General features: G+C 38.4%; 1 protein-coding gene across 1 annotated transcript; it reads right to left on the reverse strand.

Annotated features, from left to right (window-relative positions):
* Nucleotides 1-23,518: 23,518 nt before the first annotated feature.
* Nucleotides 23,519-59,858, reverse strand: TRPA1 (transient receptor potential cation channel subfamily A member 1). Its single transcript, XM_075024349.1, has 27 exons — nucleotides 59,724-59,858; nucleotides 57,153-57,315; nucleotides 55,989-56,164; nucleotides 54,090-54,197; nucleotides 53,554-53,662; nucleotides 53,053-53,198; nucleotides 51,456-51,592; nucleotides 49,142-49,190; nucleotides 46,092-46,191; nucleotides 45,074-45,174; nucleotides 43,613-43,782; nucleotides 43,359-43,523; nucleotides 41,906-42,020; nucleotides 40,467-40,633; nucleotides 39,489-39,582; nucleotides 38,838-38,897; nucleotides 37,340-37,438; nucleotides 36,415-36,485; nucleotides 35,797-35,944; nucleotides 32,305-32,394; nucleotides 31,929-32,098; nucleotides 29,754-29,883; nucleotides 29,442-29,624; nucleotides 28,374-28,442; nucleotides 26,292-26,402; nucleotides 25,669-25,766; nucleotides 23,519-23,750 (listed from the first exon to the last, which is right to left on the reverse strand). The coding sequence occupies exons 1-27, from the start codon at nucleotides 59,841-59,843 to the stop codon at nucleotides 23,519-23,521; spliced, it is 3,381 nt and encodes a 1,126-aa protein (XP_074880450.1). The 5' UTR covers nucleotides 59,844-59,858.
* Between the last annotated feature and the right edge of the window lie 12,231 nt (nucleotides 59,859-72,089).

Raw genomic sequence — 72,089 nt, forward strand, 5'->3', positions numbered from 1 at the left:
AAATGCATGGTGCACAGACGATTTACCTTCTGTTTGCTCTCTGCCCAGCAGCAGAGAGACTTGAGCAGCAAGAGATGACAGGCAGTGTGTGCTCAGTCTGATCTTCCTCCATAGCAGACCGAGGAGCAGCTCTTCCCAAACAGGCGAGCCACAGCTATGCGTTATGATTACTGATAATTGTCTGCCATCCTACTCAGCCTGACCCAGGACAAAACACAGGGATAGGAGACGAAGGCAGCCCAGGCTGCAGTGGGAGTTCAGCTTTCTCTGCCACGTGGTGAGAATCATGAGGGTTACGGTCAGCAAGGTGCTGGTGCGTCGCAAAGGTGCAGTAAGAGTATCTGGCGGAGGTACTGTCGATCAAGCAGCATGTATGAGATGCTGGAAAAGAAATGGTGGAAACTGGCTACTGATCAAACTTACAGACTTTGAGAAAAGAAGCAGAATTAATAGGGTCCTTCATTTAAAACATGATGCAGTTAAATATAAATGAAGGAGGAACGCGAGGGATGCTGAACAACGAGAAGTGGCCTCCAGGATATGACTTTATTAACTAGTCTGAAGAGAAACGCTGTAAGGAGATAGCTGGGACTCTATTACCACATCCTGTAAGGAAGTCGCTGTGCACATTAAAATCTAGAGAGCCCATAAATGACATTGTAACAGTGGAAATCGCTGCAGATCAGATATAGCCTGCTTTTTAACTTAGAGCAAGGAGGAATAGCATAAACCATCACCACTGACTAAAGAAAGGCCTGGAAAAAATGCAGGATATGTGCTCTGAAGAACATGGAAACTGCTCTAGGCCCATTTTTGCCAGAGCTCATAGCATCTCAAGGGCTGGAAAGAGCAAAGCATTGTGCTCCCGCTAGAGACACCACTGCAGGACCTCAGGAAAGGTGTGAGGTGGTGGTTTGCTGCAGCTGGCACTTCCCTCCTGCGGCCCATGCGATACCTAGCAAAATTCAGAACTGCATGATTTGAATACCAGATATCTATTGAGATTACGTTCTTTGAAGAATGCCTCCATCCCTGAAGAATCTTGCTAGGGCTGTCACTTGTTTTTTGGCCTGTTTTTGCCTTTTTATCCTCCTCTTTATTAGCTAATTCTGTGTTTTCCAAGCCTCTCCTGTGAGACAATGTATCTCAGTACCATTAGTAATAGATAATATATGCAATACACGGGCAGCTGGAGTCCTACATTTTGTTTCAACCATAACATCCCAAACATCTCATTTACCATATCTTTAGTTCACCAGTGAAAAACACTGTGCGTTCTCATACTCCTGCTTGCCAGTTAGGAGACAAGGGGCAAGTCTTCAATGTGTATCACTTCATGTACACAAAAAAAAATCTGCAAAGGCCTTTCAAGTATTTATTTACAGTCAATACATCCACTTTCAAACATTGACCTTTAAAATTGTATCTTTCAGCCTCAAGTCTGCACAGGAGCTCATGACAAGTAAGTGTGTCTAGATTGCCCTTAAAATATCTTTGGAAGTGTCTGGAAAGAGCTATAGGCTCCAGCCGTGCCTCTGGAAACCTCATTATGGTCCCTGACTCACTCAGGGCAAGCAGGCAGGACCTCCATCATCACGTAGAAGGTGAAGAAAGCTGGATGGGACATGGGCGATGACATTCCACACATTGCACAACCTGTGCCTTGTGAGAATAAATGGTTTCCCCTTCCAGGACAAATCCCTTTTTCATTTTAAACCAGAATCGCTGCCATTGAACACATAGCAAAAAAAAAAACCCCAAACCCTGGGTACAGGGCTTTCTTACTCCTTGACAGTGTTGGCATTTTGTGGAAAAGCAATCACACAGGTCATAAAATATTTTGTGCTGTAGCAGGCCATTTGTAACTGTGAAAGAGGGAAGGCTGTGACAGCACACGTGCATCCCCAGACACCCTTTGCAAAGACTAAGCCTTGCTTCTTGTGCTTCTCTACATTTTCTGCTGGGAAAGTGGCTGATATGTGAAAAGACAACAAAGACGCAATATGATTCACTCTTCAAGTCTTTACCTCCATAGCTGCTTCATGCTCCTAAGGCCCCAAGTAATACTGGATATGGTTAGGGGTACGGTTACTTTCTCTTCGTGGTCTTTGCTATGTTTGGCTGGTAAAGGCCATTAAAAGGAAAGAATAACATGGCTGCCCAGTATTGCTTAGCTTGTCTGTGTGTTAACTGTTCACATTTAACGATACCTTTATTGTATAACTTTGCCCTGTAACGCTCAATCAGCTGGCCTGATAGCTGGTTTCTTGGGCTTGAAAATATACCTGTCCAAAGTCACTTTCTTCCATGGATCATGTCCTTGAATGTTTTGAGTGATTTTGCTGTGCAGTTTGCTTTCCCTTTAATTGTCCCAAAGGAATTTAGTCCAAGTTCCCGCACCTTTGAGCCTGCCACATCTAGCAGTTCACATCTAGCAGTTGAGAAGATGGCACCATTTCCAGTATTATTTTTTTTTAGCACCATTTGCTTCCAGGAACATTTGAAAGTATTAAAGTCACCTGCTCCAGTTTTCTGCCAGTTCCCTTCCAAACTCAGACTGCTTCAGTTATTCCATTTTTCCCACTTATGTACTTTATTTCTAACACTGTGTAAAAAAGACATGACACAGGAGTTTTGGCAAGAATCCTCAGGGCTTTTCCTCCTTAGGTCATTTCCAGGACATAGTCACATGCAACTAGCAACGATTTTAAAAGATTCACCCCTGCTGTGGGCATGCATTGGCTGCAGCAAGCACTGTGCTTCATGATGCTTTTGCCCCTCTCTCCTGCTTAACTCAACAGGATTTCAGGCCACGGGGCGAAGCGGATGGTCCTTAGCTGTCGTAACTGCTCCTACGTGACTTCCTCTTCTTCTACTGCCTAGGATTGAGCAGGAAAAGCAAATGGTGAACACATTTTTTTGCAACAGTTGTTCTAGTCCGCAGCTGTGTTTAATTAATTGCTGGGGTAACTGAGATGGATAGAAGAGCTTTTGAAAGCTGTTGAGAAGAGAGCTGTCTGCAAGCTAATTATACTGTTATAATAATCCCTTGGCATTCCTCAGACTTTTCATCCTCTGACTGAATAACAGTACAGCAAAATATCCAAGGTTCCCTTATAGTTTTGAAAAAACAGCAGGGAAGAGTGGTAAAGAAAAACAGGATCCAGTTAGGAACAGCTAGAAGTCTTTCAGCTTGCTCACAGACAAATCATAAAAGATCAGATCCCAGGAAAATACACAGAGGATTTTCAGAATGTTTCCCCTCCTTCATCCAAAATATTTATTTAAGTTTGCTTTTCTGTGCTTTAGGTAGCTGACATGATTCATTTTAATGAAAATGCTTAATACTTATCAGAACCACTTGGGAAAGTTCCTTGTAACAAGCAGCGCTGCCAAGAGGGAAGAACAACCAGAATGTCACGTAGCATTTTTGCTCATTTTGGGAAGAAAAATATATGTGTGAATACTGAAATTCGAATACCACAGAGCCAAATGAAAGATTTTTCAAGTACTTAATAGCATGGGTGTTTTTTTGCCAGAACAAACTTTTATTGTCAAACACCCCAGGTTACACCTGAGAAATTAGACTGGGGGCAGAAGGGAAACGCTAAGTACCTGGTGATTTGGGAAACCTGTAATAACAACAGGACAAGTTGGGTGGTTCTTCCATAAAATGCTGTAAGACAGGTTTCATTTTCTTTGCTTGCAGAACTCCACATTGCAAATTGCTCATGCAGGAGACACAACACATGAATCATACTGGGAAAAGTAAAGAATAAAAAAGAAAAAGATCTTCCAATCTGTGGTCCCGAAAGTGTTTTTATTTTAAAGTTTATCTCTGCATACGCCTCAGTGAGCTTTCAGCAAATACACCAGTCCTCGATGCAGCTACTGATTATAAACACACAATACCCTGAGAGGCATGCATCTCCTGCAAACACATCTGAAAATAAAGAGCATGTCTTCAAAGTGAGTAAAATCAGTGCCAGCCAATGCCTAATGATACCTGTCAGAGCCACATCTACTAAAGGTCTTCTGTTTGCTGGGCTTCCATTCAGCCAAAAAAATGTGATAGGGATTACACTTAGTTAACATCAAGCTATGTGTCAGTTTAAACACCATGATTTTTAATCTTGCTACATATAAAAACATGTTAGCTCAGCATGTTCTCTAGAGCACTGCAGGTCTAAATATTAATGGAAGTATTAATTCAGATGTTAAGACACAACAGTAAAATTATTAGAAATAACATCGCAGCTGCTGTGTCTCCAAGCATGGAAGTTATTCTACAGTAACAAAAGCAAAAATGGCAACTCTATTGTCAATGCTGGTTTGAATGGACATGTCCAAAGCTCTTGTATTGTCAGCTTTCACTTGGATAGTCCTGCTAATATTGCAGATGCAATAGACTTTTTCACTAGCGACACATATTTTCAGAGCTGGCTATGCAGCAGCTACTACTATTTGATAATGCGCCAGTTGCAGACACTGTAGGTAGACAGTGGAAAAATATCTCACTTTTGTGCAATAAGGCTATGTATGAGCAGGCAGAAAGGAACCATTAGTGTCATGCACTGGCAGCCACTGCAGAGACAACCTGGAGATTTTACTTGGCTGCCGACTGCAGAGACTTTTCTGCAGTACTTCAGGTTCTGCATATCTAGCAAAGACAACATTTTTCCAAGCTAAAGTTATGCCTGACCCTTTCATTTAGGGCATGTCATTAATAATCTGGCCAAAGGGAAGTATCCCAACACCCAGCATTAACAAAAAGGTCCTTAAAGCAGCTGTTGCAATGCAACAACTTCAGAATTCAGTTGGTGATTTTCTCATGTCTTGATAAACTCTGTTGAGTGGGAGGGTGAGCTTGACCATATTTCTTTTCCCTCTCTGCCCCTCAGCTTTCTCGCAAAGGCACAGGCCAGTGGTTTTTGGTGGTTTCTCAGTGAGCACTGTCAACACCTGAAGCCCTAGAGATGTAGCTCCATCCCACCAGAATCATGTGTGCTCCCAGTCCAGCCCCATGGTGTCCTCTGAAGGTGACTTACAATTGTCTTCTGAAGTGGCCGAATGGAGATGTCCCCTGCCTGGACAGACGTGGACTTTCTGAGCTGCTTTCCATCTCTTGATCCCTTGTGGATGGTGTAAAATGGGGTGGAGTATGGAGGGAAATGCTAAATGCGCACCAGGTGATGGCTTGTTTCTTTCTCTGATATTCCTTCTGGAATTATATTTTCTTGGTTTATAGCCTGACAACTTGTCGTGGTTTAATCCCAGCCAGCAACTAAGCACCACGCAGCCGCTCACTCGCTCCCCCCCCATCCAGTGGGATGGGGGAGAAAATCAGGAAAAGAAGTAAAACTCCTGGGTTGAGATAAGAACAGTTTAATAGAACAGAAAAGAAGAAACTAATAATGATAATGATAACACTAATAAAATGACAACAGTAAGTAATAAAAGGATTGAAATGTACAAATGATGCGCAGGGCAATTGCTCACCACCCGCCGACCGACACCCAGCCAGTCCCCGAGCGGCCAAATCCCTGCCCCCCCCCTTCCCAGTTCCTAAACTGGATGCGACGTCACATGGTATGGAATACACCGTTGGCCAGTTTGGGTCAGGTGCCCTGGCTGGGCATGAGAAGCTGAAAAATCCCCGACCATAGTCTAAACACTACTGAGCAACAACTGAAAACATCAGTGTTATCAACATTCTTCACGTACTGAACTCAAAACATAGCACTGTACCAGCTACTAGGAAGACAGTTAACTCCATCCCGGCTGAAACCAGGACACAACTCAAGCATCTCAAATGAGAAGACACCTGCAAAGTCAGCACCTGGAATTACATACTTGTCATCAAAACAGAAGCTTGGATCCCAGCTGGGGCTGGGTCTCAGTCCTCTATGCAGAGGTGACCAGCTCTCTTTAGCTTGTGTATCAGGAAGGAAACTTTTGTCCAGCCAAGCTAAATGGTGCTGATAATTCGACTGTAACAATACAGCTTTAGGCTTTGTGTCATCTCCTTTAGACTAGTCCTTCCAGAGTTTTCAGTAGCCTCTATCTTTGCAGTTCCTAGTTAGGATAGGTATGTTTAGCAAACACTGACAAGCATATAACAAAAACTTTCCTCATGGTTTCTTGCTAGCATTATTTGCCTTTTTTTTTCCCCCCCCCCCCAGTTAGGGGTTCAATTAGTCCTGCTGAACACTTGAAAGATCAGTTTACCCTTTAAAGGGGAATATATGCTGGTGTCTTGATTTCTACTGTCTTCCATAGTCTACTGGAGATGAAACAGAAAATGTCACCACAGTCAACTGCAGAGAGTATGATCATAGCACTAATGTGAGCAAGCATGACACCCAGCCCCATTTGAGGTAAAACAGTGTGTAATTTCCATTTGAGATTTCCACTGCTAATTACAGCTGAAGTCAACCAACCACTGTTTCAGAGATTTTTTACAGCTCGTGTCATGATGTGTGGACTCCTTAGTGCCAGTGGGAATAAAGTAAATGAATTCAAAGGATTCCAAGATGATATCTGATAGGCTATCTCACATGGGATTTGCACACCAAGAACATTTCTCAGCGCTCTGGACAACAATAGACTGTTGCAGTAGTGCTGCAATAGATCAGCTACAAAGAATAACCCCTCCCTCCCCACATCCAAAAACTCCAAATATGAGGGAACAATAAGCAGTGATGAAAATCAGACAAAATGGAGAATGGAAAGAAGAAGGAAAGGATGGCAGGCAAGCGTGCTTCTATAGCCACAGATGTACAGTGTCTGGTGATCCCATGAAGATGAGGAATACATGGAGTTCATTGGATTTTCTGTTGCTTCTCTAGGGCAATTTCCCATTTCAGTGAAATATCTCAACGCTGGAGACATTTCTGCCTGGAAAACTCTCTGCCAGTCCTTCCATGCCTCTAGCTCACAGTGGTGAATGAGGGGAAATCAGGAGGTAATACATGGTCTCTCTCCCACCTGGTGTTGAGATAACTCCTCCAAAAGATAAAACTGCAAAGTGACTGCTGAAATGGACAATGCAGCAAATATAAAGCCCCAAAATGTATTTCCCCTAACAGCTCCACCGATGCTAATCACACATGACATTTATTAATGAACTGTATATAAAACAGTAAGGCTTTGTCGATCTGATATGTAACAGGGGCATTTCAATTTTTCTATCTCACCAGCATAGTTCATGGATCACTTAGCTTTCCATTACTGATTGCACAGCACTCCTGGTGCAGCAAGTGAGTGCTTACATGGTAAGTTGATATTCAGGCAACGTTTGTAGTATAATTTAGCTTTCTTTTAGCAAAAATATCAGATGGAAACCGGGATAGGATTCAGCACCATGTGACCAGTTAGTCCTCCACGGCTCAAGGGGCTGCCATCTGATGGTCCCTATCTTGGATTATACATCCACCACGTGAAGGATCTGCTGCATGGTGGTGGTAATCGCCTCTGCAATTAGATGATGTTATTTTGATATGGCTGGTGTTATTTAAATTGCTCTGCACTTGTTGCAGAGATCGATTGTAGAAAAACTGAAACTTGTTGCAACTACAGTGTAACATTTATATTAATCTCAGGTTATTTAAATGATTCTTAAAGGCAGTCACCCTATGCTTCATATCTTATGTATAGCAATGATTTAATGTCAAGAAAGTGCAATTTATTCTAATCAAATTTTCTTTGGAAACGAAACTTAGATTCTAATGGGACTTCATAGATCATACACATTTCAGGACTTGAATCATAGATTTCTGAGCTGGAACTGAACAATGAAAAATCCTACAGTACTATTAGCTCACTTTCTCTTTAATTTTTGCCAAAATAAAACTGCTTTTTGAAATGCATTCCCAAGAGCTTTGTCTAATATATTTTTAAGTGACTCATATGATGGGAGTTCTGGCATTCTCCTTCAGAGAATATTCCAAAATCTAATCAACCCATTAATATATTCTTCCTGCTATTTGAATGAAGTTTGCTGCCCTTAAATATTTTCTTTGAAATTCCACTTCAGTTCAAGATTTATATACATTATAGTAACAAAACAAAACAAAAAAATCATCATAATAATTGTTATGTACATATGTTATGGCAGTAGCTGTGTCCTCTGTTCAAAAAAATCTGATCCAAATTTCAGAGGTACCCTGATGGTCAGTGGCACCCTTGCGCAATGGAGACTGGCAAGGAGGCTGGCATCCTATCAAAGCCAGAGCACTTGAGGGTGAAATAAGGAACAAGTGAGAGGTCCACTAACCCACCCAGCGAAATGCATCTGATCGGCTGTGCAAGATCTCTTTATCTTCTAACTCCTTCTAGATTCCCCTCGCCTGCAAGGTCAGGCACTCGGAGGAGCAATTTATAAACTCACAGCTCATATTCTGGTTGCAGTTCCAGAACTGACACAAAATTAAATCAGTCTTGAGTGCAGTAGGATACAAAAATTACCTTCCCAGTCTACTGAGCCCTTCAAGACTTCCAATAAATCTCCCAGCAGCAGCATTCCAGTGCCGGTTGCCTATCTTCCTTGCCTTACAAAAAGACCTTGAAATGAAAACAGAAGGGTTTTCTTTGAAGTCATATTTCATAGCAGAAAAAGACATGCACAGAAGCAGCTGACTTAAGTGGTTTGCCCCTCTTGTACAAGGTATTTTCTGAAAAATTTTGAACGTGACTTTTTACTTAATCCCCAGAACTCCTAATTGCTGGGGCCACACCACATGTGAAAGCAGGAGTTGATGTCAACAAAGGTTCCTTTTAAAAAAAGATAAAGGCAAAACTCTTTAAAAATATGTTGGCTAGCAGAAACATTGTTAGGCATCATCTAATTGCATTCCTCCCCTGAAAATTATAGCACTCCTCCCTAAAAAATATTAAACAAGCAAATACGTTCACTTCAGCTTAGAATTGGCACTGAGTGCAGATGAAATATATCCCTGTGTAATTATTAAATTGAGCAAGTCCATCATTATCTCTAGTAAGATTCCCTGGCCTTCAGTAGAGATATGCTGAAGCTGAAGTCTCCTCTGTCAGAGCAGCCCTTTCGCTCACACTTTGTGGAGCAGCAGGAGCAGGTCCCAAGGCTGGCTCGGGTCAGTCCAGCGCCCGTTTTGCTGGCGCACGGCCCGGCGCGGGCTCCCTGCGCTGGTACTGAGCTGCGCTCGCCTGGGGAAGAAAAGGCTCTTCATGTTGGCTTATCCCTCTTTCCCAAGAGCTTGCAGAGCTGGCCTCAGCCTTCATGGTCCTCGAGTCGAGGAGATGCCCCCACGCCGACCCTTGCCTGGGGACGGTGCTGTCAGGGTGAGGGAGGGAGCAGCTCCCAGCAGGAGCAGCGCTGTCCTCCTCTGCCCTCCCTAGCAGAGAGGAGGCAGCTGCCCTGGCCCGGGTCACTGCGGGGACACAGAAGCTTCTCAGAGTCTCCGCCAAGGCCACCCTACTGTTTCATCAACGCCTGCTGTGGTTTCTTTGGTGCCAGTCTCTCCGCCGCTCAAACCAGCTTAAATACTGCACAGTGGACATGGGCACCAGCCCTGGCGCCTCCCAAACTTTGGTCCCGATGCTGATCCAGGCTCTGGCCTGGGCTCCGCCTCTGTTTTAGGTACTGAGCCCTCTGAACCTGTCTGTGTGCAAGCGGGCTCCGAGAGGAACTCCCACGTGAGCGACCCGTGAAGATTTCATTTTGTTTTAGGCTGCTTAAAGTGTTATTGGAAAATTTTGTGAGGCAGCTCAAGTGAGTGAAAATGATTTGCTTAGGATGAATGTAACCACCAGTGCATTACTTCACATAATCTAAACAGAGTTTCAGGCACACTTCATCTATCATTCCCTGAAAGAGGGAGGCTGAGTTAATGCTCTCTGACAAATATTATGTTTCTCAGGCAGCCCTGGTGCTGTCTTCCACGTTTCCTGACTCACTTTGATTAGGTATATAAACAGCACGAGTAAAATGCAGGTCGGGTTTTGCTGTTGGAAATGCAAAACAAGGATACCACAAAGGCTCATCAACACCCCAGCGCTCTCTGTGCGAGACACCAAGCACTCGGGAGATCGGAGATTCCTTCTCAGTGCTGTAAGATGAGTCACTTGGCTAATAACGATGATTTATCACAGCGTTTTAATAGCTCCCCAGGCTCTCTGCTGAAGGCCGGGGAGGGCAGGGTGTCACACCTCGGGACAGTTGCCTGCAGGGCGGGGGGAGCAGGAGAGCGGGGCCGACGTCCAGCGGCGAGCGAGCATCGCGCGGAGGGCGGCCGGAGAAGCCCTGGAGGGAGGCAAGGAAGGCAGAGCCACCGACCGGCTCCTGACAGCAGATTTGCTAATGCTGGCGCTCTCCTCTGAATCTAACGTTCGTGTCAGGGACAGGGCTTGGAGCTGGTAACGAAGAGGGAAAGCTCCATCTCCTCCGTGCTCCTCCTTGCCTTTGCTACAAAAAGGTGTGCGACTAGCAAGCCTCTTGGTGCTACAGCCTCTGTAGCGGATGATCAAGGGGGTTAAATTTGCCTTAAGAGCACCCAAAGCCTCAAATGTATTTCTTAATTAGCTCTAAGTGGGCCCATAGCCACATCTCTGGGCATGTGTACAAAAAAGTAATCAGAAGAAAACTGGAACACTTCTTTCCAAACACGAAAACCTCCCACATCCATCAAACTGCGATTCCCCTAAAGTCAGTCCTCACTGCTTGCTTTCCCAGAAAGGAGCATTACAGAGCAACTTGGAAGTCAGCAAACAACGTACAAGACACACATCTTCGCTATATTTCTAATCCAAAGGGCTCAGAGGTTAACTGAGAGCTGGCAGGAAAAACAAAACAGAATTTTCTCTATCTGGTTTCCCTGATACAATCATACTAAAGCATTGGCTGGAGGAGCAAAGGCTTTTAAGGCAGCGCTCTGGAGAGCGGGGCTTGTGCCCTATCTTCGGATCCTGGCTCATTTGTTTGAGCAGGAGAGTACAAACTGAGCCACCCCACCTTCCCCAGGCTGTCCAGAGAGGCGAGCGCAGCTCTGCCCTCTGGACCTAAACAGTGACTTTCGGGTTTTCAGCTCCAGGGCTCCGAGATGCAGTCACCCACACCGACGGACAGCTTGGGAACACCCAGGAAGTCCGCAGCTAGAGCTGGGTGGGCACGACATACCTCCCTATGACACGTTGCAGGTTTTAAAAACATATTTCACAGGGCAGATTAAGACAACAAATTAAAAATCTCAATCCAAAATTAAACCCATGAAGCTGATGGTTAAAAACTTTATGAGCAAAACTGTGTTATATTTAATTCTGATACCTAATTCAATCATTATGATATATTTTCAGTATTTATCTTCTCTTCTTTTTTTACAAAACCCTCAAATTTCAAAATGAAAATCAATTAAACCTGTTACCCCCTTCTGACTTCAAACAAATAAAAAAATAGGATGTTTTCACAATTTACCAATGTTTTTGAAATGCTGATTTTCTTGTGAGTGATTTATATTTTGATGAATCAGTGTTTTCTGATGAAAAAACTCTTTCTGTAAAAAAATATTTTAAAATCCAATAAGCATGTGCTGATGTTTCTTTGCTTTTATCAAGCAGTTAAAAGCAGTGGCCTCATGAAGATACCATGTAGTAGTGCCTACAAAGCTCTCTCGGCTTCCTGGGTGGTAAAGAAATGGAAAGCTATGTCATTAAGCATGATTTTACTTTTTTTTTATAGAAAAAAACCCATAAGAATGGTGACTGCTATCCAGAAACATCTTTCAGGCTGCTAACTTGTCACTTGTTATAATTAAGCACACAATATATGTATCCTGGTTAATTGAAACTCAGACTTTTATTTTTTGCACTAGGAAGTAAGAGCCTATTCCTACTGTCTTCTCTAGCAGATATCCAATTTACGTTTCTACTGAATATTGAGATGGGGAGAAGAGCATCCCAGGGTCAGTGGTATTGTCTTACATTGGTTGTAGTAGGGGGGGTCTTCTATTGTATTTGGTGAAATCCTTATATAAAGAGAGAAAACTTATTTTTTAATGGGAAAAGGAGAAAAATAGTAAACAAAAAGACTGTCACTGCTAGGAAATCATAAATAGCCATGGTTGTGAGCCATGGCGACAGAGAAATATTCGAGTTGGTTTTAACCGCCCCTGGAGATTGCCACACCAAAATGGTGTGGGTGGGGGACCTGGGTAGGGACAGCTTAGGTTTTGCCCGGTCAGGCACCACCTCAGCAGCCAAATCTGTGGTTAGGATAAATTTACAAAAGAGAACGCAATTTCTTAAGGGTTGGTTTCTACACTTAGCGGAGACCCTCTGGCATGTTACGGGCTGATGCAGGAGGGGTGGGAGGAGGGCTGACACTCCAGTCACTAACTCGGCATCCACGATCAGCTGGCTGCTTACCCTGCCCTGCTACGCCCGCGGGAAGGGTAAATTGGCTTCCCTGGAGCCTGCTTCAACCTTCTGCGGGTGAACGTTAACATCTGAAGCTCCCTGTGAGCACAGCGAGGCTCTGTGTTGGGTGTCACTGCTCCGTGCAGAGACAGGAGACCTTCTGGCAGCCTGGAGCCTTGGCCAGGGTCAGAATAACTGTGAAAGAAATGAAGGCGAATCTTAGTCTGCACTGACAATTGAATTAACTTAGGAGCTATGAAGAACAGGCTACTGTTTTCTGTGCTTCCGTCCTTCTCGATCGGGGCTTGCTTTCCTTTAGTCTACCCATTGTATTGACGATGCCTGAATTGTCTTCAACTTGCTGTCTACATCGAACCACACCTGGAAGCTGACTTCAGGCTCTCTGAAGTAAAAATGGATCTTTCCTTTGCTTTCGATGATCTGTGGGACTTGCTGCCATGGTCGTTACAACACCGTTGCTTCTATGCAGTTAAGAATTAGCCAAACAGCAAAATATGAGAGGGGGGATGAAGAATCACTGGCAGGTTTCAGGGCGGCTACACCGTCCCTCCACTCCTGTGGCTGCGAGCTGTGCTACCAATGCTGCCGGGTACCAACATGTGACATTACAGAAAGGGCATGCACAAGGCTCTGCAACTCCGAAAGCCTCTCAGGAAACATCATATGGCTTCAATTTGGGAAAGACCACACACGTTACAGTACTTGTGCCACCTGCTACTTGTTTCTTGCCAGTCACTGCTTTGCTTTGCTTTGCTGGTTCTGGTGTAGAAGGTGATCTTGAAAAATCTTCTTATTGTGATAACAATACCGCAGTAATGCGTATTCTTCTCCTTATAGACATCCCGAGGGTGTATTGCAGGAAGAGCATAGGCCACTGAACCAGCGAAAGCCAAACAGTTGGTAAAAGTTCAGCTTCTGCAGCAGGTTAGAAGTTTCCCAGCGGATTAGGTCCAACATCGCTTTTGGAGGTTATTTTTGTCCTGGAATATATAACTCATGCTGCAGCACCTGTTGTTTGGTTTTCCTTGCTGCTGCTCTGCCCAGCGCACCCCACAACCGGAGCCAGGGAAGTCGGGGGGGTCCACTCTGCAGCACCAGTTGTGCTTCACAGCCCCACGTCTTCTGTCCCGGCTGGACCACCTGCTCACTGCTGCTGCGCACCAGGGGAGCGCTCAGGGAGAACAGCAGTGCCCACGTGCCACCACCGGTGCCCTGGGAATAGCTTGTGCCATGTTACCGCTGACAAAAACTGAGCAAATCGCCCAGCTGCCCCCAGAAGGAGCCCAACCAACTTAAATTATGGATAGCAGGGTGCTGACATAAGATGGACGCCACTAATGACAACACTAATGCTGCCACGACTAGGATGCCTTCTATCTTGCTTCCCTGGGAAAATGAGCTTGCTGATAGAAGCCAAGAAACAAGTGCTGTGCTAGCATGGAGATCCTGGCAGTAAACAGAAACTTGCTGTATTTTGAACAGCAAGGGACCATATAGTCTACTCACACTTTGAAAGAAGTACAGGTTTGCTGCTCCTTCATCTAAGAATGTGCTTGTTGGGGGATTGTGTAACACAGGGCAAAATGTTGCTGGCAGTTCTCCTCTGGATGTGTTCAGACATCCCACACATGCTTTGAAATCCGGCACAATTTGCTGGAAGGTTTGCATGAACCTCTCAGGCATTTCCAAAGTTTTATCGGGCTGGGAATACCATACCTGAACTAAGGTGCAACCATCCGTGTGTGTCCCCAGGCAGGGACCAGGATTGTCACCTGCAGTCAGTAGGATCTTCAAGCATTTTCTAAACTCCTAGGCAATGTGAAAGGTAACTGTGGCAGAAAAGTAGGGAAGACTCACTGTAAAAATCACCTCTAATAGCTAAAAAAAGGAGTACCTGAAATAAACTACCCTAAGGCTCTCTCTCGCCGTGTGAGTAAAACAGCAGAGCAGCAGTGTGTCCCACTGCGGGGGTGCAGAACACCGGACCTGGAGAGCACGGGACAGGGCTGGGAGCAGGTTGCCTGGGCTGGCGGAGGGCTCCAGTCCCATCGCAGCCCAGGTGTGGCATTCAGTGCGCCTGAACAAGGATTACCACCCGCAGGTGAGATTCCCGAAGGAACGATCACCTGAGAGAAACTGAGATCTCATGGAAATTAATAGTGGATTTATCACTGGGGCCAGGAAGACCATTCCACTTTTTAATTTGCTGTTGTCTAATGCAGCACCATTTAAATGCATACATTAGGGCAGACCAAGAGTTGGGATGACACCAAAGGATTGTGGGTGCCGAATCTAAGAATGACCAACCCCGCTTTAATTTTGCTTTAGTCTTACTGAAGCATTTCACCTTTCATGACCCCAACTATTTAGATACACTATAAAACAAACAAAATATCCAAGCTTAAGTGATGTTTATTTTTATTTTCTTCAGCCTCTCTTATTTCTGTCTAGGTAGACATTTCAACTATTTCTAAAGCCTAAGAGGAAAGAAATCCACAGGCCTAGAAACATATTATTACTTGATTTCATAATTCAAGAGTAAGCTATTTACCAATCATTTGGTCTTTATTTAACGGCTATTTTGTAAAGTAGGATTGTAGGCATTAAAAAGGAGACTTTTACATCAGAAATTACGCATGCTGGAGCTAAGATTCTATTGTTTATCTCTAGAGTCATTAATATATGTTTTATAAGTTCCGCAGGAATAATTTGTGCATTGTTGTGTTTATTCAGATAAGTGGATGATGCTTTTATGACTCTGCTGGAAAACAAACAAAGCTCCCTGGTGACTCACAGTCCTTGTTGTGGACTATTGGCTCCATCCATAATTGCCCCAGCACCCCCTGCCTTTTCTTTCACCAGTCAAACTTAAGAAGCTTTATAGCATTGATAACTTTGCTGTCCCAAACCCGGAGATCACAAGTGCCCTCTAAGCTAGCTTCTCTACAGCACCTTTCACGTTGTCTCCTCTCCTTTTAAATTAGGCCATAATTGCATACAGCCCCCAGGTTGGGTCAGATACGCTTTATATTTGCACGTCCTCCTCCTCATCTTGCACTCACTACTCCACACTGATCTTTCTTAGCCTCTTTGTCCATGTCTATAGTTTAAACAGTTAAGAAAATAGTTATTTTAACAGTGCATGTTCAGTTGCTCATGCTTCCCGTAGAAACCCAGCTTGTGCACCTCAGGGGAAGCCTCAGGTGTGCCCTGGCCAGGAAGGGGTACTGAGGGGTGGCACCCCTTGTGCCACCCTGTGTCTGGCCTCTCCCTGCGGTGACAACCATCATACAACTGATCTCAGGCAGAGAAGACATCACAGATCCACCTCAGCTGCTGCAAAGGCAGATGGGGAAGCGATAACTGGGTTTGGTCTAAGGGAGGAACAGACACCGGGAACCACCAGGTCACGGGAGGCTTCCCAACTTCAGGCCATGGCTGATGCTGTGGCTTGAAGGCAGCAGAGGTGTGCTCCGGCAGTCAGCTTCACTTTCTAAGATCCTTTAATAGTGTTTAGCAATGCATATTTCTGCCTTGCCTTTCTGTAACAAGTTTTAGTAGGAAACACATGCTTTCACTTCCCCAGCTGTTTTTCCTTGCTTGTAGCAGCCTGACTTTTGGATCGCCCTCAGTCCTTCCACAACACCCCGCCTGTCTGGTGGGCAGGAGGCTGAAGGTGCAGGCTTCTGATTGTGGTCATCTGTCTCTGTTTTGTCTGACGCAATTGTAGAATGTATTTTACATCCCCCAGTACTTATCTGCTTATGTTGCAGAATAACAGAGACCTTTTCAAAGCAAAATATCATTTATTTGAGTCAGATGAAGGAATGAAGAGAGTAGTGAAATCTTTTGGCTAGTTTTATGTATTAATGAAGAAACATGAAATCACAGGGTTTGTTACATGCTTAGAAAGAGAGTCTTACTGTAACTAGCAAGGGAACAAGTTGTAATGAAATGAAATCAATCCAACTCTATTAATTATTAAATTTTGTTGGGTTGAAGTTCAAGGCTGCAGTAATGCAGAATTCCCTAGCTTTTCTTTTGTGTGTGAAACTTGTTCACAAAGCAGTATGCATTTTACAGGACTATCAGCTAGCTTTCTTAAGGGAGAAATAGTTGATGCCCAAATTTAGACCAGATATGGATTTGAAATGCTAATCCTCGGTCTTCTCAAAACCAAATGAGGTAAGCATGCACAGAGCATCCTGCAAACTCACTAGAGCCACCCAAGATTCAAGCGGTGTCGCGTTTTCTTTTGCTGCATATTGACAACAGCCTGGCTAAAATCCAACAAGAGGAGGCTTCTCTCCCAGGTGGGCCCTTTGAGTGCCAGACTCCAGCCAGTCCCACACAGCGCCGGGGAGAGGTGCCCCTCTGCCCACTGACTACACTACACACCTGGGTATGGGGGGCACACCATCACTTCGTGTACTGATTGCCACTCTCACAAGTATGGAACACTTGCCATCGATTTTTTTATATATAATATTTGTGGCCATATATTGTATATATGATGCATATATTAAATAAAATATATATTATATGTAATATGTATATATGTAGGTAAAAATAAAGACTATTTTATTATACGTGTGTGGTGTATTATTACAGTCAGATGGTCAGATATGAATGCATGCATACAGTAGCCTACATTTTTGTTTAGCTCAAAGAAGTTGCCTCTGCTTCCTCCAGGCAGCGAACTAGTCCGCTTTCTGTCTGCATGAAACAGAGAGGTAACTTCTTAAAAGCTGTATGCTTGCGCAGTGTCAGAGCAAGGATCCAACCCTTCTGCAACTCCATCAAGCCAAGTTGCCTCTGCTGAACAGAGCAGTATTGCTCTGAGGACAAATTTGCTTTTAGGTATCCATTTGGTCCAAGAGCATTTTAGAGATGCTGATGCCCTTGTGGGCAAGGCCAGACAAAGCCACCTCCTGGCCAGACACCAGACAAAAACCACTAGCACAGTCCTTAACTTGACAATAAACAAAGTGAGGCCTCACAGTACATAAAATGCCCTTGCAGACTGTCGAGACTACAGGCAAACCTCAGTACTTTTCTCTTTCTACACTAAAAGTTAAATTTCATAGCAAAATTAGCAACTGTATCACAAATTCCTGTGCTGGAGAGCAATGGATGCAGTTTAGTACTGCTCTGCTTTTGGTAGAGGCTGACCACGGTGGTAACCAAAACAGCTTTGGGCCAATAGCAGGATGAAGGAACAGCATTCTCACATTTTACCTTTTTCTTCTCTAAGTGAACCACATCCCATGTGTCTTAGTAAATGTGAGAAATGAGCCTGTGCTGAACCGTAACAATGCTGGGTTTTGACTAGAGCAAATAGTTCTTTGGTTCCTCTTCATCCCAGCAAGACGCTCCCTGTTGTACTCAGACTGGGCCAGTGGTGTCTTGGGGCTTTCAGTCCTTTTTAGTGTGATCAAACTAATGTCACTGTTACTCCCAGTTTCTCTCCCTTCTTTTTTCTCCAAGTTACTGGCTTGTTTGAACTTTCTGTTTTTCGCAATCCCCAGTTTCCTGCTGCTGATTGATTTTAGACTGCAGTCACCTCTCTGGATAAATATTAACAATGCTATTGCTCACTTCTGAAATGAATAGCTTTAAACTTTGCTCTGCTTTCTAAGCTGTGATTCCCCGTCATGAAACAACATAAAATGCATTGCTTCTCACCACTTGCATTACTTCCCATCTTGACTTCTAAACCAAGTCTTACCATTGCTGAGATTTCTCCCTGCCTGAGCTACTTGTTCAAGCGTCTGAAGCACCTTCCCTCGTGATTACTGTGGCATTGCCTTGTTGCATTTCTGTAAGGATGCCAACACCTTTACCTAGCAGGTTCAGATATGCTTGAGTGGCCTGTGCACAGACCAACCCATGCACAGGTTCACAAGGAGCTCTCTTGCACTTGAAGTGCCAGTACTGATTTACACCTTGGCACCACCCAGTCTATTTTTACTGCTCAGAAAATGCTGCCTTTAAGCAGTACTCTTACTTTTGGTATCAGAGATTTTCTCAAATCCTGTGCTATCCTTTATAGCTTCTCAGCCATTTCAAAAGGAAAGCTCAAAAAACTCTGCTGCAGTCCTTAACTCCAGGGAGAGGTTTGCTACACTCCTATGTTTTCTCCATTCATCACTGGTAATATGGGCCCAATTCCTGCCCACAGTGGGACCCCTTCTATCGGACAGTCAGTGAAAAGATACCTTACAACTGATGCATGCTATGTTGCAGCCTAAGTGATTCCTTACACTGACAGGGTGGGGTGAAAGGATATTTAACCTAAAGGAAAATCTGGCTCTGCTTTCTCCTCTTGGGTCCTCCAATATGGATTAAGGATGTTCTCTCACCTCCTTTTCTTTCTCTCGCTACACGCTCTGGTTATGGGCATTTCATCTTACAAAACAAAAACCTAAGCAGTTAGGAGGACCACCACTTTGTTCATTCAGATTTCTCTTCTTCCTCAATACATGTAGCTCCCAAGGTTTTAAAATCCTTCCTGGCTGATTTCAGTGGGGTGATTCTCCTCTACCTATCCTCTAGAATCCAATTTTTCACATAGCAGGTACTGTCTGGAGATCTGAAAGGATGACATTTTGGTGTGAAATGTTTTACAAAGCCACATCTTCAGTATGTTACAGATAAGAAAATGGTATTATACAACAGAGTAAAAGGAATGCAAGGCTGTTTCTCTGGAGACAAAATGTGAGTCAAAAAATGACGGAGGCTTACTTACAGAGTGGCTCTGTCTTTGTTCCAGCAGCATAAGATCATATAAAGAACACAAACATGCACACTAGACAGCTTGAAGCAAGTTATTTCCTACCTGCTGGGGTTTCCAGCCCTAAAATAGTCTCACTCTAGTCCACGTCAAGTTTGGGCACTTCAGGTTTTCTCGTAAGGATGCATGTTATTGCTCCAGCTGATTTTAATTCACTTGGGCAAAGTATTTTGCTAGTCAGTCCTCCTCAGCAAGAGTCTGATGCATTCACTAGAAGCCCAGGCATCTGGACATCTAGTTTCAGCCAACGATTGCCAGCTTGTTTCAGACTGACAAATCATACAGTAATTGCAAGCATTTCTTGTCCCAAACTGTGACATTCCAGTGTGTCACACAGGTGAGGCACAAATCAAATCTCCCAGCAAGAACTCTTGGGGATGCCCTGGTTTTGGTGGATGGAGATGGTGCCATTGCCTGACTCACGCTGGCATTCGCTTTGAGGAGAAAACATTGCCAGTGCTGCCTGAGCAGCAGGCAATAGCTGGAATATTTACCCTCACTATCAGAAATATTCGATATACACTCCTGAGAGAGAGAAAGGATGACCACGTATGCTACAGAACTGTCCACACCCTGAATGAAGAGCAGGTGGTATTTCCATGCAGATTAAAGGGAAGTGGGGGAAGAAGACTGGGTAGAGATTACACCCATCAGAGTTTGCAGATACTATATTCACAGCAAAAGAATCCATTTCAGATGAATTTATCCATGTTAATTCCCATGTGTGAATTTTAGAAATTCCCATGATGACACTTTGAGTTAACATACATGGACACAACTAATAGGACTGCTTCTAGAGGTTGCTGAAATGGGCCAGTAACTTCACCTTGGCCTACACAATTCTCTTCAAACACTACTGTGATTTGTATTCCAATTGATACTACTTGTATTACGTTTCTTAAGCTCTGTACTTTTGTACTTAGACTCTACTAGATATTTCTATCACATGGCAATTAAATAATTTTAGCCTAATGATTTCCACAGAAAGTTAAGTAACTAATTCAATGTCGTAATATTAGCTAATTATAAAATACCTTCTATCTGTCTTTCCATATAAAAGCTGTTGATCAAAATTGTGTTTTCTTTCCATATTAATTAACATGTGGGTGGTTTAACTGTTTTCTATCCACTGTTATTTCTGTATCTGCTGAGAACTGCTCTCTCACGAAGCTGGAAGGCCAGCTCCTAACTTTGCATCTTTACCTTAAACTGCAGGAAACACCTTTTTTATACTTCTGTGTTTTCTTCCAGGAACTGGCCAATTTTGGTTCTGCGTAGCACCATGAAAGGTCCTGCTCTGCAGGCACCCAAGGATGGCTGAATTAACAGGTGCTCTCTCTATGCCAACCACCATAAACTTTTCTTCTACCATTGATTTGTATAGTCCTACTGTTGCCACAATGGAAATGACCAGTTCTCCGACAGCGTCCTGATAGCCATGGTAGCCCGAGAATGCATATCAAACTCAGGAGCAACTACCTAAAACAATGTATTGATAAATCCTAATATCTATTCAACTACATATTTGTGTACAGACTACTGAGTAAACAATCTCTATGTGGCATTTTTTTCCTTAAATCCTTAGATGTATTTACCTTTATAAATGGTTTTATGACACAGTGTGGAGTTTGTCAGAAGCATCTGCATTGTCAAAATCACTTCTGTATACGATGATGTGGATTGGCTTCTTAATCATAAGCCAATACTGGATTTAGACCCACACTGGATGTCCAAGCTGTCCAGTCACACTAATTTGTGGAAGAGCAGTTTCTAAGAATTTTAACAGGCTGTGAATCTGCTAAGGCTATGTCACAGAAAAGAAAATAAAACAAAACCATGCAGGCAAACTATGCAATGGTGTTAGGGTCAGCTTTGGATGTCTATGGGGTAAGGGTGGATATGGTCATCCATATTTTCCACCATAATGACAGCTGCTAAATGAATGAAAGAAGCGAAGCCTGACGGGGAAAAAAAAAAAAAAAAATTCTCAATGGTAAGTTACATGCTCAGAAAAGCTGAGAGGCTGCTGTGTCTAAGTGTCTCAGAGTTCTGTTTAAAGAGATTTGAAAGGCTCAAAACTAGGAATGCTGACTACTTTGCTTCTGCTGTAACTGTACTGCTGTTCCTCTTCACTTAAAACTATGCATTTAGGCCCAATTTACTTATTCAAAAATGTTATCACTCACTGCCATCTAGTGTTAATGGTACAGATTGTCAGGAATTTAAAATTGTTTTTCTGCCTTTAAGAATTAAAAAAAAAAAATTTACATTTTTCAAGTTTGGCCTTATCCTGATAACCTGGACATTCCTATTTCCACTGACAGAGGGAGCTGCAGATGCACAGCAGCTCAGAAAATCTGAACAGTTTATTTACAGGAATAGACCTGAGTTTAGAAGCCACAATGCAATTTCAATGACTACAGTTACCTTCAAGTTTACTTTCTTTCTTCTGACTCTGCTTACTGGTTCTCTCCCTGTTTCACTGTGTCATACCAGAATTGGCCCTGAAGCAGTTGCTCCTCCTGCAGCCTGCAGGGTGATGCAGGGTCCTTTGCAGCACACGTTCCTCATCCCCTCGGTGTCAAGACAAAACCGGAGACACTGTTATGCTCCACTATCCATGCAACACATTTCTTTCCACCTGGGTATGCGAGAGTGACAGTACTCACCAGATCTCAAAAGCACAGTTAGAACGTGATCCAGAGGCAGACTTAAGGATGGGGCCTCTGGGACACCCAGGAACGCACCTGTGGACACAGCCACACAGCAGTGCGTATGTCCATGCCCTCAATCTGCCATTTGAATGGAGTAGCCAAGTGCTTATTTTCTGCCTCAAACTATTGAACTATTACAGACACGCTTAAATGCAAAGTGCCTGTGCAGACTCTGGAAGGCAAACCCAGAACAGAACTTCAGTTATAACAGCAAACATCTTTCAGTTACAACTGGCATGGATTTATGCCACAGGATTCAAAGATATCAATGAATCTTGCTAGTAAAGAGAAACTCCAAATGCTTCCTGAATCTCTACAGATGCCATCCGCCATCTGATATTAAGCAACCGTTCACCTTAGTAAGTGTAGTAGAATAGGCAAAACCAGTGATAACCTCCTCCTTTTTCTATTTTACCAGGCAAGGATTTAAAGTCTTAAAGCTGGAATAAAGCAGTTGGGTGTGAAAGCATTTTCCCTACTGAAGAGTGTCATCCATGGCAATTTTAAGGCAGAAGTCTCACTAATTTACAGTGCATCTTCCTGTGTTTTCTGAAGATTGGAAAAGTTCTGTACAGTGTGAATTACGTTCTGGTGGCTACTTTTTAAATAAACAGGAATCATAATTGTTCTTTACATGAAGAATTAATGTATATTAAGCTCTTAAAGAAAATGTCTGAATTCAAAAGCAGACCAGAGAGCGTTACAACCACATATAGTCATAATTATTTTATTAGCACTGTTTTTGAAACAAATATACTCAGGTACTTAAACACAGCTTAATTCATGTTTATTTCCACATTTGATATATTACTGTATATTACATAATGCACTGAATATCCAGTAAATAAATAATAAAACCAAAGTGCAGATTAAAGTAGCAAGGTCAGTTTTAGGTTATCAGGAAGGCCAAAATCACATTAGCAGTCTAAGAACAGCAAGTTGTAAATGACTTAATATTTAACATGTCATTCTATCGTTGCTACATGCATTCTAGTACAAATGATCCCTCTGAGAATGGCATACAGTTATCTACAGAAGAAAACAGTCCTTCCCCTACCTTACATTTCTGTGATCTTTTTATTTCTTACCTTTCAGGCCTGATCCTGCAGTCCTTACTCAGCAAAACTTCCAACGCAATCTGTCAGGTTAGTTTCTTACTTTTTCTTTATGCTACATAAAGCCCATTGGCTCTCTCAAAACATCTGAACACTAAATGATTAGAGTTTGAATTCCTAAAAATTCAGAAATTCTAAAAATATTTGTAACAGAAAATAATGTAATTAAGTACAGACCTAAGAGTATGAGGGCCAAATCCGGGAACAGATCTAGGCAGAAGCCTTGGGAACTGTCAGGACAGCAAGGTTGGCATCTGGTGAGTTAGGCACTTTCCTGATTAGCCAGCCACTTCTAGGATCACAGTTTTGGATGTAGACATCTTCAGTCTCCTTAAATACTGTTTTGTGCACCTGCATCCCTTTTTCAGATCTGGCCTTTTTTTATACTTGAATACATGATGTATCACATTAACATTATGCACAGACAATAAGAGAAGTGCCCTTAAAGTAAAATAAAATGATAATACAACATGATATCATAGCCATGTCTAGAAGAAGCTATTGTTCTTTTCTGTGCTTGGGTTAGGCACGTTTGTTTTAACAGCTTTTAACACTGTATCCCATTTACTATTCTTGTGCTCTAACTGCCTTTTCCTAAACTTGTGCTGAAATAAATCATTGCTGTCTTCATCCTCAGCCTCTGACACTATCTCCATTTTTTGGATAATCAATTTAATGAGGTCATGTTGCTTTTCCAACAGTGTTGATATATCTTTGAGCCTAAAAAAAAAAAAAAAGAAAAAAAAAGAAAACTATGCATACAGCAGGCTTTGTCATTTGGTTTCAAAGGACGTTTTAGTCATTAAAATTACAGATGCAAAAGACCTGACAGTCCTCAACTTCACCCTTCTGCTAACAAAGAATATTACCTGGAGTACATTTAATTTTTCAAGCTTCTCCAGGTTTCAGGAAATTGGATTAAAGGACAAAGTCCTGGTTCTTGAGAAAAGTAACTTACTATATACTTAAGATAAGAGCAACTTCACTCTCAAAATAAAATTCTGAACAGTTCTATCAAAAGCTTTTCCTATTGACTGAAGTAGTCTGGTAAGAAAAAAGGGTCAGATTTGCAATGGCAGTTAAGCATCGTCAAACAGTGAACTTCACAACTACTTTAACAGCATATGAGAGATACTGATAAGGCACTTACTGGTCTCTTTTAAAGTGCTATCCAAAGTGCAACTGATACAAATAAAGAGTTAACATCAGTTAGCATCATGCATACAGAACACAGTATCTATTATCTTTAAAGAAAAAATGAAAGAAATGGGAAATGTGTCTAGAAACTGTCTTCATAAAACTACCAAACAGGCTTTTTGAAAATCTACTTTTCAGAATGTCTAGACTCACAAAATTACAGCATGAAATATACATTGTGACTGAAAAGGTTCTCTGTGAAGAACAGTTTGGGGCTTCTTTAGATGTAGTTGCCTTTTTCTTTTTTTACAATAAAGTAAATATGTTTTACAAAGTGTGAAAACCACAAGAATTAAAATAGTGCAGCAATTAGCTAACATTAATATAAAGCAAAAAAAAATCCCACCCCAAATCAAAAACCAAAACCATTTACACTGAGCACTGACAGTAGGAATTGAACTCTGTTTTGAACTCTGGCAATAAAAAGATACTGGCAACACAGTAAAAGTTTTCAGCCAATATTTTCAGAGCAGTAAATATAACTTTCCATAGTGAAATGGCCACAAGTTATTGTATTCAAAATAATTTTATAATTTTATAAAATGATTGCTTTCTTCCCTCTCTGTGGGGAAAAAAAAAAAGAGTGTGTTCTATGCTGGTTCCTAACATACTGATGTAATATGGATTTGAAGAAATACTTGTTAAATTCCACGGTTTGCCTACATCTGTAGGGTGTATTCTCACCCCTTCAACTCTTGCTGAGTCCTTCATGCAAAAAAATACTCAATCAGAATCTGTGCAGGGAGACAAAAATTTAGTAGATTAAAAAAAAAAAAGGAGTAAAAAGAAGAAAAAAAAAAGAGGAAAAAAAGAGCAGGGGAGAGTGAGACAGAGTGAGAAAGAATAGATTTTCCTAGCTATACATTCACAGAAGGCTTTTCTGATACCATTCTTACAGATATATTGGTAACATGAGTAAGAAAAGCAAGTACAGAGAATTCCTTCCAAAGTTTTGGGAAACAGATTATTTGTTCAAAGGAGAACCAGAACACCAGTCTATTTTTGGGGAAACAATCTGAAGCAGATTTACCATCGGACCAGTGGAAAGTCAGTTACAGATTGTGTATATCTGCAAACCAATTGGAATTACATTAATTGTGAGTTTAAAATAACCCTTGAAAACCTCCATACACAAACCTCTAATTCTGAAATGCAAATGCATTTTCCCCATTATTTCAGTTTACATTAATGAGCTAAGAAGCCTGTCCTCTTTTTCTGCCATGGGATAAAAAGATTTCTCTACCACACAAGTATTTTGAAGGTAAATACATTACAGAATATAAAATACTGAGTTACCATAGTGAGGGAGCTTACTTAAGGACACTAGATACACTGAATTTTACTGTTCAGGTACAGTATGGGGCTTTAGAACACTTTTTTAAACAGGAGTATATTTGTAATATTGATTCTACTTATTTTTACAGCAGAACAGAACAAATACCTGTATTTCTGCTTCAGAACTTCCAGTTCTAATGTTGTATCAGTGCTCTGTGCATCTGTGGTAGAGTCCTCACACCCAAAGCAGTACTGGAACACGCTCTAAACAAAACATGGAACCGAACTGAAACCAGGTATTGTAGTCTGACAACAGATTAAAATTCCCAAATAAGTGAGTGGTAACAGTCTCCACAAAGTGTTAAAAATTGAAAATAGTTTCTGTTATGAAGTTATTTTTTGTATATTAAACATTTGTTTTGCAAAATTTGTTTAATCAGAAAATTCAGTCTACCAACAACAGCTTAAATGAAAAGTAAACTAATAAAAGAAGAAATGCCAAAAGGGAGTAATTCTATTTTCTGCCTGAATAACTTCTGTAGCTTGTCTCGCTTAATAAAGTCACAGATCACTGAGAATTCAGACACTAATTATATCTGAATAAGTTAGGCTGCACTTAAACTGATTTATCATTTTCACTGAAGATAGTCAAGGTCTAATCACAATTCCACTGATGTCAGTTAATGATTGAGTCTTATTAATGCAATGTTCCTAGCAATCTGTGTACAAAGTAAGCCCATCATATCACATCTTACTAAGAATTCTTTAGTCTAAGATTCACCATCTTACCATAAATCCACAGTATCTCGGCCTGTTGGGATATACAGTGATTGATTCCTGGTCCACCCGACTTAAGAACCAAAATGGTAGCTTCTTCTCTAAGTTGGTGTGAAGATTAACCTAAACATAGTTTTGTATTTAGAATAAGACATATTCTCTTAAGACACATCATCATTTGAAAATAACCATCATGTCATTATATTCAAATCACTATTACTAGATGTCAAGTCTCAGAGGATATCTATGCTGCAAACAATGGTGTAATATTTGAACAGTCCAACCCAGACACTAAAACCAGCCAGGTATAGCAGTATTGAGTATCTCAGCAGAATTCATTATTCCACATAGATGCACACTCTTAAAACTAAAATGGTTCCAAAACTGAGTTAGCTCTTGTGTAATGGCTTCAATAGCTCCTTAGTATACCGTGGGTTGCAGTATAGAATTACAGGGCAGAAATGTTCAAAAGACAGAATACCTATCATAGCCATGGGTTTTAAGACCAAATAATAATAATGGGAAAGAGAGTGATCCTTCTCTCTTTAATTGTGCTATATCCTTTTACTAGATTATGACAGAGTCAGTATAGATTAAGATGACAGTGGAATGCCTGTGAGAAAAGGAGTTTTCCCTTGGGTAGAAACAAGTATGTTACATGAGTGCCTTTTCAGGTGATGCTACCTTTCCAGTCATTCTCAAATTGCTACAGAAATACTGAGCATATATATCTAAAAGAACAGGATGTACAGTATAAGCTTATTGTGGACAACCATAATCCTGACAAACATACACAAGGTTACATGCTTAATAAAGATTTCGTAGTACTGTCTGAAGTTGCAAGACAACATCCTTCCTGAGCATTCCATTGGCAAAGAAATACCTAAACAGGTGAAAAGCATTAACTGCTACAAGAGCTGCCCTTATACCTCTGCTTTAGTCATTTTTATCTCTAGCAAAAGAAGTATCTCTTGGGAGGAGATGTTACTCTAAAAGAGAATTCTTCGAATATGCTTGAACTAAAAAAGTACAGCACACACTTTAAAGTTACATGACTACCAGAAGTTATTTCTGAGCTGTTATTGTTCTTGGGTATTCTGTCTGTGCACACCTCTTTTCTTTATGCTCAGCCACTAGGTAGGCTCTGAAACTTTTTAGAAAATGCAAAGCCAGCAGGGAACTTAGGCAAAGCCACTCCCTGCATCAATTTTATGAATGGTTTGTTCCTCTCACAATACAGACTTTGAGCAGAACTTCAAGGAAACATGAGGACAGACAGTTTCTAAGAACATGTTAGTGAGAAATAATCTTTATTCTTTATTTGACAGATGTATACTGTGGGTATTTCCACTTGTGAAAGTCAAGCTTGATATACAGTTCACCAGAAAAATAGCTTGTGAAAAACTGTGTGCCAAATTTATCATTTCTTAAAATGAAAATTTATGAAGTTGTGCTGTTGCCCTAGCCCCAGTATGTAAGATGTAAGAACTACATTTGAAAAAGCTACTTGGAAAATACCTAAGATGCACATAGTTTTCAAAAATATATAGGTTACTAAACTCTTCTGACTTCAACAGAAATTCTGTTAGGTGTCTTCATATATCTTAAGGTAACTAAAACCATTTAGAAATGTCATGTTAAGTTCCTTAGTCATACCTGGTATTGCATGGTATCTTGTCAGTACACAGACCAGTGTGAGCCTTCAGTATACTGCAATGAATTTGGTGTCCTTTCGATTTCTGTATACCTTAACCTTCTTTCCACTGCATCAATTCTCTCCTTAAAAGGCAACTCTCCAATTTCAAACATTGTGTTTAGTCATTTTGAGATTCTGTTGCTGGAATAACTCAGAAGTCATCAAACTGACTGTTCAAAAGTTCTTTAAAAATGCATTTGCCTATACATTTCCTTGACAATGACTCACATGACTGAAAATGAGATTCAGAATAGGATGCCCATGTTCACCAAGTTGCTTTACAGAGATGCTAAGATGTTAGATAGGGATGTTGATGATAAATCAGCTAATTATTTCAATGGTATTCTAACAATGATGCCTACTTCCTATAGTTGGTGCTTCTATGGTATACTACTTACCTGCATTGCAATCCTTTTGAGTGCAGCATATTTTTGTACTTCAGCTATGTCCCCAACAGCTAAACCAATCTAAAAACACCAAGAAAGATTTCACTATTTTTTCAGAGTCTGTGACTTCAACTGTATATCTTATTCATATTTAAATAAAAAATGACTTGACTCAAAAGTTAAATTTGTTTCACTTGAATTTGGAAATATACCCCTTTTGTCCATATTTGGAAAATCCATATCAAGAAATGTAGTAAGCTTTTTTAATGCCATCTATCTGTCTACCAGTAAGGCATGAAAGAGCTACTTCAAAGATTTGTCATGAATAACACCCCTTCTTTTTGATTCTTCATTACTGCTGTTATGTTAAAAAAGTTGTTGATCTCTCTATTGACTAGGATCATGGCAGCAATAAACAACTTAAAAACCTGAATAGTTTGATTTTTATTGCTCAGCTCATATAAAAACCTGATATCCTAAAAAAAAATAAAAATTGATGTTCAACGGAACATGGCTGTAGACGTATTAAATATTTTCTCTCTTTCTCACCATTACCAGGTTTTCTGATTCTTTTTGTTCAGGTCAGGCTCATTAGTTAGTTTTAACACTACTGCTGACTGTTGTTTTTCGTGGAATGAAGATCTGGGTTTTGGGTTTTTTTTAAAAAAAATATTGTTAGTGCTGGGTTATGATACAGAAAGGGGTTGAACAACTAAGACTATGTCTACTCTAGGAGGCACACATTTATCAAAGTACTTCTTAAAATCACTGTTCCCCAATTTTTTTAACAAGACTTTATAATGACACATTGCAGCTCCAATTCAAATTCCATCACAGTTACTACCTAAAGATATACAAGATAACCCTGCAAGACTTAACTGTGGGAAAATACTCAGAACAGTAAACTGGAGGGAAAATGAGTCCAGGGAAAGGCAACTTTTTAATATTTTACTGAAAAATATAAATTTGTTAAATAATGAATGAATGCCACGAATCAGCACTGAAGAAATTCTATATGCCAAAAATTCTGTATAAACCTGTGCTTATCCACTTTTGTACATTAATAAGTAGTTTACTTACTAGCAAGTTCATAAGAAGGATTGGAATAAGCAAGGTAAATATTATGAGAACTGTGTAACTCAGGAATGGATATGGCAATTCACTGCTTAGTAATGGATCAAGGAATGCATCATGGTAATTAATGTCTCCCAGCATCATGGCAAATGTCTTCATTACAGAAAGCAGAGGTGTGCTATACGTTTGCTGCAAAAAGAAGAAATACCAATCAAGAAAAAAATCCGAACCAATGAAATTTGTAAATAACCTCTTGAGATTCTTTAGTCAAAAATAGTTAAATTTTTATCATTATAAATACTATGCCATTTGACTAACCTGTGAACCCAAAAGGACAAAGAAACTAAGTCCAAAGGCCAATATCAGGAAAAAGAAAACGACAGCAATCCGAATCAAAGTCCTCAAAATTTCCCAGAACATCACAACATAGATGCCATAGTTTTCAAACCTAGGCAATAAGGAAAGACATGCAAAATTAAATACTGAAGTTAGAGTTCCTCACACTTATATATCTAAGGCAATAAATAAGCTTGTTTTTCATGTGTGAAAAGAGACATTTTGCCTCTCTGAGACATTCTGAGATGGTATAAATATATTGTACTTTCACATCCAAAAGAATGCCAGCGGTCTTATTTACAGCAAGCCTAAACTACATAATTGTATATTTTAATGCACCAGAGCAGTACTTCTGCAAGATACTATTTTTCATGGACAACTTTTACTCTCTCCATAGTCACAGACAGTACAATATTGTACAACTGTTGTACTCAGAATAATAACATTAGGAAATAATCCATTTTTTTTCTGCTTTTCGAAGCAAATTAGCAACCAGAACAAAGGACAATGGGCACCATGATCCATCTAGCAGCGACATGCCTGATTTAAAAAGATTTTGCTTTTTATGACACTACAAAGTATGGAAAACAAGCAAACAAAAAGAAACACATTGCTCAGGAAGAGAAGGGGAGTAGCATAATATTAAGACACCTGTGCTTCCAACAACAGTCTGTCATCTGGCAAGCCTCTCCCATTTTTGGCTTACACAAAAACTAGATCTCAGAACATGAGTTGTTAGAAAGCAGATTAAACTACTTTTTCCCCCAAACGTGAACTTGGGAGTTTATGCCCTCTGCCAGATTCGGGGATCAGATGACTGTTTTATGCTATAACAGTAGCAACTGAAAAAATCCCTCCACAGTATTTTCCCCCTGAAAATTATGTGCAAGGCTGAAAAGATCAACCTGGAAGCAAAGCAAACCTGATCTCCTATTTACTAGGCTTTTATTAGGCAAAACTCCATTGAATGGAGGTACAGGTTGCTTTGAGAAGAGATGGCCTGAATGAGTTAGAAAAATGATGTGTAGAGTTCTACTGCTATACAAATGAGAAATATTCAGGCCAGGGAAGCATTTCATCTAGCAGAAGGAGGAAGGTTGGGCAATCATGAATTTACTTTTTACTGTTTAGGTTCAACCCTCATTTTGCCCACAGCACAAAGCAGAGGAGAGAGGATGTACCCATTCATTAGTCATGTAAGGTCAGACACAGGTAGGATAAGGTTTGCGAGCAGAGGCAGTACCATAAAGATGCTCTCTCTTTATGACATTAACTCTGTTTACAAACCTTGTCCTTGAACATCTCAACCATAGTAAAATCATCCTGAAATTAATCAGCAAATGCTGTGTTTTCCTGTCTGCCAAACCTTATGGGAGTGATTAGTGAATATATACAATAAGAATCAGAAGAGCATATACGCAGTGTTATCACATACTGTCATCCTTATTTTCTGAACAGCTCCAGATCACCACTTTTTTGCTGATCAGCCACACCTCATCTTTGTGCAAGGCAGTCTTTCTCAGGCACAAACATGTTGAATTTATTAATCTTAAGCACTACACCCACACTATTTTTCCCTCTACCCAGCTCTCCTGCAGTCCATGACTCTCGGATACTATTGTACCAGTGACAGCATTAAGATCATTAATGGCAATAAGTAGACCTAATGTCAACTAAAGAAATAATTTCATCCATTGTAATTCTTTTACAGGAAACTATGGTTTAGAAAAGTGGGGTGTGCCATTTAACCTGTAAAATGATAAAAGAATTTACCTTCTCCCAGGTAAAAAAAAGACTTCCTTTTGCCTCTTGTGATTTGAAGTTTTTTTTTTTAAGTGAAAGTCTATATAGTATAATGAAACACATTTTTAAAAAGACATACATGGTGGCTTTGCTTGCTTAACATTAAAATAAATCTTGTTACTTCTTTAGTTGCCATAACACATGCTGTGATTCCCTACATGAAAAACACTAAAAACTACTTTACAGTTCATTAGGTTAAAATTTTTTTATGGTCCTAATCTGGAAACTTGTATAGCTTGAAAAAATAAAGATAAAAAATAGGGCTATCATACTTGAACAGGCACGCTTTAGGATATGTAAAATATCTGAAAATATTAAAAAGTATTTTATCGTAAAGCATGTAATAACTTTTACCGTTGCAGGTAAAGCAAGAAGTTCATCCAAGACAAGTATACAGCAATTGCTCCACATTCCCACTGCAAATGAGCTGGTGTATTAATAAACAAAGAAGACACAAAAATTATGCTTGTAGTATAAATTGTCCAGTCCAGTAGATTTGAGTAATCCAACAAATATTTCAATTTCTAGGATTTAAGAGAGACAGATACATATTTACAAGTCATGCATCATTAAAGCACTGAATTCAATACACTATTTAAATAGTCTTCTCACTTTTAATCATGTATAAATTGGTATTTCCCTTTTAATTAGGGAAAAATCAGATTTATTTAAATATCACTTAAACTGCTATGCAAGCACACTGTCTGATTAATGTTATTTATGTATTTACCTGCTGAATCAGCTGAAATATTTCTTTGCAGATTCCCAGTAAACTCATTATTAAAACTAAACACATACACACCCTTGTGAAGTATGAGTTCTGAAACAAAAATCAGAGCACAAAGCAAATTAGAAATTCTTAAATGAACATTTATTTCAGCTCTACCTACTACATATACGTTACATTGCCAAGTTAAGAAACTCTGTTAGCTTGCTTCATATAAACTTATTACTATCTAAATTCTGTTCTACTAGTATTTATTATGAAATACATGTCATGTATATTGTGTTTAAGTAATTCAAGTATGAAAGTTTGAGCATTCCCATGATAAATGGTTGCTATGCAGCTTCCTTACTACTACTGTTCAAGTTTGGGAACTGAAATTGCAGTATCTATGCATTTTCAGTATGTTTTGCCACTGGATGAACATAAAGACAAATTCTGTTGTCCATAACTTCACTACCATAGTGTAGTATCCAGAACAGCAATAGAAGTCTTTGGACAAATTGGAAGCCCTGGCACCCTTATTATGTGGCTGCTGCCTTTGATGTCTCCCTTTACAACCAGTATAGGGAAAGACAACTTTGTTGTGAAAAGCCTTCTATTGGCATAGATAACAATAGTGAATTTCATCTTTAATAAGAGACATCTTTAATAATAAGAGCTAATTCCCCATCTGAGGGGTTCGTTAACTCATAGGGAGACCACCAATCCATGGCACTTGCTTTTCAGTGGTGCTGCAATACACATCAGCATCTGCCCCATTGCGATGTCCCTTTCCAACCTGCGTTAAGAGTATAGCACCATGTTCTGTAACACTGTTCTTCCTGAAGAGTTGGCTTTCCCCACTCCATTCCCATTACTGGGTCATTAGGACACCATTTCCTCCAGTGCATGACATTTCATGTACACTGCTGTTACTCTAGTCTCTCAGGCAGCACCTTCATGAGTCCTGTTCAGTGCACTGCCTCTCCACCAGCTGGCATCCCTGCTCACTGAAGGACAGGACTCCCTCTTCCAACTGTGCATCTTCCACCCAGTCTCTGATGATTCAAGGACCTGGGTCAGTCTGAGTTATTCCTCCGTCTGCTGTATGCAGCTCCTGCCATTCTCCTGTCTTCCACCAGGAAAATCAGTGAGTTAGTGGAGCATGAATTCTTCCAGTTCTGCAAGTTCTTCTGGCTTCTGAATCTTTGAGAATCTCGCATGTACTGGGCTGGGCTGTGTATGTGATTCTCCAGATGTTTTCATATATCAGGATATCCTCATGAACCTTTTATATCCCTTGATTTCATTTTATTTCATATTTCTACTAGCATATGCTTTCTGAGTTTCTATTTCACCTTTATGTCTTTTATCTCCCCAAAGAACTGTAAAATATTTTCTTGCCTCTTTTTTTTTTCTTGCCAAAATCCTTCATTTTATTGAAAAAAATCACTTATTTGAAATGGACCATTCAAAAAGTTTGCCACACAACAAAATCTTGTCCCCATTAACACCAGTACGTTACCGTTTCAGGGCTAATGACACAGGTGTCTCTTCTCAGAATATATGACTTAATGTTGTGGAGACAGAGCTCTGTGACTTTCCTGCCCTTCACATGGGCACAGGAGTGTAACACTATGTATGAGTTGTACTCACAGGTTCAATAAACCACAGAATTTGCATTTTCCTTTCTGGAAGTTTAGTACAATGTTCAGCTTAGGGATAACACAGCCTTCTTAAAAGACAGAATACTGCTTAGTTTTAACTGCAGGAAGGAAACACTTACAAAAAGGACATCAACCAGTCACACCAATGTCTTTCTTTTCTAAAGCCTCATTCTCCTGTAGCGGTGGACTTGGCAAGTCTAACTTCTTCAGTTCTCTATGATGTCCTAATTATTGCAGTTCCAGCTTCTGAAAAAAAGTTGGAGCTTTGTCTCTTAATAACCCAAAAGTATCTATGGAGGACAGGTTTATCCCGAGACAGGCTCCATCCTTGCTTGCCTTCCTTACAGAAACATAGAATCATAGAATCATTTAGGTTGGAAAAGACCTTCAAGATCATCAAGTCCAAACATCAACCATGCCCACTAAACCATGTTCTGGAGTACCTTGTCCATGTGCTTTTTGAGTACCTCCAGGGATGGTGACTCAACCACTTCCCTGGGCAGCCTATTCCAATGCCTGACAACCCTCTCAGTAAAGAAATTTTTCCTAATATCCAACCTAAATCTCCCTTGCCGCAACTTGAGGCCATTTCCTCTTGTCCTATCTCCAGCCACCTGAGACAGAAGTGATCAGCACCCACCTCACTACAACCCCCCTTTGAGGCAGCTGTAGAGAGCGATAAGGTCTCCCCTCAGCCTCCTTTTCTCCAGACTAAACAACCCCAGTTCTCTCAGCCACTCCTCGTAAGACTTGTGCTTCAGGCCCCTCACCATCTTCATTGCCCTTCTCTGGACACACTCCAGCACCTCAATGTCTTTCCTGTAGTGAGGGGCCCAAAACTGAACACAGTACTCGAGGTGTGGCCTCACCAGTGCCAAGTACAGTGGAACAACCACCTCCCTGCTCCTGCTGGCCACACTATTTCTGATTTCTGATTTTGTCTTATGGCCCTAACTAAAGCATCATTTCCATCCAATGCATATCATGAATGAGATCACTATTCATAAACTACTGGAGCAGTCCCATACCTATCACAGTTGTGACTGAGACTCAGATATGCAAAAGTTACTATGATGCATATGTGCTTTGCTACCTAATCAAGTTTTTCATTCTGAGATACCATAATTCCAAAATGGGGGTATATCATTCACATTTTGGCACAACACAACTTTTTCTATTTTTTTTTCTTTCAATTTTATAAACAGGGATTATAGGAAACAACCAATATACTTAAAAATCTTTCACAGAGTTTTCCATCCATATATGACTGAATTCTGTTGTTACATTTTTCACTACTGTGGTACATGAGGTAGCCATATACAGACTGGCAAAAATTGTTCTGTCCTAGCCTCATAGTTTTTGAGCCTAATGAAGAAATACTGGGCCTGCAAGGGAAAGTAATATATATTATGGGCAAAGAAAGATGTATCTGAATACCCAAAAGCACTTTATTATTGGCTACTCTTTCTATGTCAAATTTTAAATGTGCAATATCCAGCTATTTTGGTTGAAAATTAAAAGGACATAGAAAGCTAAAGAATCCACTGTTTTCTGTCTTTTCATAATTAAATACACCTTAATCCTTTTTCTTCAACACTAAAGAAATATTCACTTCAGGGAAGAATTACAAGTAACCATGTACCAGACGTAAAATTTTCAGAAAAGATTAAAAATAAGAAACAAGAACTGAAAATTATCTACAGAAGTTGCTGCTGAATGTTTAAAAATACACACTTCAATTCTGTTCCTTAGAGTTGCTAAATCATAAATAATTCTAGAAATTTAAATAATCATACCTTTTTGCTATAAAAATTCTAAATATATTGTAACTAATAAGGAAACTCAGTACCTCATATTCTAATGGTCTTGCTTCATAGATCTCTGTTCCATTCAGAGGTCTTCCTGGCTGTATGTGAGTGACCAGAAGAGTCAGTGGGATGAGACCAAGAGAATATATGCCTAAATTCATTAGATGTGCTCGAAACCCATAGGCCATCCTTGAAAGTGAGAACGTGAAAGTTACAACACTTTACAAATTTAGAAGAGCATGCATTCAAATGTAACAGCCAACAATGTTTTCAAGATGAGGAAATAAACATTTCTTAAAATGTCCTTTTGTGATGAATGTGTTCATCGAGCTTTATGTGGACAATAGTGTATTGGCCATTCTGAAATATTCCTTTTCTTTTTAACTCGGCAATCCTATTATATATTTTTGCAATAAAGCAGAAACAAAGATAGTGGTTGTCTTTGCTGTAAATATCAAAGAATCACTACTAAATACTAAGCTACATTTTATACAATAATCATCAGCATATTCTAAATATGCTTGTGAGAGGTTATATGGAAAAGACATTTGCTTCAGTCAACACTATAAATATGTACACCTTAGTAAACAACTCTCAGGCACAACAGCCTTCACCCTGACATGCAGTATTATAATTTATGTACATTACAATACACGTACCATTTCATAAGCAAATATTCTTTACACACGGGATGACTGAGTAGCTCCATCCGATTGTGGCGTACCATGGCCTACAAAACAAGAAAGCAGAAGGATCAAATTTATCTCATCTAGCTAAGTAAAGTGCTTACAAAACTGGCTAAGCCACCTTCTTTACTTGAATATTAGCCGAATCAAAAGTAAAATGTCTGTGAGATATTGCAAAGTTCTTTTGTTTATGCACTCCGGTCCAAAGCTATTACTATCATGCGTTCTCTGCCTACTGAGGCATTCAGCTTCTCTCCCGCTGCTCTGTTAGTCTATTTCAATCTTTAAAAAATTGTACAGACTATTGCCAACTACACCTGTGAGTTGACCAAGTTTTCTGGTTACATTTAACAAGAAAATACTTATTTATTTATTATTTGACAGTATACCAAGTCTAATTGCCTACAGGAAGCCCAAAAAGTAACTGACTAACCCAGAAAGTTTGTTCTGTAAACATTTTCTGACAAAGAATGACAGAACATACTGGCAATGTGAAAGAACAGCAAAATGTGTTTTAGGCACAGGAAGTGTTTTGCAATTAGCATATGAAAAAATCAGTTTTGTCAGGTTTTTCAAAGCCTTACATTCCAGTGCATGGTCACTACAATGACTGGAGTATGGGGTTTTTTGATGTATTACCTGCATGTACAGCACGTTCTCTTGAAAAATTCATAGTTGTTTAAATAAACTTAAGAATTTTTATCTAAAACTAAAAGAAATGTTATTTATTACTTAGACCATAAGAACTTTAGCCCATACTTCATTTCAATATACTTTAAATATACAGAGTTATGGGCTTTGGAGAAGAAATATTATAATGAAAAATTCAAACCTCTTGATTTTATCTAAAGCAAGACAGCATGGAATGATGTCACAGTAAAATAAAGAACTTACTTACATTTAAAGTGGTAAGTGGTTCATAGAAAATGTCTTCACCATCCTTTAGTTTCTTGTTAAGCGTCAGGGGACACTGGAGATATCTGAAGTTATATTCAATCTGAATAATAAACATGCACCAGCATTTAAATGTGATTAAACTGATAATCTAAGACTGAGACAATGTGCTTAATTTAAAAAAGGTTATCCTTTAGAGAAAAAAAGGACATATTGTATCAAATTAGAACACTGATGTATATTGATTGTTAGTTTCTCTGTCAGTGAACGCATGCCATCAAGATACACATCTATGACTAAGATGATTAAACAGCCGTTTTGAATTGTAAAATAAAAAGCACACATTTCTTCTTAAAATATTACAGTTTAAAAAGGTCACTCTCATAACTAATTTGTTTTAATGTTGACTTTGGAGAAAAGCTTGTGTTTAAAAGTTATATGGCTTTGATAACACAATATAAAGAAAATGTACAGTAGCAGAAAAATTGAAAGTTTTCTGTTAATGATGTAGTCAGAATCCAATATAATAATTGATAAGGTGGTTTTCAATATGGCTTCAAAGATAACATAACTGTAGAACATTCACACCTCCTTAGCATTGTGAAAGCAATCTATTGCTTAAGATTTTGGACAAGAATTTACAAAAAAGAAACATGTTGGACTCTAAATTACTGATGACAATTGCATTACTTATGATTGGCATGCTTCTGATATGCATAAATAGATATTATGTCTTCTATTACTGTTTTTTTGAAATATCCATAACCTCTGATACCCAGCTTGATTGCAAGAATTAACACAGCAAAGATAAAGTCCATAGATTGCTCAGGTTTAATGTTATACTTGTGAAAATGCATAAGCATGAAGATTACAGAAACTGAACTTCAAAGCTGTTTACAGCCCAAAGGATAAAATAAGATCAGTCACCTGTGTTTTCTGTTAAGATCTGATATTCATCTATAAGTGTATCTTATCCATAGGAACTTGACATATACATTAAAGTATACATATTGTGTACTTTCCAAACTTTCAAGTCACAAATGTGCTCATTTCAGTGTCACAGAGGCAATAAAGAGAATTAAATCAGTGGCTTTGCTGAGAAAAAAAACAAAAGAGACTAAGAGTTGAAGATTGCTAGTATCTGATGAAGTGATATTTAAAAGTCATCCTAATACTGAGGAGTTTTTTGCCAAATACATATTAAAAGCACAGATTCAAATACAGTTATTGGTGAATAACTACTGAATTATTCACAAATCAAGTTTAAGTATTGGCTGATTTCAATTTACAAACTACAGAACTATAATTGCAACTATAGAAAATATTTAAGAGGTATTAGAATTTAGTTCAGTATTAGTAGCTAAAAGCCAAGCTGATGATTTTGCAACTTAATTATTATCCAAATAATGTACTACTGCTAACATATAGCCAGGCACATTGTGACATATTCTATCATAAGACCGTAAAATGTACTGTCTTCATAAATTTTGTCATCCACTTACATAGAAGTCTCGACTTGTCTTTTCCTCTGAAGACTCAATTATGCAGTTGTCCAAAACCAGCTTTGTAGATGAACAGAAAAGTGAATTAAGGTGATATAAATAATGTTCATCAGAAAGAATATGTTTGTACCTGAAGAAAATGACCTTCAAATACAGCAGACATCTAATGGAAGTGATGATTCAGTCAGATTTTATGGTGTATGTTTTGAAGACGTAATGAAACTATGCAGTTTACAAGGCTACATGTTAGCTTGCAAGTACAAAATGTGAAGTGCTTATGAATATATATATACCAAGTCACTTGCTATTTTAATAAAAAGCATTTCTGTAGTGTCATTTAACAGTTAGCTCAGAAGGTGAAAATATCTCAAATGGTTTTGAACCAAATTCTCTTCTGACTTCCATCACTTTTATACTCATGATTCCATTGACCTCAGGAAGCAAAGAACTTTTTCTAATACTAAAGAAATTAAATTGGCCAAACTGAAACCATCACTAAAATACAATTAAATCAGTTTGTGAATTTATATTGTTTCTATTTTATAATAATACTTATTAGTGAGGACAGCATTAGAAAAACAATGGCAAATGATGCAACATAACTAAGGTTTTTTTGTGTGGTCATTTCTTTACTATGTACAGAAAACTTACTTTAAATGAATCAGGAAGATACTCAACCATTTCCAGCAAAGGACACTTATTGGCACTAGAATAGTGAGAGAATGTCACAACAGCTTCTTCCCATCTGCAAAAATGAGTTAAGATAATGGAAAATGAATTCGTTGCTTCTCTTTTAAATTAACTACTTTTAGATTATTTGTTTTATTTAAGATATTATCTTGCAAATCACAATGTGTAACAAGTTTACATACCATTAATTGGAAAATCAGCTGTTTGGGGAGTAACTGAGTAACATTTTGGATGCTTCTCTAAGAATGATTCATGTTTAATTCTGTTATCAATTAAACAGAAATGTTTCAACTATGACAAGACCTTCTAAAAATATGAAACTTGAACTAAAGCTGGAATCTTGGGTTACAAGATCAGGTGAGTAATAATAAATACAGTAAAATAATGGAAGTGTTCCTGCAACTCTTACCAAGAGATGTGATCATTAGGCAATGGTGCAACACTTTTATTTCTGAAGTGGGGCTTCACTGTATTGTAATATAAAATAGTCTAAACTGCAGCTGAACTGCCACATTTTAAATATTTGCAACATTTAAAACAACGTTTTAAAATTAAATCTCTTGAATGGTATCAGTTGTTTACATTTTGCTTAAAATTCTGTAGGTATTGAAGCATTATGTGAAAGGCCAAAATTATGTATTAAGAAGACGGAAGACATGGGAAGGTTTACTTCTTTCTAATGGCTTCTACATGGTTTTTTTTAACAGAATCTGAATACTCAATCTAACATGGAAAACAACATTCCACATATCTACTGTCCATTACAATTATGCCTTTTTTTATATGCTCTCACTAGAACACAACATAATCTCTAGAATTTTAAAGTATGCACTCAGTTTTACTTATTAAACTGCAGGTTTTCAGAACTTAATCTCAGTTAAAAAACAAAACAAAACACAACAGAAAATAAAGTCAAAAAACATTTTCTGTGTACCTTACCTTTTGTGCAAAATGACAGCAGACACTACATCTTTTCTCCTATTGTGTATTGCTTCATGGAAAAAAGAAGCTACTGCTTTGTTGAACAGAATTTTCGCACCATAGTCAAGAAGTAACCTTACTGCTTTTGCATGTCCTTCTCTTGCAGCCAGATGCAAAGCTGTGTTCTGTGCAGAAAAGTAGTACAGCAATGCATCCATGAGAATCATTTAAAAAAAAAAGAAAAGGTACATATTTCAGTTGTTTCCCACATTGAAAAGCCACATGCTATTCTCAGTTGCAAGTCCTGAATAATTTTACTAGCAACATTAAAAAATCGAATATCATCACAGAGATTCTGATAGACATTATAGACAAATTCTTTATTCTACCTCTACAGCAACAGTAGCGCTAAATCTGAAGAGGAAACTCAGCTGTAGGTAAGAAAAGCCAATTTATTAATATCTTTTAGTTTTGTAACTAACAAACTGCAAGTCACAAACAGGTAAAAATTATGGTATCTACATATACAGAACAGCTGCATTTGATAATCAGGAAAAGAAGCATCCAATTATATCCAGATATGCTCATACAAACAAATCTGCAAGAAAATCTGCAGGCACAGTTTTATAAGAGGAACATTTTTTTCACTGGTATTTTCATAAAAGGAAGGCAATGAGTGGTTTCGGAATCAAGTCACACTGAAACTGAATTTTGAAAGACTTCCCAACTCACCCAGACTCTTCTGAGGGAAATGAAGAACTAAGCATTGGCTTCTCATTAATTTCTAGGCAAGATTTGTTTCTAATGTAATAATGCTAAATGTTTTCAACACCAGTTCTCAGAAAAATCAGCACCTTCTGTGTTGGAAACTGAATAGTTCATTAAAATGACCACCCTATATTGCCTGATGGAGAACTGTTAGACAGGTTCATACAAGAGGTCTCCAATCCAGGAAATGGATTTTGTCTTGACCCAAAAGATACTGCATTTGTCCAAACTTCAGAGCAAGACAGCAGCTGTATCTATTGGACATTGCTGTGCAGAACGGATGGATTTCAAACAATATGTTAATGAGCTACAGTTGATACTGGATTTTTTAAAATCTGTATAAGCTCTTTAAATTTAAATTACCCATGTTTATACTACATTGTTAAAATACTCTTGCATTGTAAAGGGGGCAAGGGGAACATGTCTAACATACTCAGTATTTTATGTTTTCCATTAGGCTATTTGCATTTTTTTTGTCTCCCACTTAAAAGAATTGGGTAACAATTTCAGCAATCATATATTAATCTAAGCAATAAACTTTAACAGTGGTGAAGTATAAAGACTTTAAATCTGCTACAGGAAATGAAATAATACACATGTAATCCACAGTGGAAAACTACTAACAGCACTGACGTTTGGTCTAGAAATAACAGCAGACAAGAAACAAATAATGCTGTGTGAACACATACCCCTTCTTCATCCACTCTGTCAGTACACTTCACATTAGTATCCAAAATGATCTGCATTGTGCGAGTGTATCCTCCGAAGGCAGCATGGTGCAGGGCTGTCCAGCCTTTATAATCACTTACATGTAGCAGTATAAAATTAATAATTATAAATGGAAAACTTCTTATAAATTTAAAGTAAATTTAAATGCCTCCTCCTTTGACTCAAACTTCTTTTATTTGCCATGACTACTGCAGAGATGCCCATGCCTTCTGTGAACTATTATGTGATTATCAATGCATCGTCTGGAAGTAAAAGGTTCAACTCAATAATAGTATTTGGGTCACCCCCTCTCTTTTCTTCTCTCTCTCTATTTCTGTATATATATGGATTGTGCCCATTTTCTTATATGTCCCTTGAAAATGACAGAAATCCTAGCAATATTCTGTTACTAATACTTGGCAACACATGTGGCATAGACCATGGCCACATTACAGAATTTTGCATTTAAACATAGTGAATATATAAAACATTATAAGCATACAAATCTATGCCTATCAATATTACTTTACCTTAGTATAACGAAACTCATTAAGCCTTTTATCACATAGAACCCACCAGGACATTTATTTAAAAAATGCCAGATTTAACTCTAAATTAAGCCTAAATACATAAACACATACATGTGTTCACATAGATATACATACATATACTTGTATGTATATGTATATTATCATCTCTATCGTTGCTAGGTGCACTAGTCCAGCTAAGGACACTGGAAATAAAGGGTTTGACAGTAGTCCATTTAGTGGGTCCTCTGCAGTCACAAATAATGAATGTATGACAGGCCTGTTTGCTAAAGATCTCCTCAGAATGCTTAGGCCTCTAGCTCCAAGGTGTAGCTGCAGTGAACTTGGAAGCACAGGATTTGAAAGTTAAAGCTGTAGACTGTACCCTGGCAACAGGACTCTCAACTTTTGGTAGCTTTGGCTCCTGGCCTTAGAGGTGTGAGCCTGGAAGCTTTTGTGAGGCTGCCAATGATCTGAGGGTCTTTGACCTGAAATCAGCACTTACGAGTGCAAGGCAAGTTGCCTGTGAACCATCAATCCTAAGAACCCCTACTCAAGCCTGTAAGTGAAGGGGATGTAATTATAATATTTCCCAAACATTATTTTTTCCATCAAAAGATTCAATATTCTTCTCTCAGTTGTATTTAGAGAAATCTCAGTTTCCCCAGCACTAGAAGCTTTGCTTTAAAGTTAGCTATGATTCTGTGTCAGGCTGAAGCAGCTTAGTTTTACAAATATTTCATAAATATGCTCTTATATTGTATATTTATATTTGTATATATTAATATATTAAATATTTTCATATATTGTATTTATATTTATATTGTATTAACTTCCCAGCAGATGGACATAAAATGTAGGGTGATAGTTCTTTTTTGCCTTAATGAATGGAAATCTGTATACTTACCAGAGAAAAAGGGCCCCTCTCTTCAGAAGAAACTGAACTACCTTCTCATGACCATTCTGGGCTGCCAAATGAAGGGGAGTCATTCCCTTCTTATCACCTTCATTCAAAAGTCTTGTGTCTTTCATATCTCTTATAAGTCGTTGACATGTATTGATGCGCCCATAGCTTTGAAAGATAAACATAGAAATTAATGTAAAAAAAAATACAAATGGAAAAAATGGCATTGATTCCATTGCCTAGACTGCACTACTAACCTGGCAGCAAAGTGTAATGGTGACTTCTTGTCCCTGCTCTTAGAGTAGATGGAAACGTTGAGGCTGAGTAAATTATTTACAGAGAGGGCCACACCTTGTCTGCATGCATAATGCAATGGCGTGCATCCTTCATTATCTTCATCCACTACAAGATTTTTAATATGTTCCATCTGTTAACCCCCCCAAAAAAACCGAAAGCACAGAATTATATTTACATCACTAATGCTCCACAGCTTCTAATAGCTTGTAACAATAGCATTAATACTTTAAAGCAGTATCTAAAAATAAGAAACAAACTTTAGGAAAAGTAAATTCAGCAACAATAAGCATTTAATGTCTGCTGATTTGTGGGTCACCATTTTTTCAAACAACTACTCTTTGAAGAACACAGCAGTTTGCCAGTCTGCACCCTTACTGCAATCCATCCACAGTACAAATATACAGGAGATTCTTCTTTGCTGCCATTCAACCATAATACTCATTGCTGTCAGCAGAAGGCTTCTACAGAATGTAAGGGCAGTTTATACTCTGTATTCAGTAGCAAAACCTCTGGCTGTCAAGAACCATCAGTTCACTGGTTTACAGTGTAATTTTATTTCTCACATTTCTCTTTCTCATCTTCATTTTCCTGTTTTAGCTCCATACCTTGTCTAACACTATCCTACGTGTAGCCTTTCTTAAAGCGACTAGAAATCTCCTCCCCGGGTCTGCTCCACCTTTTGTCTGAATTATTAGTATGATCAATAATTAGAAAGTCCATGCAGACAACTGAGAGTTATCACCCTGGTTTAAAACTGATTCTCTACATCTGCTGAAAAGGGAGGTTAAATCCATTCTGCATTACTAATCAAAGTTGTTTACAGACTTCAGCAGATGTTTTAAGATCAGTTATACTTGATTCACACTTAAAAAGTTGTTTCTGGAGCTCTGGAGGCTAGCAAATTTAACTCTTTCAAGCAAGCTTGGGCTCTAGCAATACGAGTGCTTTACCTCAGCATAGCCAAATACAAATCCATGTCTGAAATCCTTTTTAAGACAAAATCCAAGACTTCATTACAGTCCAGTCCACAGAAAGCTCCTGCAGAATATGCTGTAAGCTATTTAAGTCCTAGAATTTGACTGAATAAGAGCATATCCCCTAGCTTTACTGCATGCAAGCTGGGAAAATAGAAGTGAAAAGTTCTATATTTTATTGCCTACCTCTTGAGCTATTCAATCCCCCAACAGCAAAATAATTTATGGGATTATGTTATTCCTTTGCCTGGCAATAAGAAAACTGTATTATTGGCTTTGAAATGTTTGCATGAGGTATGTACCTCTTCAAACTATTTTCTGTGACACTGGGCAACCTAACAGGTACCACAAACTTTTACAAACATTCCAAAATAAAATGGTAGTTGCTTTTTTCTTTACATGTTCTAGTAAGGGTAAGAGAAAGACATAAATTGATGCTTACTGTACCTGCAGAAATTTCTCATTCAGATGCTGTAATCCTCCAGGCTGCAATACCGTCAAATGCAAGAAATTCCGACCAAGATGATCTTTTAATGATACATTTGCTCCTAGATAAATATGGAAATAAATACCAGCAACTTCAAAACTGCTGGCCCCTGGCACTAATTACGATGTTTAAGACAAAGGAACAAATGTTGAACAAATGTGTTTATAAATCTATAAAATAACAAATATTATTTCAAGTCAATATTGTAACATACAATTTTACTTACAGAAAAACCCCTACTGACACTTAGATTTCATTGTTATCTCATGTATGTATGGATTTTGTATTTTATTGCAGCACTAAGATTTATGTGGGGCCCTTATATCCAGAGGCACTGAGCATCCACAAATAAAGAGGTAATTTAAAGATGCAGATGAACACCTCTTCTAATTGTTTAAAGTTGTAATCTTGATACAGCTTCAAAACTTATTACAGGGCTTATTAACAGTATCAGTTATATTACTATTAACAAGAAGAAATATAGTAACAAAAATTAGCTTGCACCAAAAGTGTAGCAATTGAAATATATAGCTCAAACATTTTCAAGGTGACTGTGATCATATAAAATCACAGGTAATGCTTGAAATATGGGCTTTAACATTTAAAGATTGATTGCTGGTACAAAACATGACTCTGTGTAAGTGGTGTATTTATTCCACAGTTCTGCTCACTTTGTGAACTGCTAAGGAATGCAGGGATGGAGTGCCAGTGTGACCTCTACCTTGAGAAGCAAGACACATGGCATACACATTTTTCTACAGCCTGTTCACTCTGTATTAAAAAGGGTGAAATCATCACGCTAATTCTTTCTTCATCTTACAGGATACCAGCACTGTGCAGCCATTTAGGTCAGCTGCTCCTAGACTGTATGCTGAAGCACGGAATTGAAATTCAAAGGAAAGTTAGATGCAGAGTATGTGTTAACATGTATGAACCCTGCTCAAAGGAAGTGTATCATATGTGTATATTCTTTTTTACCTTTTGAGAGCAGTAAATTCACAATTTTCCATGATGCACAGGAAGTGGCCAACAGAAGCGGGGATCGACCTTCTATGTCAACACTATCAATATTAGCCCCCTGCAATAAAGAATTTCAAGTTTATCATGAATAACGAATAAAATAAATTTTAAAATGGTGCTGCCCTTTATAAGCATAGCAGAATTACAGGTATTCTTAATAACTCCAGATGCTCCAGATAAGTAAATTCAATAAACACATTACATCTCTATATAAAACTACTACGTTTTCAAACTATCAGCCACAGCCCAGTCAACTATACACATAAGTTTAGATGCCTAAATAATAGTGGCCTACTTCTAGGTATGATCTTTGGTTAGGGTACCTTTCCATGCATTTAAATACTCAAAATATATAATTCTAACTTGAAAATACTGGGATTGAAGCTCTGGAAGAAATGTGGTCTTACTTACCAAACAATTACCAGAGCAAAACCCTTCTGAACCTCTACACTATGTGAATACTGCTCAAGAAGTAATGCATCCAGAGATTAGTATAGTTTGACCTGTACATCTTGATCTATCTTAATTTTCTATGCTTCATCATAAGCTATATGTGCCAAGTTAATTTTGACCCCAAAGTAGCTGTATCAACAGCAGACACGTTTTTATTCTCCAAACTCAAGGTTTTTGATATGACCTCTCTCCTTAGGGGAAGCACAAGGACTGGAATGAGATATTCTGGCAAAAGCCCGCTTTTACTGTTTTGTCTATTTTTGCACAAGATGCATATTGCCAGGACAGTATGGTCACTATGGTCACAGTATCACTATGATCATATCAGCAAAATACTATGAGCATTAACATATCTATATAAAAAATCCTGCCAACAAGGGAGTATGAAGATACAAGTAAATGAACCAATGACACGTATGTATATTTTATGATGTTTTAGATATAATTTTTCTAGATATTGACTCGCAAGTCAAACTAAACGAGTTGATCAAAGTACACAAAAAAATCTATTTTATTTCAGATAATATCCAAAGATCACTGAAAAAAAATCAATGGGAGTTTTTCCATTAACTTGAATCATTTTTGGGTCCACTTCTAATTTGAGAGAGAATTAATCATAATCATAAGCAATATTTACTTTCTAGGATAGTAAAACCTGTAATGTAGTTAATAAGAAACATTTAATAAATGCACAATGATTACTTTACCACAGAGAACAGGAAGCTTCCAATGTATGTTGATGAAATGTTTGAGAGCAACACATGCAGGACCCTTTCCCCAGTTACCTTTCTACAAGGTCAGGCAACCTCTTAAAAATGTTCTTATCCATCAAAGAAACAGAGACCTTTTTTATCCAAGAGCTCAATCATTTCAGTGAATACAGGGCAGCAATTTCCAGTTAATAATGCAATCTTTAATCACCTTCGCTCCAGCTAACATCATTGTTCAGCCTTCAGCAAAATGAATTCAGCAGCATTACACCATTATTTATCACAATAAGGAGTAACTCATATATTACCACATTTACGATATAGCTGAATTAACAGTTTGTAAATTCAGTTTCTGAACTCCTTTTACTTTTGCATTTATACATTAATATATGTGAATTAAGCAGATATTAATATAAAAATAAATACTATGCAAATTTTGTAAATATCAATTAGTATTTATACCGATTTAATCTTTCATTTTTCTTTTAGTGAAGACAAAGGAAGCAAAACAGGAAAAAGGAAGTCCAAAAAAAAGCAGCAAGAAAATGCGTAAAATTGCTGCTTATTTACTTTGAATAAGCATGTTTCAATTAAATTAATGAAGTAAACTCAGGAAGCACCAGACACCTCAATGCTAAATTGTCCAATATACAAGAAAAAAAAACCACTAAAAGATGCAGTGAAATTGCTAAGATACTAGCTAAATCATGAGAACTTTCTGTATGTGCCACGTCCCACTAACCCTAACTGGCATATTTTGATCCATTCCCAGACAGGGCAAATGAAAACAGTCCTAAAGCTTCAAAACTGACATACTTTATATGGAAAGCCAAAAAAACCCTCAGCATAGATTCTACGGAAGAGGCCAAAATAGTCAAAATGGCACTCAAGGAATAAAAGTTTGTTCTTAGCAAATGCAGTGTTAAAGATATTCCCTCTAATACTTCGATCACACAAGCCTCCACATGCAAAAACCTGTGCCTGTATTTTTCAGGTAATAACTTCTGTAGATAGGTTGTTTTGTCAGACAGGTTTAAGCAGTCAAACCTCACCATATCACATTTGAATTAAAAATAAGCACAACATCTAATTCTGACTAAATTCAATCCCTATAACAGAGTTTCTGAGATAAGCAAAACTATATGCAGAAGAGAGTTTTTGTTAATATAATTGTCATGAAATTAAGTAAAAAACTCTAAACATACATAAAATGAAGAAGAAATCTGATGACTTCCGAAAATTTCCTCAGCAGAGTAGGGCATATAATGATTATATGAGCTTTAGTTTAATTGGTATGAATGGACACTTGGAGCATAGCCAGTAGCATCCCTGGTTACATTTCTTCTCTTTCTCCCTCATAAGTATTCAGTGAAGAAACAGAACCAAACTACACAGCTTAAAAAATATTTCTAGATCATGCACAAACTTCAATATATGGCTATGTGATCCCAGAATAATCATATGTACATACCTTAAAGAAATGATTTCTTCTGGAAAAATCACATTAAATTCAATGCATGTTTAGTATTTATTTCATATTTCATATCCTAAAAGTGAGAACAACTAAACCAGTTTGGAATATTTGGTAAAAGATGATTATGAAACCTTTCTGAGTAAGTAAAATGGAAATAAAAATGCAAGTTTTCATCCTCTGTAAGTGTGGGATGCTATTACAGAGTCATAACTACCATTGTACTGTAACTGTCAATTATGCATTATGAAAAACATATGTATCTAAGTGACCTATACCTGAGAACACATTCTCCTTTATGAATTTCTCTATGCAGACCTGTAGTAATAGATAGCAATAATCTCTATAAACATGTTGCTTGATTAAATATTTACCATTGAAATCAAATACTCTGCCAGTTCATAATGATCAAACAATGCTGTCCTGTGGGGAAAAATGCAAAAATACAGTAACATTAGAAAGGACAAAGAAGTTTCAAGCCAAAGGGTAGCATTTTTCTCCATTTGCTGCATTTTCTAATATTTTCAAATAAATACATTTTTAAATAAAGAGACAGAGAGATACCTTTATTACATAATTCAATTTAATAAATTGTTTTGATTTTTGTCATGGAGTTTTGTTTTTAAACTAAGTTCAGCTCAATTAATACATTGAAAACCCACTGCGGGAAACAAAGACCTCATTGGTAGGTCAACAGGCATTTTACTACTGATTTTTAACAGAACCAATCATTTCATGTGTCAGATCTCTTTCTGTACCACACAAGGTCAATATAGAATTCCATAAACTTCAGACTCAGTTTGTTCCAGGCAGACCTAGAGCCTCAAATCCATTTCATTGATCCAATCTTCAAAAATAACTTGCTATATATTTTGTGTAATAATGCTAGGGTGGGTTTGAAATGGCAATGGCTAAACATGTATTCTGACTGTGGCAGGCAAGACTACTTGAAAAAATATGAAAAGATATACTGATATAAATCGTGGTGACATTTATTAATTTATTAAAAATATTTTAAAGGTGTCTATACACATGAAAAATTCTCAGGTTTTATTCTACAATAAGACATTGAATTATATATTATCGGGAAAAAATGGTTAAAGCAGGATGTATAGCACAGTTAATACACACAGTCTAAATGTTTTCAGAAGTCATACCTCTGTTAAATATTTTGACTCAATGAGCAACACAGAAGGACAGTTCCAATGTTGTACTGTATCTCAAAGATAACAATTCCCTCAGCATTATAAGAGGTAATAACACTGGGCGGGTGTACTATATTTAGAACTCATTACTCAAAAGACATATTTTAAAAATCATGTCATGGTTCCAAGTACAGATGCCTCTATTTTCTACAGTAGACCCCTCCAGCCAGGCATAAATACTGAAGCCTTCACACACACTCAAAATAAATTCCAAGGTGACTGAAGAGAAAAAGAAGTGACTTTATAAAATACTTAGATGGAAACATGACAGTAGGAATCTGAAAGGATCAAGTCCTGCCTATGCTTCACTGCTTCTTCACTTCTCAACAAGTTAATATTCCTATTCAGTTTATTTGTATTCTGAGAGATTTGGGTGACTTTCTACCTTTCTGGCGATTCTTGATAATATTTTTTTTCTTGTTTCACAGACACAGGGAGTAAAAGAATGTCATTCTTTTCCCAAGCTTTTTCCAAGGACAGTCATTTTCATGGATATGACAGCCAGTTATCCATCAAGTAGTATGTTGTGTCTGCACAATTTTCTTTGGCATTCTGTCATCACTTTGTATTCAATCACGTTCTATCATGGTAGCATTTCCAAGTGTACCCAAACCTTATCTTAACTTTACAACACACTCTCCTTTTAATTTCTTTAATTATCTTTGAATCATTCCACTTTATACCGTGTCCAACGAACAATCACCTCCACTGCCTCTGACTTTCTACCTGTTATTTCGTATTGTAAAACTCCTTGTAGAGTAACACTGTAAAATTATTACACTTAAATGCAGTGAGACATATATTTCTTGCAAAAATGTATAGATGAGGAAATATAATATCTTCCATACAGTTTGTAGCCAGCACATTTAACTAAGCGTCTTTCTGCTACAGGAGACTGAGGAAACTCCTCCACATTCTAGTGCTCTGGTTTCAAATGGACTGTGAAAGACTCTAAGTCTACAGGATTATTACATACACAAATGCCATCTGCAACTTTGTAGTCATAGGGAAGTGTACCAACATCTACTTGTAACCGATCAGGTATAAGATAATCTTTTGGGGAAAAAAAAATTTTTAAACTGTTTAAATTATTTTCCATTCATTTTCTGCGGAACATAACCCCATTAGATGATGGCATTTGTTCCACAACCTTAGAAGCTGTTAACAATTCCATAAACTTGTTCACCTACTACTTCACTGGAGTAAATTTTCAATACAAACTGTTAGTGACCATTCCTTGACATGGTGCCAAGGTAACTGGAATTGTTTTGATTTTGTTATCAGCACCAAAATCTTTAACATTCTGACAAATTACTGACTCTTTCATGTTGTACTAAAACCATCCTCCATCCCATGGAGGAGTTCCAACCCCTCTGGAAGGGTGTTCCAAAGTATACTCTATAAAGTATAACTGGATGCTGAGAATAACTAAGAATATCACGACTCACAATTTATAGTGAAGTCTGGCAGAGCAGCCTCCTACCTGTGAAGCAATGTTTCCTTATTCCCATCTACAGCATCAATAATGGATTCCTCACCAGCATAGGATGACATCATTAACTTTACAATCTCAGTTGCTCCTTGAGTGGCAGCAAAATGAAGTGCTGTGCATTTTTCATTCTGTAAATGGGCAAATAAAACAACATTTAAATATTTAAACCCAACAACCTAACCTCCAACCTGTTAAACACACTAGTGATCTAGCCCAGGATTTGTAATTCCTAAATGCCTGAATTTCTATGCAAGTAATGAAACTTTAGTCTTTAACTAAATAGTCGAACTCTAAAGACCAGAAAAGACTAAAGAGATAGTTTTAAAGCTTATTATTATTCTATGCCAAGTCCCTAAGATATGAGATAATTACACTCTTAAGAATCTTTTGTAACTGAATTAATAAACAGACACACAGAGCACCCTTCAATACAAGAGATGAATCAAAGGAAAACTACAGAAAACCATAGGAAGACCAGTACAAATTAATAAGGAAACAAATGTGCCTACATCATACAGAAAATGGATTATTTTAAAATGTTTTTGACTTCCTTAAATGGACTCTTCCTTAGAAGTTGTTCTTTAAAAAAAAAATTTCTGCAGGTTGCAAATAACTTGGTTTAATATGTTATTAAACTATTATAAGCTAGACAGTCATAACATTATTAAGCAATAAATAAATTATTAGAACAATATTTGCAAAAACAGGATTTCATTTAGCTAGATGGGAGAAACTAGCTTTTATACATGACTGAGGGTTTTGACCTTTTTAGATCAGGAACGGTTCCGTGAATGCATTGGAATGGGCTTTTCCACAATGCCACAGGCTTTCTCAAAACAGTCTTATGCATCACAAAATCAGCAGCATAAATTATCTCATTCAAAAGCTGTGTGTTCAGAGAATCAAACCAATGAAAAAAAAAAGGCTAAACCATGTTTATCTTTGCGCTCATGAGTTGTTGATTTCAGCATTGCAAACAATTTGATTAATGATAGATATTTTCAGAAATGTTTATTCAGCATGAAGCTGGGCACAGGCCCTTACACCAACAGTATCATGGTAGCAGCACTAGTATCACAATTTGTGCTTGCTTACAAAGAAGATACTGGAAAGGCCAGGGCAAAGGTGAAGATAAACAAGAATGATGAGAAAGGGTCAGATTGAAGATCCCATTTTTGGGAAGGGATGATAGCAGTTGCATTGTAAAGAGTTTGTGAAGAAGGCTGTAGCATTCTTCAGAGTGCTCTCCCAGATTCCATCTGTTTATGACTGAAGGATGTCCTGAGCCAGAGGGGATGTTGTTGTATTCAGTAGCTGAGGATTGATTTTTCTTCTCTAGATGTGCCCAAATGCATTTTGTATCCATGAAAACTTTTCATACTCATAACATCCTATGTAATTTGTGTAAAGAAACCTGACATTTTGCCTGATTTGAACTAGAGACTTGTTCTCATTTGCTGCTCCCTAGGTTTTGCATTGGAAGAGACAATGAGCAATGATTACCTGCCCATCTCTTTTTCATACCACTCAGAGATTTGGAGATACCTAGGTTTTCTCAAAATTGTATTTTGCTCCACTCAAGTTTTACCTGTTTTAGATCAATTTGGGCTCCAAATTCAATGCACATTTTAATCATCTCGAGGTCCCCACTTTGAACTGCTAAATGAAGTGGACTGCACTTTCCATTATTGGTAAAATTGATGTGGGTTTTAGCAGAGTGACCCAATTCTTCACCTAAGAGATGAAAATAAATGGCATTTTTTAAAGGGAGAATGAGATAACAGAAGATATAAAGGCTTTCAAAGCAAGTATATTAACTGTGGAATAATATCCTTCCCCCTCAAAATATGAATCTTTCACATCTGTCTTTAAACAATGGATGGACACACATTTAGGAAAGCAGTTAAGCTGCTGCTACAATCCTACAAAAGTTATAAATTGACCATAGGAATAATTGCATTAACTTCTTGTAAGTTCAGTCACAGTTGTAAGTGCTTGTTTTCACAGTTCTTTGAGAATTAAAGGAGTAAATTGGTAACGCTACTATAAATAATAAAGCCTACTGATTGCTTGGGAACAACGTACTTACCTTTTTTTAAAAGAATTTCCATACATGTTTTTGCACCTGAAAATGCAGCTGCATGGATAGGCATACATCCTGTTTTGTTTGGTTTACATATTTTCCCTCCGTTTTCAATCTGAAAAATAATGCCTGGATATAGCTTAATGACATACAGAAAATTCTGACTAATAAACATACTATTACAGATATAGTCTCTGGGTAGCTGTCTCTTTTTCTTATGTTGTATATGCACTGTGAAGTTTATATACAAACATCTTTTGCATGTTATATCCATACATCTATGCATAAACGTGCTTCATTTTATGTTCTCATGACCTTCAAAATCAGCTGAAGTTTTTTCTTAAGTTTGCCTCAGATATATGCTCAGATATACTTATATATGCTCTTAAATATTAGTTTCTTAGTAACGTATGCCAAGTAACTTGAATACTAGGTCCATGATTAACCTTCCTCCATTGAACAAAGACAGAACACAGAAACAGAATGACACTGCATCAAGGTAAACAGAATCACATCAAAAGGTGATGGATAATTATACCTACCAGGATTGTCAGTGCTTCAGGATTATCCTTGTAACATGCTACAATTATAGGTGTGTTCCCTGCTTCACCTTCCAAATTAACATCTGTACTGCTATGCTGGACCAAAATCTAAATGTTTAAGAAAACATTCAGTCACCCATAAGCCAAACACAACAAAGGCCTATTCCATTACTTTTGTTGCTTATCACCCATAGCACTCTTGCTTGTTCTTTTTGCATGCTAGCAGCCCACAATGCATAGGCAGAGGAGGGATAAAATGCAGGACAACGTAAAAATATGCAGGTGAAAAATGCAGGTGAGAACAGACAAAGCAAAGTAAAATTCTTTACAGCAGACACCTGAGTACCTAGGATAAATACTGCACATAGCTGCAGAGCATCTTAAAGTTTTATTTAACAATTTCCCTAATACTGGGAGAAAATCTTTTCTGTAGCAAATTGCAGGTGGGGATTTTCAACTGAAGTTTGTTATAATGTCTTGTAATATTTTCTATTCCCTGGGAAGTAGCAATGTTGTAGATCCTGCTCAATTTGGCATCTATAGGACAGTTCTATAAGATAAAGGGAGACAGGACTTGATGAAAACAGGGCCCCTTCCAGCCCTGAACTCCTGCTTCAGTCCCTATGTTAACAACTAACACTGACCTATCAGTATCACCAAATACCTGTATGACTGCTTCCAGCATTTTCTGAGAAGCCAAGGATCTGGAAATGATATGACCATACTGCACTGCATATTTATTACTCTATCTACATATTTATTTAATTATCTTTCAGTAATCTCAATCACTTTTTCTGTACTGGAGGAACTGGCACATTTTAATCACTCTCAGGCAATTTAACAATAGAAACCAAAGAAGAATTAGCTTGAATAAAAACAGAGTGGGGAAAAAATGAGAGCACGTATTTAGTTGAGAGCAGAGCTGTAAAATAACCCAAATCCAAACTTGATACAAAGCCCATTTTAAAAATGTCACTGTATTTCAGATTTTATTGTTCTTAATTAATAATAAATACAAATTTGGTAAAAGATGTGAGAACAGTGAAATATTTTAGCACTGAAAATCTCTAAAGGATTTTAAGTCTTGAATACAGGAATATGTTTTTCTTTCTTTTGGTTCAACTAACTAGAAAAAGACACAACTTTAAAGGTGAAAGCAGGTGATGTGGTGTTAAGGTTGTATTCACCTAGTAAATTCAAGAACTTTACAAATTCTAAAATCCTATCCAAATGCCACATATGGAGTAAAAACATTCTCATTGCACTTGGACAAATGATGAAAAAAAATGATGCTGCTTAAAATCTCAATGCTGTTACTATTTTCTAAGGTTCAAAATGGACACTAGTAATTTCTTCACAATATATTTTTGTGATTTTTAATTGCAGCTTTAGTTCTGCTATTATTCGAATGACTATTAAAATGTTGGGTTTTAGGAACTGCGTTTTCTGACTAGTTTTAATCTGGTTTTCATAAAAAAAATACACTAGTTTCAAGAAAATGTTGATACTTCTATGACTCCCTATACAATTGTAAAAAAAAAAATAAAATTAGAATGTAAACATTTGAAATAACACATGCCTGCAGGAAATTTTAGTGTTAAAAAAACCTTTTTAAAGAAAATTCCTTATGTTTGGAAAATGTAAAAGAATTCTTCATGAAACATAACGACTACTATCATGGCACAAATATCAGTATTTATATAAATCAGTAAGTTAGTTTTTACTTGCTGTGCTAAGAAGACACAGACATTTTTATAAGCATCATATGTTACACATCCAGCTCGCTAAACAAAGCATATGAGGAGATACAGCATATATAAACAAGGCCTTGGTGCTCTGCACGCAGCTGCTGCTGATCTACTTGTCAAGTCTGTACATTTATGTGGACTTTAGACTTACCTTAACAATTTCATTATGCAGGGACTGCACGGCCATATGCAAAGGTGCCATCATATTGGAATTGAGAATGTTTGGATTGGCTCCTCTGCTGAGAAGCAAGCTAACACTTTCAACCTGGTTTTTCTTTGTGGCCCAGTGCAGCGGGGTATTTCCAGAAGAATCCATCACATTTAATACTAGGTCAAAGGAGAGAAAACAAAACAAAACCAAAGCAAAACCATCAAATGTTCTGATCTCACTGGGAAAAAAAAAAGCGTCTTCAATGGAGCTTTAGATCTGTGCAACTGCATTTCTTTGAAGAGAAAAAATTGATTAATTATTGTGCTGAATACACTGTATTAGTTAGAGAAAATGTTCTATTAAAGATATTAATATACTAAAATAGCAGAGAGAAAGCTTGATAAGGTTAGCAAATAGCAATGAAGCTTCCTATAGGATCTTTTGAAATTATAATAGTGGAGAGATGGGAGAGGTGAAACACCTATTTCCCATTGTTATACACCTTTTTTCTTCCCCCAAGAGTTACTTGATATGAGCTTTTTAGGACCATTGTATGTTTGCTCAGTAGCCCACAGTCTATCAGTGGAGTTGTACATAGTTTCACAATGCTTATTAATAACTACTAAACAATATCTTTTACACAGAGTGTTTCTCAATCATTCAGGGCCCCATGTTCTCCTTATCACTTCTTCCCTAATTTTCTTCAGATGGACTACCTCATCAAATGTTTATTCTTCCTCACTATTAAGTAAACAAGTTGTGATGACAGCTTGAATGACAAGTATGAGAAACCAAATGAATTCTCTTTTATATTTCCGGTATTTTAAATGTAACAAAAGTTACATAATGTATACAAGGAAGATAAAGAGTCAGGCCTACTGTACTTCACTGCAGTCTTCTTTTTCATATTTGAAGACTGTAAATCCAAGTCCCAAACAAAATAAGATATATTGAATCACTGCACTAGAGACAAAACAGCCCTAACATAACCAGGGTGATCCAAACCACCTGAGAAGCTGCAAACTGTGGCAGATGGTTTGAACTATATTTAAATCTGTAAGTGTAGATAACACATACCAGTTCTGTTTCAGTTGGGTAACAAACACTTTGATTATTGAACTTTTTTATTCTGTTAAATAAAATAGTTCATAAAATGTGTGTTACCTTCACAGGAAGAATCTTCTATGATCAACTGCATTAATTCTATTTGACCTCCTTCTGCAGCATGATGCAGTGGAGTGGCATTTAATTCATCCACTTTCGTAAGCCCAGAACGATTCTTCTTAATGAAGCTCCGTAGCCTACAGGCACTTCCATCTGAAATCACCTATTTTGGACACAAATATTCTCATTTTCCTAACAGGCAATGTTAGCAATGTTATAATGTGTTACTGTGGGCAAGTTACCACTCAATAATTCTCTCCTAGCTCTTCAGTTTCATACAGACGTATACAAATCCTGATCAGACTGAGTCAACACTGAAACTCAGATTGATTAGATTGATTGCAAGATCAGATCCAGTTGAGAAACAATGCAAAATTAACAAAAATGGAAATTACCCTCAATACATTATTTTGTCTTCTATAGTGACTTCAAGATATTCCCTCCACCACAGAAAATCTCAAACAAGCAAATTAATCACTTACTGTTTTATATTCTCTCCAGCTGTGGCCACATCAAATGAATTCAACAGAGAGGAAAAATTAATAATCTTGATAAATTAATTTTCTAGACCTTTCTACAGAGACTGATATTATATCCTGGGCTTTAAAGTTTAGCTGTTGGGTTTCTGTGATGTTCTTTATGTCAGAGCAACCAATTGAGAGTACAATGGCAGGAATTTAAAAAAAAGTTATTAAAAAGAGAGAATAAAAAAGAAAAACAATTCAACAAAATTGGGGCGGGGGGGAAGAGAATGCATATCAAAACTAATGCAAACCTTCCCAAAGATGTGTAAGCAAGCAAAGGGTAAAAAACAGGAAATCCCCTAAAAATCACTGTTCCCTCCTCAGCTGCAGAAGAAAAGGAAAAGTTTGCTCTCCAGGATCCCCTGAGCCACAAAGACTCAACAGTTTTTGCTGTCATTAAGCAAATATACATTATGGGGCAGCCCATTCATACGTTTAAGCATGTGTTTAACTTCTTTCAGCTTAACAGTCCCATTGACCTCAGTGACATTACTTATGTGAATAATGTTACAAATGTGTTTAAAGATTTAGAAGACTGAGGCCAAATACAGATGTAGCATCTGTTTCAAAAATGCAGTTAGAAACAGCTAACAGAAAACAGTGGGGATCATTGTGGAAAGGGTATTTAAGATGACTCAACTGTCATAAAAGTAAGAGGTCAATCACATACATAAATATCTATACATTTTATACACATCAAAAAGCTATGTAAGAAAACCTTATTATAAAGCCCAGTATCTTCTATTACTTATATTCTAACTTAATTTTAATTGTAATGAATTTCAAATCTTTCTATTGATTTAGACCACATTTTGCCACTCTTTAGATTGGAATTTTTTGTCAATGTAAGACAAAATATGGCCGAAATGTAGCATGAGGAAAATTCCTACCAACAAAAATAAGATTTTTCAGCCAATACATCAGTGTTTCATTAACAAAATAGGAAAGGAAGATATCACTTAGGTGTTCTCAGTATTTCAGTTGGTTCAAAAGTAGCAAAGCAAGCTATTTTAAACAAACAGCAGCTCCTTTGCACTTTGTCTGAACAGCTCTGTAGTGGCAGATCACCCACCGGAGTGAGAGGCCGTGTTATGCTGAAGACGTGTTGCTCAGGGATGCAGCTAGCACCCAGCAAACAAGTCTGGAAATGATCTCAAGAGGTTTTTAAACCCATCCACATACTTTGCCAAATTTGTTTAGCCTGCTCTTAAAAATCTTCAAAGTCACCCAAGTCATCCGTCCGGTAAGCAACCACTTCCTTTGCTTAATTATGCTTACCCTTAAAAAAGGCTTCCCTAACGTTTGGTCTAGGTGTCCCCAGGTGCAACATAAATACATCACTTCTTGTCCTACTCTCTATGGAAAAGGGAAAAGGTTACACCCTTCCTTATGCAGCAATTTTGCATCTGTAGGTTGTGCTGCTGGTTCCCTTGCCCTTCATAACGGTTCCAGCGCTTCTTACCTTTCCTTTCGTGACATTTTTTCTCGATGGCTTACTCATTCCCATCACGACCTCTGGACCTCCCTCGAAGAGAGGGACTCTTTCTGGGGAGCCATGCCCAAGGGGGATGTGAGCCCCACGGCAGCGGTGTGCCCCCCACCACCCACCCCTCATCCTCCCTCGCCTGCCCTCCTCCCGCGTTCCCGCTCGCCCCAGTCCAGACTCGGCCACACGACAGCACGGCCTTCCTTCCGCGCCTTCATCCCCCTCGGCCAGGGCGGCTCCCAGCCCGTCTCCCGCTCCTCACAGCTCTTCCCTCACGGCTCCGCTGACGAGCCTCCCGGCAGAAAGCGCCTCCGGGCCGTAACCACCGCCGAGCCCGCACGGCTGCCTCCAAAGCCCCATCTCACCCTCGCCCACCTCGCTCTCCGCCTTCACCCCTCCTTGTCCCGACGCCCTCACACGAGCCCCATTCTTGGGCACCATCTTGTCCCACTCCCACGCCGGCCTCGGTGCCTCGGGCAGCTCGGCTGCCCCGAGGCTGTCCCCTCACACTCGCCCCCAGCCCTCCGGACCGCCGCCCCCCCCGCGCCCCTCCGCACGCACCTTGAAGACATCCTGCGAGGCGACGGAGGCGGCATCCGCCTCGCAGACGACGCCCTGGTAGGAGCTGGAGACGGCCGCCTTCTCCCGCGACTGGCAGAGCCGCAGCAGAGACCGCTTCATGGCGCCCGCCCGCCCCGCCCGCTCCGGAGACCTGCGAGGCGAGAGACCGAGTGACCGCCGGTGCCGAGGCCGCGCCCGGCCACCCCGCCGAAAGCAGCGGCGGCGGCGGGAGGCGGGGGAAGCGGGCGGGGGCGGCCCCCCGCCGAAAGGCAGGTCCCGGGCGGTCCCCGGGGGCGCGAAGCCCCGGTCCCCTCAGGGGCCACCGCCTAAGCTGGTGCTGGCTGGGCGCCCGGCGGGTGGGCGGCTGTCCCCCCCGCTGCCGGCGGGGGAGCTGAGGCGGCCAGAGCCGCCGCCGCCGCCGAGCGTTCGCTGCGGGAGAGGGCTAAGCGATCACCGCTGGGTTTTGGGAGGGTTTGTTGGTTTTTTTCTTTCCCTGAGTATCTGACAGAGACCGAGGTCCCTGAAGAGGACTCCGGGGAACTGCAGCACGGAGAGCGCGATGTGCAAACATTTAAATAAATAAATGCAGGGCGAGACGGGAGCGGCGAAGTGGGACGGTTGGCAGCGCCCGTGGTGCAACCTGTGAGGGGGGGGAAGCTGTCCCGGCCGGGCTCGGCGCCGTGGGGCGGTCGGGCCGTGCTGCTGCGGTGCCGAGGGCACTGCTCTACGCCGGCCTCGCAACTTTAAAATAGCTACTTGAGTTTCTGCGATTGACTTCTCAGCTTTTACTTGGTAGTCACAAAATTTTCTCGTAGAATTCCAGCAAATTTGGAGCAGTGTAGGAAAGCTATAGGAAGAGTGTAGAAAGAAGCAGCACAAAGTGTTCCAAAGGGTTAATTACTAAAGCGACTTTAACTGAGTCATTCTTGCTGAATCTTTCAACAGAAACATTTTTAACTCGGAGAACTAACTGTTTACTTAATGTGGTAAGAGCAGACCTACCAAAGGTCAGGTAGCAGCCGGGGCAGACACTTAGGAAAAGCAATAGGAGGCCTACGGGATGACTTTTTGCCATTTTATGGCAATTAGCAGCTTAAGGACTGCCAGAACCAGGTGTCATACCCAGTACAGCCTGTTTAATTGCTGTCAACTGGCAATTCTCCGATACTTCGCTCATGTCCTTTTTGAACCCTTTTTATACTGTCCATACCACAACGTCCTGTGACACTAAGTGCCATAATTTCATTATGTGTTTATGAAAAATACTTTCTTTTACCACTAGCTTCACTTAGTGCTCCCTAGTGTTTTTGAGAAATGGAGAGTTGTTCCCCACTTTTTTTATCCCTGTCAACGCTCATAATTTCATAAAGTTCTTCCAGCTCTTTGCTCACTGATGGGGCTTCATTCGTATGGTTTTCCTTCTTAGGGACACCATTTTGTATCTCTGAACATCCTCATCCTGCTAGCCTGCCTGCATCTTTTCCACGTTCCTTTTGAAATGGGATGGCAACACCTACATGCTCAAGTCCATGTATCTTCGAGCAATAGTACTAATTGTTCAATTTTTAATTAATTCCTCTCCGAAAAGCTCACAAAAGTACTTGCTTTTTTTTTGAATGCCACTGACCTAAATCTCCCGAGAATTTTTGCTGCTCCACCACAATCCCTTTCTTGAGTGGTGATAGTATAAATAAGTAGCACTCATGCTATACTCACTCATATGAGGGTGGTTAGTGTTAATGTTTCCCTCTGTGTACCCACCTAGCATTTATCAACATTGAATTTCATCTGACATTTCATTACCGTATCACCAAAACTTGTGGTATCTCCCACAATCATCTGCATTTTTGATTATTCTGAAAACTTCTGTAGCAAATTCCAGATCACCAGAATGTCTTTGCACCATTGAACCCAACACTGACTTTAAGGGGTCCGAAGGAACCTCCTTGCTTTGTGAAGATGTATTCCTATTCCATATTTTTTAACCCTTAACCAGAGTCAGGAAATCCTTCCTGCCTGTCCTATGGCAGTTTAGTTTCATTAAGAGACTATGAGGAGGGACCTTGCTGAAGAACTTTCACAAATCCTGTTATCACTGGCATCATTTGTACCTTTACTCTTGCCGATTCCTTCAGAGAGTTTCACTGGTGTGTGTAACGCCAGACGTCTCTCTACAAATGCTGTTTGTTGTTTTGATCCTAGAGCCTGTAACTCCAGAATTGTTTATAGTAAGTTGCTTAAGTTACACAACCTTAACTAAGTAGTCTTAAGATCATAAGACTAAATAGTCCTAAGACTAACTGAGTGGTTTTAAGTGCTTCTGGTGTAGAGCTTTGATTAAAAAATGGAACAAAAAAGTTTCTTCAGCCCACATTCTGCTGTAGCCATAGGTATCGCATACATTCAACAGCAGTACATTAAGGTACATTTTTATTGTTATGTCACCATTAATTCTGACCAAAAGAAACAGGGTTGTTTATGCTATAGCAAGAAAGCTGTACTCAAGAAAGCTAGCCATTAGTGCTGCAGAGGTTCTAATTATGTGCCTTGGGATTAAGCTGCTGGAGGAGCCCTCTGTATTTCTAAACCCTTTTCCTGCTACTTCAATTAGGAGCAGCCCCAGTTGGTGAGATTGTTCACCTTCCCATGGTGAGGTCCCTTTTGAATTCCCTGCCTGGCCTTAACTTTTCTGTTGCTCATAGTCCTCTTTATGAGAAATTAAACTCAACAAGTAACAGTCTAGATATCATATAAAGAAAATAAACGCTATTTTCTGCAAGGATCATTACCCGGAAATAGAGGTATCACTGAAAAATTGGTAAGCATTAGTAAATCTATCATCTATTTTTTTCTTAAAATCCCCTAAACTGTACTCAGAGTAGTACTGTGAAACAATAGAAGTCATGATCCTCGAACAACCATAATTTTACTTATTTTCTTGCATCTGATAATACTTCCCCCTTCTTTTAAACTACTGTTAGTTTTCAGTCTTCTAGTAAATGTTCAGAGCATGAAAAATAATACAAAGGTTTTCTATTCCCAGAAGGAATCAAATGGAATTTTAAGTGGGCTGACCACACCTTTTATTTCTGCATAATGATTTGACATAGGGAACTAATTCACATAAGTACTCAAAGAGTAACCTTTCTTACAGCTTTTTTTCCCAAGAGGGGATTAAAATACATTTATACCATTTTATTTCAAACATGATCTTGCTAATGGTAGAACAGTGGATCCATTAGTACAAGCAAAATTCACTGAAGGTAATCATAGAGCAGCAATTCATTAAAAATATGATTGTTTAATAATTAAATTGTATATACAGTAAATACAGACCATTCTAGTCCTGTAGCCTTACTGCAATTAAGTTAATTTTGCAGGCCTAGGAACTGTAAATTCAAGCAAATATCACTAATGAAAAGGATGTACTGTATGTTTTTTTGCTTTGGAAGTGATTTATTTGACAACGGTGTTATACAAATTATGATGTGTAAAATGATATTTAGGATTTGTGTTGTCAGCTTAATTCAGTAAGCCAAATGAATTCATGATGCTACTAAAGATATTGATTACAGTCATCCAGAAATTAATCTGAGCTACTGCCTAAACAAGCAAGAATGCATTGTCTCCTACAAGTTTTCAGAAACATGCTTGTACTTACCATGGAGAAAAATGCTACTGTCTTTTTAAACCAGCAGGATGAGTTTAACTCACATTTTACACTTATGTCTAATGGATTTTTCATTGCATTTTTTCTTCTTGAGATTTTGCTGTAGTAAGCAACATGCTGCTATGCTCAGCAGAAGAATTTAAGTTATTGACAGGTTTATTACATGCCTTATTTTTTTTAAAAAAAGAGGATTTAGAAAACAATAATTCATTCCACTACACCAGAGAGTCTTTTTTTTTTTTTCCTAATGATAATCAGATATTAAATAATACCTTACAGATTGATTCCTACTCTTAATGCTTTGGACAAGAAGAAATTTAAATAGAGGCCCATAGAGTATAATCTATGCTTTGAAAGTAAATATAAATTGATCTTATGGGTAATATCAATTGTAATAAGGAAGTGAGGTGACAATCCATGAGAGCATTCTTGGTAAGGATACTTCCCTAGGTGTCTAGTACAGCCCAGCAATTACTTGCAGCAACTATTGGCTTCAAGTTAACTCCTAGACAAATGCTTTCAAGTATATAAGCTGGATCTAGAAAAGGTTTAGGTGTATGGTAGCAAAAGTGAATGCATTCCCTGTCCCTATGAGAGTCGGATGCTTCCGAGTGGAGTGTGTACAGGTGAGGGGTGACTTAGATACCCATTTCAGACAGTAATCCTCCTGTGAAGCCTGGAACTAAGCCATCTCTTGCAAACTGTCTTATAAACAAGTGGAGGGCCTCTTACATGCTAGGCATCATATGACTTCCTCAAACTAAAGAGGTTAAAACATAGTCTGTCTACTTCATAATAAAAGCAATTGTGGCCACCAAATGGCAGCTTGCTTTCTGGTAATGATGCTCTTTACTCCTGCTGTTGAAGCCTGTGCCAATGTACAGCCAGAGACTGTCAGGGTCACAGTGCTGAAGTCTGGTTCCCTACCATACTGGAAAACTTACCTTGTTCCTGCCTCGAGGACTGGTTTTGTGGTTTTACATTCAGCTACCACTGACCAAACCCAGTAACCATCTGTGAAGCAGGGACCTGAATCCTGGGCTTCCCCTAACTATGGAATTTAGGAAAAGCTGAATTATCAGGCTTCAGAAACTTTCTGGTCCATAAAGTCCAGTCAGGCTGAGGCGTGCCATATATGCATTACACTGCTTATTATGGACAAGTTTACTTCAGCTCTGGATATTGTGAATATATACCTCCAGTTGTACCAACTCCAAAAAGCTGGAGAATCTTAGTAATGAAATACATAGAATCAGAATAGTTTGGGTTGCAAGGGACATTTAAAGGTCATCTAGTCCAAACCCCCTGCAATGAGCAGGGACATCTTCAACTAGATCTGGTTGAAGATACAGGTGCCTCAGGGTATTTATACATGTAAGGGTTAGGCAAGGGTTTCTTTTAGGCAACACACTCCTAGATTTCAGAAGCCTGAATCCTACCTGCAATCTAATTTAGGCACTTTCTTGCTGACCAAGGATACATTCAGAAAGCATTATTTCTTAGTGCTACTTGGTCCTCCCTCATCAGCTGTGTATTTTACATCACCATAGCTGTCCTAACATGTATCCACAGATTTCTCTTACACAGTATATATGCTGCCGTGCCTGTTGGGGAACAGCACCCACATTGCAATGGTGCTTTTCATTCTTTATCTGCCTACTTAGAAACCCTTTTCTCTTCTGGACATCCTATCCAGCAAAATCTGTCCTCTATAAAGACATCTTAATTGCACAACTCCTACCCTCTCCTTCTCTGAAGAGCTGGAAAAAGCTTCGATGACTTTTTTTATTTCAGAGATATAATCTAGTCTCACTGGTGGTTATTGATATTGACCTGTTATTGATAAACACCTTTAAAGATGGAAGTTCTTAAAAATGACTGTATGAAGCAAAACCTGTCAGAATGTGTCCTTGTAATTCATAACACTCTAGGAATATAATTGAGTTTACCGTATACAGTAACAGAAAGGCAAAATAAGTAGGAATAATTCCTTACTACAGCTATATTAACTGCTTTATTTATCATTCTGTTGAATGTATCCATGCAGTCATTATTTCCTAATGAAAACACACAGTAAATTTTAAGCTCACTGTCTTGGAGTTTCCCTATTTTGTAGGATGTCTGATATACTTTTTTAGATATAAACTGAGATGCTTTCCAAAAGAAATTTCATCATTAAAGGATTAAAATAGTGATGGAAATATGTTAAAAATTACTAGGCGAGTGTGAATCTACCCATACTCGTGTTTGTAGAAAATAACTATTATATCAAAGATTATTTGTTCCAGAAGGTGCTTGAAATCAGAATGAAGTAGAAAAGTCTCAACTTGGAGGGGCAGAGGGGCAGGGAACCCAAATAAACAGAAAGAAATGAACTAGACTTTAGGATCATAAAAATAGGTAAAATTGTGGAAAAACGCATGTCAGCATTTTCAGGAGGACATACTGATACTATTTTCCTCGAAGAGTACAGTGTGTATCTTACTGCTAAACCAGAGTGCTCAAACTTTTTCGTGCTTATAGTTGTTCTGGGGAACCACTGATGGAAAATCTCATGGATATTTCCCCTGTCACCAGTTTGCAAGCACAGAAAATGAAGAGTGGCAACCTCAAGCACGGAAAAGTAGCATTAGTAAAACAATAGTGCACATTATTTCCAACTGTCTTCATGTTGGCATTTGAAACTTATTTTTATGACCATATCTCTATCCTTCCTGCTATCTCCTCTCTTGCCTGTTCTTCTCCCTTGGCTTCTCTGTTTATACTTCAGGGCTGTTTAATCCTCTTTCTTCTCTTGCCCTGACATTATTTTCTTTCTGTACATATTATCCAGCCAAATTGTCTCTTTGCCTTAGCTTCTGCTGACTATAGTTTCATTTTTTGAACTAAGATTCACTTAACTCTCTAACTCTCTTATGTACAAGCATTTTCTGAAAGCACTTCCATCCTTTCTAATATCTGAGAGAGACATGGATCCTACCTTTCCAGTGGTTAACCTGAACCTCTTGTATAAGTAACTGGGAATAAAGTATTGAATCTATATTGCAGAAGCAGCCAACACTGGAAGTCTTCAATATATGCTTTCTATGGACCATCACAGACTGGTATAACTGCAATAAAATATCAATTTTCAAAATGGAATGCAGTTCTTATTACCTATGTCATATTACACCTCAGGTTTTCACTTCTTTCAAATATCAATAATTTATTTTGCAGGATGCCTATATCACTTTTATTTCTTCTCAGTGAATTGCCCATGCAATTGAACTGAAATTGTGAAGCAGAACTTTTGGTATATTAAACTATATTTCTAGCACATTAGAAAAAAAAAGACTTGTTAAAAACTAGAATTATTAAAATGTATGTTATATAGTGCAAATTATATATATATAATTTTAAAATGAAAGAAAATATTATTTTGAAAATGGTTACATGTATAATTGAGTGAAAATGATGCTTACATACCTGAATTTGTAAAATAGGGAAATATATAGGTTCTTTTTAAATTAGTCAGTTTAAACAAATATAATTCAGGAAGGAAGAAAAAGGCCAAAATACCTTAATGAAATTACTTTAAGTACAGTATTGCATATTTTAGCTAGTCTTCAAGACTTGCTGACTTTTAACTTGATTTCCTCAAGTCCTGGACATTCCTGTCCTAACTGAAGGATGGTAGTCATATCAAAGTTGTTCAGACATCGTGTTTCACTGAGTAAGATTAAGTTCTGCATGCTTACTAGATGGAATAGATATGGGTATCTGTTTGAAATATATTTTCTATTTCATATTCAGTACATACGAAACTATGACCAGACCCTCAGTAATAATAATCTATTTTAGTCTAAGCAAATATAATTAAATATTTCATTTTTACAAACATTACTTAGAAATAAAGTTAATATCTACCAGCAAGGTAGGTGCAATACTTAGGATATTTTTTCATATGGATCTACTGGGGAAAAGAAACAATGTTGGATGGTGAAAAGAAAAACTAGAGTGTGGAAAAATTTTGCCAATAAAAAGAAATGTAAAGTCATACTGAACATGAAAGGATGCCATATTATTTGTACATTACTTACATTTTCCTGCTTGGAAAAAGTAGATTTTATTAAAATTCACTAAGATATGTATGATACAGTTCTTCAATTAGCTGAAATTATGCCAAATTCACATTTAAATATGAATTTCAAATATCCTACCTTGTATTTTTAACACAGAAATCTCTCTAAAAGCGAAAGAAAAATAGGCCCAACAAAAATCTGAGCGATAGAATCTCAGCTACAGGAAAACTATATTACGCTTACCATTCAAGAAGTTTGCAGGTGGTTTCTCTCTGAAGCAACACTTATATAAAAAACACAAAGATATGACTATTTGAATCCTTGTCTGATGCTTATATCAGTAAGTTCTTGTGACGTGTGAAGCCACCAGTTGTGTCATCTGGTGGCTTGCTCTGTGTAGGCAGACATTTGAAAGTGGTAGGTGCACATTGCTCAGTGAGGGAGGCGCATCTATACTCATCAAGTGTTCCTTGAAGCTTGCTTTTTTTTAATACATCTAATCCAACCTCATCCATTTTAATTTCTGGCTGCAAATGTACCTTCCATACCAGAAGTTTTTTTCTAATGCAATATCTTAGAGTAGTTTCAGTTTTGTTAGGTAGTCACTGGAGGGTACTTGTTTACCTATTTGCAGTGAACTAATTGCTTTTAATGGAAGATCTAAACATCACCGAAGAGGAATACTGTCTACTCATGAAGAGTCACTTTACTAATAAATGTTTCAAAAATTAGAATTGCCATATAAAAAGTAGTGGACTGTCATCAATACCTAATGCAATACGGGGCAGCATAAGAGATGCATGTGCTTTCTTTTTGAAATATAAATCATACTTTGTTTTCTGCACTTTATTTGCAAAGCACCACAAAATTGCTCAGTTCATTTGAACTAATTCTCAAATGACTCTTTGGCCCCATCTGCATTAGACTGAAAGTCGGACTACACAGTTCCCTGATGCTGGAACAGTTACTGTGGCCAACATTTTGATACAGAACAATGTTTTCTCAATCAATTTGATGGTTTCAATCAAATTGTCCGAACACATGTACTAAAATACATAATTGTGCAATCTGGGGAATGTAGCTTATGTACTCCGAGCAGTATCACAAGTGTAAGTTCTGTGTGATTTCATCTTCTTGCTTCAGAATTTACTGATTTTCAGACAAGGAATCACTTTGTGGTTCAGAGAGGCACATTTTAAAGTTTTTCTAACATTTTGATCACATAGAAGCTGGACAACACCAAAATATTTAGAATCAAATACTTATTCTAAATTTAGAGAAAGTTTTATCTAAATTTATTTTTAGGTAAAGTCTCCTAAATTGACATCTGACAAGGACGGAGCTTCTGATTCTGCAGCTCATCTTTCCTCAACCTGCTGAAACCCACCAAGTATTGTAACTCAGCCATGCTAGCTCTGTTCGTGACCAGGTAGCTTAGTGACTCCAGGAGACAGAGGGAGAACAGCTTTCTAACCTCACTACAATCAAGCAATTTAGACATTTCTCCCTACAAAAGTTGTCTACCATCACTACATAATTCTATTTATCTGTCTCTTTGGCTATGGAGTCTCTATCTCAGTAAATATGAAAATAGTCTAAATGATAGTTGAAGCTTTACAACACAACATGATTATCTTTAAAAAATACGGAACCTGAGGAAAAGTGGTCTTGATAGACTTTGTGGACTTAACCAGTGCACTTTGAGTTATTTTCCAGTGCTGCCATACAGTGCTTGAAGCATGAAATGTGTTGTGTTCACAGACTCTTGTTACAGCAGGTAACTAGACAATACAGGGCACTGGTTCATTAATAGGGACGTGGTTGGAATTTTGTGGATATTGAATAGTGGTTCTCAGTCAGAAAACCTGATTTCCTCAAAATCAAAACTTCAAATCACCATGTCATTTTCTGCAGGGAAACTTCAAAATGAATGGTTTTTAAAAAGGGATTTCTATAGTCACTAAATTCAGTCATCTGATAACCCGAGTGGTCACACCATGTCATTCATCAGGTGAACAAATTCTATCTTAAAGCCTAAAGTTACATTTCTTGCCCTATTGCTCCTGCTAAAAGGCTTCTCCAATACCTTACTGTTTTCATAGTTAGGAATGTTTCTGTAGTTTCCAGTCTAAATTTATTCATGATCTGGGGATGACCATTTCCTCTTGGTTAACATGGTCTTTTGTTTGAAGCTATTCTCAGACTCAGCAAACCAAACTATTCTTTCATCTTCTTCCCCTAAATCCTAACAGTTTCTTGGGACCTGTTCCTGTTTGTTCTCACTGTTTTCAAATAGCAATTTGTGGGTTTTTTCTTCTATGAATATTAAAGCAGGCAGCTGTGCAAGTAACAGCACTTTCAAGAATTCCAGGTGTACATTAGGACTTAATTTCTGAACATTTAATTGTACTAATGAAATCATTGTAACCCTTTATGTTGTCCTGAGAGTGAAGTCATGCTTTTGACAACTCAGACATAGACTAACAGTGTTCCAAAGATGTCTCCCTCTCTCTTTTTCTGATGGTTAGATTGCATTTTTTTTCTTGTATCCCTCTGGGGGTAGGGATTTACAAATCAAGCATGAGGGCTGAGAAACACTGGGACCCACGCTTCAAGGATATTTAGGTCCCTAACTTCTAGATACCCCACTTAAGGAAAAAGCACGAAAGAGACAGTATAGCGTGATAAAGGAAGACCTCCAGGATGCAACTGTGTCAGCCAGAGGAGTGCCTAGGCTGTATACAGTGTGGAAATAAACTTTGCAGCATCTTTTATAGACCTCGTCACATAAGTATTGAAAGCATTTTTTACCCTTTAAAAGTCATTAAGTACCAAACTAAAAATAGGCCCTGATCAAATGAATGGGAATTAGGTACTTAAATATCACAAGGATCTGAACCTGAATCATTTATCCATTTTAAGAATTTGGTTTTTAAGACTGACACTAAAGGATTAGGAAGACTACCTGTGAAAAGCTTGTTGCTCCATCGCAGGAGTCATACAAGTCAGAAGGAGTTTGGGGAGGAAGTGGCAGCGCTCCATAAGTCATGTGGTAACTGGTGATAGCAGAAAAGGGCAGCAAAGGACACTGTATCAGAGAGAAAGATTAAATGGTATTACAGAATCAAAAGCAGCAGAGAAAGCAAAGAGAATTGACGGTAAAAAAAAATAAAAAGATAAATGCGAAGATATTTTAGTGAAAATACCTTCCATAAGGTGGGGAAAGTGTGAAGGACTACAAGTGGTAAAGTCAAAGTAGTGATTTTAGATAGCACATCTAGTGAGTCCGGAGCTGAGATTAATTAAAAAAAAAAAAAAAAAGTAAAAAAGGGATAAATGGAGAGGTAGGAGAAGGGGTGTTTAGAGGGTATCTTCATGTGGTTGTACTGTGAGGAAGGGAGAGCAGAGAGTAGTTGAGAAACTAGTGAAATACTATTGAAGTGTTTTCTTCCTTGAAGGCAAGTTGCGCTTTAATAAGTTTCATTATAAACTGAAGATGAGAAAATATATGCATAGTTCATGCATAATGTCAAAACACAACAGGTACTCAGATCTGTAAAAGATGAAACCATTTAGCAGTTGACAATTAGAAGATTTTAATCAGAAATATTGTCCAAATACGTCCAGTTGAATATATCCTGGATAACTTGTTGATTTTTCTTCAACATTTTCTCTACCTAATGACTCCAGTTCTGTTCTCTGGAACAGAGATAGTGCACTAGATTTCAAAGCAAGAAACAAGATTAATGTTGCTAAAATAATGTAGAAAATATATCTAAAGATAAAACCTGTATTAAGTTCAAGCTTAGTGCTTGCACTGTGCTATCTTCTCAATGAATGTGTGGCTTTTATGAAAAGACAGTTGTTTTTTTCATATATTATTTCATTACCGCTTCATTTAATTAAAAGATAAAAGTTAATGTCACATTGCAAAACATGCATTACACCCTTGCTTCTTTGATAGATATTATTTTTTACTTAGTGGAAATTCTGATAACTAAGGATACAGCTGACTTCAGTGGGATGACAGTGTGAAGTATATTTTGAAGTATATTTAAGGCATTAGTATGTAATTTAAAGAATTTTAGCACTTTGACAGAACTACTTCAATACAAATCATTGTGAATCATCTCATCTATTCTGCCAAACCAAAAGATATCTTTCAAACAAATTCAAAATCCTTCACTTCTTCTTCACTGGAATACACTAGAAGAAAGTCAAATTGTTCCAGTAGTACACTGGCTGTACCAGTGTTTGAGTTACTGGTTCAGCACCAAGAACATTAGCATGCTTTGCAACTGCCCTGGGAAACAGGGATGGCATCGAGCCACTCCCCTCCTAGCATAGGATTCTCAAATACTGGGCACATAAAAGCTACATTTGCTGTATTTTTTCAGTTTAACCAACCCAGAAAGGCATAATGGGATGCCATCAATGGAAAATGTGTCCCTTTGATTTCAAAACGAAAAAGATTAAAGCAACTAGGACTCATTTGTCAATTGTGTAATTGTCTTTGTACTTGACAAATAGTTGATTTTTTCTAATATCCTGTATTTGTTGCTCAACAAGAATGAGGTATTACGAATTTCTTCTTCTCTTAAGTCTAACCAGCTCATATGCTTTCCCTAAGTATAT

Source organism: Buteo buteo, chromosome 3 (genome assembly GCF_964188355.1).
Source record: "Buteo buteo chromosome 3, bButBut1.hap1.1, whole genome shotgun sequence".
Lineage (NCBI taxonomy): Eukaryota > Metazoa > Chordata > Aves > Accipitriformes > Accipitridae > Buteo > Buteo buteo.

Bases quoted from the DNA above. Each gene is read 5' to 3' on its own strand.
- TRPA1 (XM_075024349.1), bottom strand. From the start codon at position 59,843: ATGAAGCGGTCTCTGCTGCGGCTCTGCCAGTCGCGGGAGAAGGCGGCC. The intron at 53,199-53,553 runs GTAAGTACGTTG...TTCATCTCTTAG, and splicing joins GGAAATTCTTTTAAAAAAAG to GTGAAGAATTGGGTCACTCT. The intron at 43,783-45,073 runs GTACAGTAAGCA...GGGGGTTAACAG, and splicing joins TGAATGAGAAATTTCTGCAG to ATGGAACATATTAAAAATCT.